At 42.9% G+C, this 72,089-nt stretch overlaps 1 protein-coding gene across 1 annotated transcript; it reads right to left on the bottom strand.

The window, feature by feature from the left end:
- Window positions 1-33,336: 33,336 nt before the first annotated feature.
- Window positions 33,337-59,307, bottom strand: MALL (mal, T cell differentiation protein like). The gene is made up of 4 exons (XM_077282890.1): window positions 59,128-59,307; window positions 35,683-35,853; window positions 35,250-35,405; window positions 33,337-33,901 (listed from the first exon to the last, which is right to left on the bottom strand). Exons 1-4 carry the CDS (start codon window positions 59,233-59,235, stop codon window positions 33,839-33,841), a joined length of 498 nt encoding a protein of 165 aa, XP_077139005.1. The 5' UTR covers window positions 59,236-59,307; the 3' UTR covers window positions 33,337-33,838.
- Window positions 59,308-72,089: the final 12,782 nt, after the last annotated feature.

Raw genomic sequence — 72,089 nt, 5'->3', positions numbered from 1 at the left:
ACAATCTCCGTGATGAATTTTTACCCCTCCCTACCACAGAAATATGGGAGGCCAACGCAAAGAAATTTGAACAACAGTGTTCTTTCCCTAACTGTATTGGAGCGGTGGATGGGAAGCACATTAGGATTACAAAGCCTGCAAAAAGTGGATCTCTGTTTTTCAATTATAAAAAATATTTTTCCACCGTGCTCATGGCAATTGCAGGTGCGGACTGCAGGTTTCTGGCCGTGGACATTGGAGTGTTTGGCCGTGCAAATGACTCACGGACATTTAAGGAGTCTGATATGGGCCAAAGGTTATATGGGAACCATTTTAATTTCCCCCAGCCACGACCTCTTCCCAACACCGAAGGCCCGGCCCTGCCATTTGTTGTGGTTGGGGATGAGGCTTTTCAAATGTGTGCCAACCTACTGAAACCCTACTCCAGTCGGGGTTTGGACCACACAAAAAGTATTTTTAATTACAGACTGTCCAGGGCCAGAAGAACTGTGGAGTGCGCCTTTGGCATCCTGGTCTCAAAATGGCGTATTTTAGGATCCGCCATTAATCTGAAAATTGAGACAGTGGATGAGGTGGTGAAGGCTTGTGTGGTTCTCCACAATTTTATTATGGCCAAAGAGAGACTGAACATGGAACTTGATGAACCCATACCAAACCCATTGCCCGATTACCAAGATCATCCTCTGAGGACAACTGTTGAAATTGCGCAGATGAGGGATCGATTTGCTTCCTATTTTGTATCTGATGTTGGACGTGTGTCATGGCAAGATACAATGGTGTAGTGCTTATGTTTTGTACTGTCATACTTTATTTTATTCAGCTTTCAAATTAAAAATAATACCTTTAGTGCTAAGCAAAAAACGTGTATAATGACAAGACAAGAATTCTACACTATTATGTCCAATAAAGTTCAACAGTAGGTGCCTAATGTTATGTTATTTTAAATTGGCCATCTACCTATATTTTCTAAATGTTTGTGTTTTGACTAAACTTACTTTAATGTGCCCTACAACTTTTATCCCTTTTTTTCAAATGTTGTGTTTTAATAAAAAAAATTTTTTACACTTCTCCAAACTCCATTTGCCTACCAACTCCTGTCAAACTTGGTAAAAAAAAGCCGAAAATGTTCGGAAGTGATCACCAGCTCCCATATTTACTCAGCAAAAACAACACACTGTTGTTGACATGGCTGTGTGTTCGATAGTTGGGCGAACTTCATCGGCTCCCTCCTTGGCAAACTGTTAAGCTTCCAGACTAGTTGCATAGGGAACACGGCTTCATTGAGCGCGCTGGCTGATCAACTTTATTCACCCACCGCAGGAGCATGTGTCGCGGCAGTGTGACAGGCAGTACACATGCATGGCAAGCCCAACAAATAGGCTTTGGTTGTTCATGTGTTGTGCCACTCACACAGCCTTGGAACATGCGGCAGCGTTGCCGGAAAAAAGCAGATCAACCGCACACACGGAGCCGGGTCCATATGCAAGTAGTTGGAAAGTGTTTAGCCTGGCAAGGAGAGAGGCGATCTTGTTCGCTCCACTCTTGTGAGTCAAAACTATTGAATTCAGGATGCACAAATACATCCTGATTCAAATAGTGTTGTCACTTGGCCACGTGAACATTGCAACCACCTCACCAGAGCCAAGACCTTAAGGTACCGTCACACATAACGATTTTTTTAACGATATCATTGCAACGTCACATTTTTGGGTGACGTAGCAACGATACCGCTAACGATCTTGTTATGTGTGACAGCGACCAACGATCAGGACCCTGATGGTAGATCATTGGTGAAGGATCAGGACCATTTTTGGGTCGGTGACCACCTGCTGTCATCGCTGGATCGGCGTGTGTGACGCCGATCCAGCGATGTGTTCACTTGTAACCAGGGTAAATATCGGGTTACTAAACTTAGGAGTCGGAGTCATGCTAGCCAGCGATGGTACTACAGGCATTGTAGTTGTTGACTGCATGACCCGAGCCTGCTGCAGAGCCCTCACGTAGGCAGTGTTGCAGGCCTGCATCACCGAAATCTGGAGTTCCGGAGTAAGGTGTTCCACCATGCCCTTCGCAATGGCACTAAAAAAATGTTTTGCCGGCCTCGAGAGCTCGGATTCCATAGTTTCAAGGCGCCAGTCGATATTAGGCAGAGCAGTGTCCATTCTATCGCCCAGCGCCTTGAAACAATTCTGGAAGACCGTGCCCAGATGCAAAAATTCGGGCATTAGCGGCCTGTCCGAGGCCCACTGACGCGGGAATAGCCAAACGAAGGAGCGGCAGAGGCCTCGGCCAGGGGAACACCTGATGGACCGGCTGCCGGTTCACCAGAAAGTGGTACAAGCCTGCTCTCGCTGTGGGATGGCTGTGATGGGTCAGATGGCGATTCATGAACGACCGCTCCAGATGGGCAAACAGGCTCGAGGGTGCTGCTGTGTGTTCTGTGAAAAGATAAGGGAAACATTAGTCTTCAAGAAATAATCACATACGCCAACTCCTGTAATAATAAAGTTAACATTACATGACACAACAATAGATTATTTACAATCCTCTGTGTCTCAGTCTGTCTGTCCGTTAATCAATCGCTGATTGTTATCGGCAGCTGCCTGTTATGGCTGACGAGACCAATCATCGACGGGCCTACTGCAGAAGAAAATGAGCGCTCCTTCCCACTGCCAAAGCCTTTTGCCCGCATAATCAACACTGTCATCGGCAAACACATGGCTGGCGTTAATTTTAAAAACATTGGTGTCATAAACTCTTTGGTATTGACGATGCCTATGCCGCATCAATATTAAACAATTTAAAGTTACAAACTTGATTAGAAATAAATAAAAAACCCAGCTATGCTTCACCTAGAGTGGCTTTTCAGATGACTGCCATTGTTGACGCTGATCGCAGGAACTGCCATGACGTTAGGGTCATGTTTTATCGAGACGTCATCACAATTCCTGTGATCAGACCTACCCTGGCTGTGAACGGAACCTGTCATGGACTTCAAGGACTCACGCGGTTAACCCAAAAAATAACAAAAATGGATGGGCAATATACCATCCCACTAGGGAAAAAGTAACGTGGATGGCCAATATACTACGCTGACTACGTGGATGGCCAATACACTATGTGCCTGGGCAATATACTATGTGGATACGTGGCTAGAACATGTACTATTTGGCTGCGCAATTAGTGGCCTGGCAATATACTATGTGGATGCGCAATGTAATACGTGGCTGGGCAATGTACGATGTGGCTGTGCAATATGCTATGTGGCTGGGCAATATGGTATGTGGACATGCATATTGTGCAGTACCAGATGTTAAATACTTACTGTCGGCGGCCAAGGACCGGTCTCAGGAACTGCAACGCCCTATTGTACCTGTAGGTCGCAGACCTGGCTGCAGCAGCACCACTGCGAGCTTGCTTCTCCTGATTTCGTAGGCCCTTATTGAAACGGTCCTTCATGGATCGCCATCTGGTCCTCAACTTTTTGACTGTGAATGCAAACAACAAAAATGGTTACATATTTTGCATTTCAACATGATAACACAACCGTGTGCGATGCAAAGTTGAAGGCGTTGATCGCATCACACACGGTTGTGTTATCCTGGCCTGATGGGTCATAGCGGCGTATCAGCAATACTCACCAAAGTTGTCTTTGTCCGTGGATGAAGCGCTGTCAAAGCCATCCCACAGCGATTTTGCCACCTCAACCCACATCCGCCTCAACACCACCTGGTCTGCGTGCTGGGGGTCACGGCTGTCCCACAGGGCCACGCTCCTGTATGCTCGATATTAGGAGGTCAACATCAATACTCTCCTCGCGGTCCCATTGTGAAACCTAGAATAGTAGAAAAACATTAAGGTTATGAAGATTTGGAAAAAGTAACAACAACCACCACCCCCCACCACCCCTTCACCTCCCCCCACCCCTATTAAGAAAATAAATAAAAAAAAAAAATGTTAAAAAAATTTGTTTTGAAAAATACTTACTCGCCGGCTTGCCGTCACAGCTTGGCCCCGAGGTCGCTGCTCCTGCTGGGTCCCTTCCTCCTCACTTGAAGAAGCCTGTAAAAATTGTTTAAGAAAATAATTAGTGCCAAGTCTAAAAATGACAGCGAATAGTAAGCAACTGGACATAATTACTCACCGAACTCCCCTGCGCCGATTGGCTCGCTGGTGACTCTGTCGCCATTCTTGCAAGATAATTCTGCAAGGAAAAATTGAAAAAAATATCAAATTAAAAGCAAACACTGCCACATACAAGAAAAGAGCAAAAAAAAAAAAACCTCATACCATTACTACCACAACGGACTGTTCACTCATAGGACAATGCAAACTCAACAAGCGATACCACAACGCCATACATTGCAATAAAATTCAATAGCAGATACGACACAATGCAGAGTATAGCAAAAGGTGTCATCCAGAATAGACAAAAAAACCATTCAGCTACAAGAGACCCCTATGTACAAATACAAAAAAATTGACACATATACCTTTATTGTTTACACCACAAAAAAAAAAAGATATTAACAATGGCCAAAGAAAAAGCAAACTATTGTTAAACGCCATACTTTACAATTACAACAAGACATGATCCAAAACAACACCATCTTGTGACATATAACCACAGAAAAACATCAGAAACAGATAATAAAAACCATTCTATATAAAGCAATAAAAATTATGGTACAGCCGCTGGAAATTATACAGCAACCCAATACAAGATAAACCATAGTCAAATACAAAAAAAACCATGAAAAATAAAAAATAACAGGCCCCCACAAAAAATACCAATATATTATCCATACTCCATACTTTACAATCCAAACAGTCAAGGAAGGAGATATATGCCATACGGTTACAAACGCCGGAAATACATCAGAAACAGATAAAAAAATGTTAATAAAATATATAAAAACATAAAAATACAATGGCAAATAAAATAACATATAGCCGCATGGAACAACCCAATCCAAATTTCCTGAAACATCATAAATGTAGCCCCCCACCACCAAGAAAAGACACTCAGGAAAAAAAAAGAAATACGGTAAAGAAAAGGCAATCCCAACAGCATACTTTACAATAAAACACAGCAAGACATGAGCCAATAAAACGCCATACGGTTACCACAAGAAATAGAAACCAGAATAAAAAGACATACACCTGAAATTAAACAAGAAAAAATCCTTTAAAAAAAGAAATTGAACAACCGCATGACACCAGAACAAGCCAAAATCCATTAAAACCAATCCAAAAACCAGCAAGGCCGGAGACAAGAAATGCCATCATATACGCCAGAAATACATCAGAACCAGATTTAAAAACACAAATTTTCACTAAAAACCCACAGTGGCATAACCGTACAATAGCACAGACCAAACATTGCACAAATTGCATTCATAATAATGAAATAAAACACAGAAGAAAAATGCAATGAGAAATTATATACTTACAGGTTTTGAAAGCAGATTGCTCGTCTCTGTAGCCTTGTGTCTTGATGCCAAGTGAAAGACAATGCCAACGCTATATATATACACTCACCGGCCACTTTATTAGGTACACCATGCTAGTAACGGGTTGGACCCCCTTTTGCCTTCAGAACTGCCTCAATTCTTCGTGGCATAGATTCAACAAGGTGCTGGAAGCATTCCTCAGAGATTTTGGTCCATATTGACATGATGGCATCACACAGTTGCCGCAGATTTGTCGGCTGCACATCCCAAAGATGCTCCATACAAGGCAGGATGGATCCATGCTTTCATGTTGTTTACGCCAAATTCTGACCCTACCATCCGAATGTCGCAGCAGAAATCGAGACTCATCAGACCAAGCAACGTTTTTCCAATCTTCTACTGTCCAATTTCGATGAGCTTGTACAAATTGTAGCCTCAGTTTCCTGTTCTTAGCTGAAAGGAGTGGTACCCGGTGTGGTCTTCTGCTGCTGTAGCCCATCTGCCTCAAAGTTCGACGCACTGTGCGTTCAGAGATGCTCTTAGGCCTACCTTGGTTGTAACGGGTGGCGATTTGAGTCACTGTTGCCTTTCTATCAGCTCGAACCAGTCTGCCCATTCTCCTCTGACCTCTGGCATCAACAAGGCATTTCCGCCCACAGAACTGCCGCTCACTGGATTTTTTTTCTTTTTCGGACCATTCTCTGTAAACCCTAGAGATGGCTGTGCGTGAAAATCCCAGTAGATCAGCAGTTTCTGAAATACTCAGACCAGCCCTTCTGGCACCAACAACCATGCCACGTTCAAAGGCACTCAAATCACCTTTCTTCCCCATACTGATGCTCGGTTTGAACTGCAGGAGATTGTCTTGACCATGTCTACATGCCTAAATGCACTGAGTTGCCGCCATGTGATTGGCTGATTAGAAATTAAGTGTTAACAAGAAGTTGGACAGGTGTACCTAATAAAGTGGCCGGTGAGTGTATATATATATATATATATATATATATATATATATATATAGTGACTTTTGTCAGTGTCTAGACAACGTCTAGACACTTTTCCTATTTTTTAATTAAAGAAACGCATGCGGGGGGGGGCGTGGCCTAGCAGCATGTGAGGAGGACGTGTGCTTGCAGAGCTCCTGCATGTCCTAGTGAATTACTGCTGCTAAATCCCCACAGCACAGCCAGTAATTATCTGTGGAGAGGCCCTGGGGACTGGTGGAGGTCCTCGGGCCATCCAGGGAGCATTCCAGGCGTGCAACATGCCGAAAAAAGGTCAAAGGAGGATTACAGGAGAGATGGCCTCTGGTTCCCAAGATGGCGCTGCTGCTTCAGCACATGCTCTGGCAGATGCAGAGACTGATAGTGCAGCCAGAAACAGAGAAGTAGCGGCTCGTCTGCAGCGATTTGCCCGAGTGGAGGAATTGGAGAAGGAATCTCCCCATGCAGTTGGAAAAGATCCGGACACAGGAGGAGAAGGTACAGAGCGGGGGATGAGTGAAGAGGGGGAGGAGGAGACTGAAAGTGCTGGAGGGCAGAGGAACCAGGAGGCTCTGGCTAGCTGGGGAGAGCTGGTGGAACAAAATAAGAAGCAGCTCACAGCGCTGAAGCTGCAGGTTCCTGCTGAGCCCACTATAAAGGACGTGCTGGTGGCTGTTATGCAGTGTGGATCAGCCATTACTAATGTGCTCACTCAGTTGGGCTTTTTACAGGAATCAATGCAAAATGTAAAACATGATCTCCACACAGTTAAGGACAGAACTGGGCAATTGGAAAAAAGAGTTGGTGTGGTTGAAAATACAGTTTCTGCGTCTGCGCAGCACAATAAGGAGATCACGAAAGATATTGCTGCGATTTGGAACAAAATGGATGATTTGGAGAACAGGTCCAGGCGCAATAATGTTCGCATTGTCGGTGTGCCAGAACGATGCGAGGGCAAAAATCCTACTACTTTTATTGAGACCTGGATAAAGGAGAAAGTTGGACCAGCCACTTTGACTCACTTGTATGCAGTGGAGCGCGCTCATAGAATTCCGGCCCGTCCCCCTCCCCCCGGCCATCCACCAAGACCTATTTTGGCCAAAATACTTCACTACAGAGACAGAGACAACATTCTTCGGTTTTCAAGAGATCACCCTGAACTAACTATTGATGGTTCTAGAGTTTCATTTTATCCGGATTTTTCGCCGACAGTGCAGAAAATGAGAGCAAAATTTGTTGATATTAAAAAACGGCTGAGGGCTCTTGGCCTGAAATACTCAATGATGTTCCCGGCTAAATTGCGGGTCGAGGCTGGGAATAAATCTCATTTTTTTCTGGACGCTATGGAGGCAGCTGAATGGTTGGATCTGAATGAACAACATTTAAGAAGAGAGATGGAAGACCGCAGTGGGGAAAAGTGAACTTTTAGACATTTTAAGTTGTCTCTGTGCTCAGATGGTCACATTGTGCTGTGGGGTGTTATCCTGTAAAATGTGGGGGGCGAGATGGGAACTGAAACGCCTGGTGTTGGGGGTTTTATCTATACCAGAGTGGGATGAATCCAACACAATTTAAAGCTATGTTGGGATGGGTTGTTAGGAGGGTGGGAGGGAATGGGGGGGGTGTTAGGTCCTTTGATATGTGCACATATGTTAAAATAGGTTTGGCTAAGATTAACTGGATATTGTTTTGTATGACTGAAACTACTAGTTATGGGGGAAGTTAGGATTCTTAGTTGGAATGTTAGAGGGATGAAATCCCCAGTAAAAAGACAGGCAATTTTTTCTTTTATTGCGGATCATAAGCCAACGGTAATCTGTCTGCAGGAGACGCATCTTACCCGAGAGACACTCAATATTCTAGATAAGAGATGGATATTGGCGGGATATCACTCCACTTATTCCCAGTATTCCAGAGGGGTTAGTATACTAATTGGACGGGGTGCTCAGTTTTCATGTAATCAGGTGGTGGTGGACGAAGAGGGGCGGTTTGTTATTTTATGTTGTACCTTGTCTGCAGTTACAATGACACTCATATCTTTATATATTCCTCCGCCATATAGTAGTAAGATCATATATCAAATTCTTACTATTTTGAGAGGTTTACCAGGGGTCCCATATTTAGTGGTGGGTGATTTCAATAACATTTTAGATGCCCATTGGGATAGAGGTAATCACGCACCTATAAAACCGGGAGGTAATTGCACACCATTTGGGGCGCTCCTGCGAGAACTAGCTTTAACTGATCTGTGGAGATGCAGGAATCCCGAGGTGTATCAGTATTCATGTTTTTCCCCTACTTTTACTTCTCTATCTCGTATCGATCTGGCCTTGGGGGATGGTCTCATGCTGGGGAAAATTAAAAATGTTGAATATTTGCCAAGGACAGTGTCGGACCATTCACCCCTGTCCATTGTGATCAAGGGGGATGACGTGGTGTCACGGGGTAGGCCTTTGTGGCGCTTAAATCCATTTTGGTTGCAGCTAGTGGATAAGACAGATATGTTCACCTCGGAATTACAGGAATTCCTTCAGTTTAATGAGAACTCAGCCTCTAGTCTGGTGGTGTGGGAGACTCTGAAGGCATACTTGCGTGGTATGTTTATTCGCGAGATTTCAAAGATTAAGTCTAGTTCAAGACAAAAATCTAAACTTGTACTTCAGGAGTTGGAGGCTGCAGAGCGGGCTTTCTCAATGCAGGTCACCCCTAACACACAGAGGAGACTTAGGGATGCTCAGTCACGAGTGACCAAAATGACTCTAGAGGCGGCCGCGCAGAAACGTATGTTCCAATCAACCCAATTCTTTGAAAGTGCAGAGAGTGTGGGGCACCTACTCTCGGTTATAACGTCAGCACAAAAAGGGTCCTCGTTCATACCTGGGCTCAGTGGTGGGGATGGGACACTTATTACGGATTCACTGGGAATTCTAAGGATTTTGAGGGCCTTTTACACTAACTTGTATTCCTCTCATTTTGGGGCTTCCACGGAAGAGCTTGCGGACTTTTTAGAAGCCGCCAGGCTCCCGCAACTTTCTGATGCGGATAGAGCTTTGTTAGATGAACCATTGGGTTTAGATGAGCTTGAAGAGGCTCTGAACACTATTTCTAATAACAAATCACCGGGGGTGGATGGCATACCAGTGGAGGTCTATAAAAAATATAAGTCGGTTCTACTCCCAATATTATTGACTACACTTAATGATAGCCTCGGGCTTGGGGTCCTTCCGCCTTCTATGCGGGAAGCTATTATTACTGTCTTACCAAAAAAAGATAGGGATCCTACCCTCCCGGCCTCGTATAGACCAATTTCCCTTCTGACAGTAGATATTAAGCTATTAGCAAAGGTGTTGGCCATTCGTCTTTCAAAAGTCGTGGAATCTCTAATAAACTCGGATCAGACGGGATTCATGCCTCATAAGTCAACGGCCCTAAATGTTAGAAGACTATATCTCAATATGCAAGTGGGGGCAGACAATGTGGGGAGGAGGGCAGTTCTGTCCCTTGATGCCGCTAAGGCGTTTGACAGCGTGGAATGGAAATACCTGTTTGCTACTCTTCAGTGCATGGGTTTTGGTCCAGGCTTTATTGGTTGGATTAAGCTTTTGTACTCAGAACCGTCAGCAAGAATACGAGCAAATGGACTGCTGTCTGAGTCCTTCAATCTGTATAGGGGTACGAGGCAAGGTTGTCCTCTGTCTCCGCTGCTTTTCGCCCTGGCGGTGGAGCCTTTGGCTTCAAGGATAAGACTTAGCCCAGAAATTGAAGGGTTTAGATACGGGACATTAGAGGAGAAAGTGGCTCTCTACGCCGATGACATTCTCCTGTTTTTGGCTGACTCTGACGAATCACTCAATGGCGTAATGTCACTTTTTGCTGCGTTTGGGGCTATATCGGGTTTGGCCATAAATTGGGAAAAGTCTGCTATTTTACCATTAGACCCAACTGTGGTTAGAGCTCCACAGGTGCCAGTAGTGTCATGTTTTAAATACCTGGGTATTAATGTATCAAACAACATATTAGCTTATGAACGCCTAAATCTTTCCCCACTTGTGGCTAGGATTAAACAGAAGATTAAGGCCTGGGCTAAGTTACATTTGTCAATAGTTGGGAGAGTGAACCTGTTGAAAATGGTGATTATGCCTCAGCTTTTATATGTTCTTCATAACTCCCCAATTTGGCTTCCCCAAAATAGGTTCTTTAAAATTAATGCACTGTTTAGGGAACTTATATGGTTGAAAAAGGGTGCGAGAATTAAGTTAGAGCACTTACAAAGGAGTAAGGAGGAAGGAGGGTTGGCATTGCCTAACCCTTGGCTATATTTTTTATCTTCCCAGTGTCAACATCTGGCAAGTAGAGTGGAGGACACATCTGTGGAAATAGGGGGAGGTCGAGGGATTCTTCAGTTTCTCGGGGGTCGGGGTCCCCTATTGTCTAAGTTAGAGGCGAATAAATTTAAACCGTGGGTGTCTAAATTTCCGACGGTAATGCTTATGGTCAAAGTGTGGGGTAAAATTAAAAGTTTAAGGGGAATTACTGGGTTCACAAGGTATACCCCTATATGGGATAATCCATATCTGCCGCAATTGAGGACACTGAAGGGGTTTGCGCAATGGCGACGAGTGGGTATCTGGTGGCTCTCACAGCTGATAGATGGGGGTGTCTTTAAATCATTTGAGGACTTACAAAGGGAGTTCTCACTTCAGCATTCTATATTTTATCAGTATTTACAAGTAAGACACGCTTATATAATGCAGACTCATATACACCCTATTATTATACATCATGATACTGTTATTAATAGGCTCGGTTTACAGGCATCTACAAGGGGACTAATTTCATTCGTGTACGGGGAGCTCCTCTCGAGGGTGCTATTAGGTCACCCGATGACTGCATTGGCGAAATGGGAACATCAAGTGGGGGGGATTTCGGTAGATCAATGGGAGTCAATAATGCAAATGATCCCTAAGTTGTCCCTCAGTGAGCCTAACCGTCTGTCTCAACTATATATCCTTTATAGGGTTTATAGGACTCCTAAGTGGCTGTTTGATTTAGGTCTAAGGCCAAATTCAAAATGTCCCAAGTGTACGCTTGATAATGCAGATATCCTACATATGTTCTGGACGTGTCCCTGTATACAAATATTCTGGATTATGGTTCTCAACTTAATATATATGGCCACAGAGCAGGATATTCCCAGAGATCCTATTGTCTGTGTGCTTGGATATGTTGAGGAGGCGGGAGGAGATGATCATTCACAAATAGCTGTTGCCAGAATGCTTTTTACTGCTAGAAAATTAATAGCATATCACTGGATCTCAGATAAAGTTCCCACGAGGAAGGAGTATGTAAATAAGCTAAACCTCATACTAGGCAGAGAGAAAGCCATTTATCTTAAACGGGGTAGACCGGCAGTGTTTGAGAAAATTTGGGCAGGATGGTTGAATGTTCCAGGCTTACCGTCTGTAAGTTTATTCTCGTGATACCATGTTTATATCACCCTGAAAGTGATTTAGTTGTACTCCATGATTGGTGCTTTGGGATATGTGCCTTATCTATGTCTGTATTTTTCTTGTGATATATTTTATCATTGGACCAGGGTTGGGTAGGGGGGGGGGAGTTGTTGGGAATGGGAAAAGACTGTGGGGTATTTTGGAAAAAATTCTGTTATGTTCTGAAAACTTTAATAAAAAATATCTGATTTAAAAAAAGAAACGCATGCGTCGTACAACGCACTGCGACGCAAGTACTTGCATCCTATGCATTGTCAATACACTTCAATGGGGATTTAGGCGCATCGACGACGCAAACGCGACGCATACACGACGCATGCGTTTTTAAAAAAGTAGACGCCGCCGAAAAAATGCAACATGTTGCGTTTGCCGCGCCCTGCCAGGTGCGCCCAAACGATGCATACGTTGCAAAACGCAACGCAACGCATGACCATGCAATCTTGCCTTGCGCAGGCGTGTACTATGGAGGACAGAGAATGAACTTCAATCCCATATTGCAGCCAGCATGCAGCCAGCGGGTAAGGAAAGGGTGAATCAAACACCCGAAAACCCCGCCCCTATGGCTAAAGATTGTTCCCTCCAAATTCAGGTGACAGTGTCCCTTTAAAGGGATTGTATCATGAGTAAAGTACATTTTAATCAATAGAACTTGGAATAAAATTAAGTTCCACAATTGATGTGCTAAAAAATGGTCTAAATACCGTACATCAAAACTCCTGAAACAAGAGAGTATACTGACAGGACTGCATGGGATCACAGAGGCTGGTGTCTCTGAGGTACAACATGTTTTTAAAAACAGGGAAATGTGTTACCTCACAGAAAGTAAACTCTACAATCCCATGCTGTATATTCTCTTGCTTCCTCCCCTGCCCAGGAGCTGTGGCATGGGCGGACATAGTGCCGGTTCAACCTGTGCGGCTGCACCGGGGCCCGGAGGCTCTAGGGGGCCCCTGCAGGCAGGGCCCGCGTTAGGGGCAGGCATCTGCCTAGGTCCCCGCTCCTCCAGGGGCCCCCAGCTAGCGGCACATCACGCAGCTGCTATGGAGCCCCTGTGAGGCTGCCGCCAGCGTCGGCTCTCCCGCCACATTGAACTATACCGGCGTCTGCCGGTACAGTTCAAAGCAATGATGGAGGATAGAACGTCACCTGACGCTCCCTCTCCCATCATTCCCCGCTCTGCCTCTGACAGACACTGCTGCGCACTCACTGTCTGCCGACAGGAGCAGGAATTGGAAGCAGCGCGGGCACGAGGAGAGGTGAAAAGTGTGTGGGTTTTTTGGGATTTTTTAAACTATAACAGTGAGTATTGGACTGTGGGTCCATTCTGGGGTGGGAGCTGTGCTGTACAATATGAGGCAGTGCTGTATACCATGAGGCAGCGCTGTATACCATGAGGCAGCGCTGTATACCATGAGGCTGTGTGCTTTATACCATGAGGCTGCACTGTATACCATGAGGCTGTGTGCTGTATACCATGAGGCTGTGTGCTGTATACCATGAGGCTGTGTGCTGTATACCATGAGGCTGTGTGCTGTATACCATGAGGCAGCGCTGTATACCATGAGGCTGTGTGCTGTATACCATGAGGCTGCGCTGTATACCATGAGGCTGTGTGCTGTATATCATGAGGCTGTGTGCTGTATATCATGAGTCTGCGCTGTATACCATGAGGCTGTGTGCTGTATACCATGAGGCTGTGTGCTGTATACCATGAGGCTGTGTGCTGTGTACCATGAGGCTGCGCTGTATACCATGAGGCTGCGCTGTATACCATGAGGCTGTGTGCTGTATATCATGAGGCTATGTGCTGTATACCATGAGTCTGCGCTGTATACCATGAGTCTGCACTGTATACCATGAGTCTGCGCTGTATACCATGAGGCTGTGTGCTGTATACCATGAGGCTGTGTGCTGTATACCATGAGGCTGTGTGCTGTATACCATGAGGCTTTGTGCTGTGTACCATGAGGCTGCGCTGTATACCATGAGGCTGCACTGTATACCATGAGGCTGTGTGCTGTATACCATGAGGCTGTGCTGTATACTATGAGGCTGTGTGCTGTATACTATGAGGCTGCGCTGTATACTATGAGGCTGTGCTGTATACTATGAGGCAGTGCTGTATACTATGAGGCTGCGCTGTATACCATGAGGCTGTGTGCTGTATACCATGAGGCTGTGTGCTGTATACCATGAGGCTGTGTGCTGTATATTATGAGGCTGTGTGCTGTATACTATGAGGCTGTGTGCTGTATACCATGAGGCAGTGCTGTTTACTATGAGGCTGTGCTGTATACTATGCGGGCAGTGCTGTATACTATGAGGCTGCGCTGTATACTATGAGGCAGTGCTGTTTAAAATGAGGCTGTGCTGTATATTACGCAGGCAGTGCTGTCTACTATGAGGCTGCGCTGTATACTATGAGGCTGCACTGTATACTATGCGGGCAGTGCTGTATACTATGCGGGCTGTGCTGTATACTATGTGGGCTGTGTTGTATACTATGGGGGGTACATTATACGTTATATTCTATGGGGCAGGCTGTGTTATATACTATGGGGGGTGCATTATATTCTATGGGTAAGGCTGTGTTATATACTATGGGGGCTGCATTATATTCTATGGGGAGGTTGTATTAACTGTATTAGGTTTTTTGAGGGAGGACTGCATCATACTCTTTGATGGGGCTACATTATATTCTATGGGGAGGTGGGCTGTATTATATTCTATGGGGGCTGTATTACATTTATATTCTATGAGGGGTGATTGCATCATACTCTATGAGGGGGCTACATTATACTATATGAGGGGGGCTGCATTATATTCTATGGGGGTTACATCATACTCTGTGGGGTGGCTACATTATGCTCTATGGGGTGGCTGCATTATACTATATGTGGGCTGCATTATACTGTATCGAGGACTATGGGGAATACATTATACTATATGAAGAACTATGGGGTGCATTATATTATTGGAAGTGAATTGTACTACATGGATGACTATGGCAGTGCATTATACTATATGGAGCACTATGAGTGTATTATATTATGTGGAGGACTGAGCAGTGTATTTTAATATATGGAGGACTATGAGGAGTGTATTATACTATATGGAGGACTTTGGGGAGTGTATTATACTATATGGAGGACTGTAGGCCACATTATATTATATGGAGGACTATGCGGTGTGCATTTTACAATATGGAGGACTGTGGTGCACATTATAATATATTGAGGACTATGAGGTGTATTATACTAAACAAGTAAAATGCTGCCTATTCATTGAGTGATTGGATTGGTTATGCCGGAACAGAAATCATTGTTCTCAGAAGAACATCGCCGATGTAAACTGTAGGTGTGCTGCTGGTAACATGATACTGTATGGTGATGTGTTAGTGATCTATTAGTGATCATTCTGTTCCCATCATTCGTTTTCAATATTGTCGATCACACTCCTTTAGTGGCCTGAACTCAGGGAATGTAAATACACCTGAAATGCTTCTGTGTGATGTGCAATATGTTAGCATTTGAGGCCCCATTTTAAACTTTGCCTAGGGCCCCACTTTGCCTAAAAACGGCCCTGCCTGCAGGGTGGCTAATAATAGGGGCAAACTGGCCAGTTTATCCCTGGCCAGATTGCCATCATGGGATTGCAGCTCCGCTGCCTGCAAGAGAAAAAGGCAGCGGAGTGGAGCTGCAGGGAATGAATCCATCCTGCTTCCTGCCCGCACTTCCTGTCACACAGCAGCGGCTGAATGACATCATCATTCAATGCCGTGACTGTGCGAGACAGGAAGCTGCCGGAGATGGTGCGGCTTCAGGATACCGTGCGAACAGAGGTGAGGTGTGTGTGTGTGTGCAGAGAGGTGAATGGTGCTGTGTGTGTGTGTAGGTGGAGGAGAGGGCAATGATGGGGGTGATGGGGCCGAAGGCAATGATTGGGTTGATGGAGAAGACAATGATAGGGGTGGTGGGGCAGGAGGAAATGATGGTGGCAGTGGAAAGGACAATGATGGGGTGGTGGGGAGGATGCAATGATGGACGTGGTGGAATGGGCAATGATATGGGGTAGTGGGGGAGAAAGCAATAATGGAGGTGGTGAAGAGGGCAATCATGGGGGTGGGGGAGAGGGCAATAATGGGATGCGGGGGATTTATAATGGGTTTAAGAACAGGGGGAGGTGGAAGAAGACATTATTATCGATTATTATGTCTAACACAGTTCTTTAGTGTAAAGTGTACTCACTTATGTATAGCACAGTCCTTTAGCTTTGTCGCCTTAAAAGGAGAGGGGCCCAGACACATTTCCTGCACAGGGGCCCCAAGCAGTCTGTGTCCGCCCCTGAGCTGTGGTATAATCAGACCATGTTCCTGTACGGTCAGACACAACTATTACACAGTACACAGCAGGGGCACATTTATAAGATTAATTGTCCATAGAAAAAAAGTAGAACGGCACTAGATGTGGCGATACCTGATGGACCGTGAACACAATATCATGCAGGCAGAAGATATTTCATGTGACCATATAGCGGTGGTGGTTTCATCTCAAAATGTGGTGCTCAACAAAAAAGTAATCCATGTGAGCATAGAAGCTATTCAAAAAAATTTGGTAAATGGTAATGTTTATCAGGACCTTATTTCCTTTGTTGTAGAGGGTTTAAAATGTGTCTTATCTCATAATACCTTAAAATTTCTTGATAAGTGGTACTTGCAAAAGATCGGTACCGCTATGCGTACAGCGGCCGCATGCATTTTTGCAAACCTGTTCCTAGCGGTATTTGAAGAGAAGTACATTTATACTGACCACAATCCATATCTTAAACACATCCGTTGTCTTTTGAGATTCGTTGATGATGATGTATTCATCATATGGGATGGGACAAAAGAGGATTTCGAGGGGTTTGTAGAATACTTAAACCTGGAAAATGATGATAATATGTGTTTTACATCATGTTTTGGGGGCAGTAGTTTAGAGTTTCTAGATGTTAAGATTGACATTGTAGATGGACAAATAAACACTCGGGTCCATAAAAAATCTACGGCTACTAATAGCATGTTGCAATATGACAGCGCGCATCCTTTTCATACTAAGCGAGGATTGCCCTATAGTCAAATGCTAAGATATCCGAAGATTATTAACAATGAAGAGACATATAGGGAACAACTAAAGGATTTAAAATCATGCTTCTCAAAAAGAGGTTACCCAAAATCGTTGCTGGATGAAGCAGAACATTGGGCTGAGAATGTTACACAGCTGGATCATCTTAGAAAACAAAGGCATAAAAATAATAAAAAACATACTCATAAAGTGTTATGACCCCAATGGCGAGGGTCTCAGAGGAATAAGCAAGTCTGCGAAGTACAAAAATCCAGCTCATAGGGTAGTGGTAACTGGGTTGACCATATATCTACTCCTAACGCCAACACTAGAAGTAGCCGGGGAACATGCCTACGTTGGTCGCTAGATGTCTCGCGCCAGCCGGAGAACTAACTACCCCTAGAAGAGGAAAACAAAGACCTCTCTTGCCTCCAGAGAAAAGACCCCAAAAGTAGGATACAAGCCCCCCACAAATAATAACGGTGAGGTAAGAGGAAATGACAAACACAGAGATGAACTAGGATTAGCAAAGAGAGGCCCACTTACTAATAGCAGAATGTAGTAAGATAACTTATATGGTCAACAAAAACCCTATCAAAAATCCACGCTGGAAATTCAAGAACCCCCGAACCGTCTAACGGCCCGGGGGGAGAACACCAGCCCCCCTAGAGCTTCCAGCTAGGTTAGGATACAGATTATGTACAAGCTGGACAAAAATGCAAACAAAAACAAATAGCAAAAAGCAAGAAAGCAGACTTAGCTTAATCTAGCAGGAACCAGGATCAGTAGACAAGAGCACTACAGATTAGCTCTGATTACAACGTTGCCAGGCATGGAACTGAAGGTCCAGGGAGCTTATATAGCAACACCCCTGACCTAACGACCCAGGTGAGCATACAAGGGATGGCAGACATACCCAGAGTCAAATCACTAGTAGCCACTAGAGGGAGCCAAAAGGTAAATTCACAACAGTACCCCCCCCTTAGTGAGGGGTCACCGAACCCTCACCAAGACCACCAGGGTGATCAGGATGAGCGGCGTGAAAGGCACGAACTAAATCGGCCGCATGCACATCAGAGGCGACCACCCAGGAATTATCCTCCTGACCATAGCCCTTCCACTTGACCAGGTACTGAAGCCTCCGCCTGGAGAGACGAGAATCTAAGATCTTCTCCACCACATACTCCAACTCGCCCTCAACCAACACCGGAGCAGGAGGCTCAGCAGAAGGAACCATAGGCACAACGTACCGCCGCAACAAGGACCTATGAAATACGTTGTGAATGGCAAACGACACCGGAAGATCCAGGCGAAAGGATACAGGATTAAGGATTTCCAATATCTTGTAAGGACCAATGAATCGAGGCTTAAATTTGGGAGAGGAGACCTTCATAGGAACAAATCGAGAAGACAGCCATACCAAATCCCCAACGCGAAGTCGGGGACCCACACCGCGACGGCGGTTGGCAAAACGCTGAGCTTTCTCCTGTGACAACTTCAAGTTGTCCACCACATGATTCCAGATCTGCTGCAACCTATCCACCACAGAATCCACCCCAGGACAGTCAGAAGGCTCCACATGTCCCGAGGAAAAACGAGGATGGAAACCAGAGTTGCAGAAAAATGGCGAAACCAAGGTGGCGGAACTAGCCCGATTATTAAGGGCAAATTCAGCCAACGGCAAGAAGGTCACCCAATCATCCTGATCAGAAGAGACAAAACACCTCAAATAAGCCTCCAGAGTCTGATTAGTTCGCTCCGTTTGTCCGTTAGTCTGTGGATGAAAAGCGGACGAAAACGACAAATCAATGCCCATCCTACCACAAAAGGATCGCCAGAACCTGGAAACAAACTGGGATCCTCTGTCCGACACAATATTCTCAGGAATGCCGTGCAAACGAACCACGTTCTGGAAGAACACAGGAACCAGATCAGAAGAGGAAGGCAGCTTAGGCAAAGGAACCAGATGGACCATCTTGGAGAAACGATCACATATCACCCAGATGACAGACATGCCCTGAGACACCGGAAGATCAGAAATGAAATCCATAGAGATGTGTGTCCAAGGTCTCTTCGGGACAGGCAAGGGCAAGAGCAACCCGCTGGCACGAGAACAGCAAGGCTTAGCTCGAGCACAAGTTCCACAGGACTGCACAAATGACCGCACATCCCTTGACAAGGAAGGCCACCAAAAGGACCTGGCCACCAGATCTCTGGTGCCAAAAATTCCCGGGTGCCCTGCCAACACTGAGGAATGAACCTCGGAAATGACTCTGCTGGTCCATTTAGCAGGCACAAACAATCTGTCAGGTGGACAAGAGTCAGGCCTACCAGCCTGAAATCTCTGCAACACACGTCGCAGATCTGGAGAAATAGCTGACAAGATAACTCCTTCCTTAAGAATACCCACAGGTTCAGCGACTCCAGGAGCATCAGGCACAAAGCTCCTAGACAGAGCATCGGCCTTCACATTCTTAGAACCTGGTAAATACGAAACCACAAAGTCAAAACGGGAGAAAAACAATGACCAGCGGGCCTGTCTAGGATTCAGGCGTTTAGCAGACTCGAGATACATCAGATTTTTGTGATCAGTCAAGACCACCACACGATGCTTAGCACCCTCGAGCCAATGACGCCACTCCTCAAATGCCCACTTCATGGCCAACAACTCCCGATTGCCCACATCATAATTTCGCTCTGCCGGCGAAAACTTCCTAGAGAAAAAGGCACAAGGTCTCATAGTAGAGCAACCAGGGCCTCTCTGCGACAAAACGGCCCCTGCCCCAATCTCCGAAGCATCCACCTCAACCTGAAAGGGAAGTGAGATGTCAGGCTGGCACAAAACAGGCGCCGAAGTAAACCGGCGTTTCAACTCCTGGAAAGCCTCCACGGCAGCAGGAGCCCAGTTAGCCACATCAGAGCCTTTCTTGGTCATATCCGTCAACGGTTTAACAACGCTAGAAAAATTTGCGATAAAACGACGGTAGAAGTTAGCAAAACCCAAGAACTTCTGAAGACTCTTAACTGACGAGGGTTGAGTCCAATCATGAATAGCTCGGACCTTGACTGGGTCCATCTCCACAGCAGAAGGGGAAAAAATGAACCCTAAAAAGGGAACCTTCTGTACACCAAAGATACACTTTGAGCCTTTAACAAACAAAGAATTTTCACGCAAAATCTTAAAAACCAGCCTGACCTGCTCCACATGCGAGTCCCAATCATCAGAAAAAAACAGAATATCATCCAGATAAACGATCAAAAATTTATCCAGATACTTCCGGAAAATATCATGCATAAAGGACTGAAAAACTGAAGGTGCATTAGAGAGCCCAAATGGCATCACCAAGTACTCAAAATGACCTTCGGGCGTATTGAATGCGGTTTTCCATTCATCTCCTTGCTTAATGCGCACAAGGTTGTACGCACCACGAAGGTCTATCTTGGTGAACCACTTGGCACCTTTAATCCGGGCAAACAAGTCCGACAACAGAGGCAAAGGATACTGAAATTTGACAGTGATCTTATTTAAAAGCCGATAGTCAATACAAGGCCTCAAAGATCCGTCCTTTTTGGCCACAAAAAAGAATCCCGCACCAAGAGGGGAAGAAGAAGGACGGATATGCCCCTTCTCCAGAGACTCCTTGATATATGAACGCATCGCGGTATGTTCAGGTAACGACAGATTAAACAGTCTTCCCTTAGGAAACTTACTGCCTGGAATCAAATCTATTGCACAGTCACAGTCCCTATGAGGAGGCAATGCACTTGACCTAGACTCGCTGAAGACATCCTGATAATCAGACAAATACGCCGGAACTTCCGAAGGCGTAGAAGAAGCAATAGACACGGGCAGGGAATCTCCATGAATTCCATGGCAGCCCCAACTTGACACTGACATTGCCTTCCAGTCCAAGACTGGATTATGGGTCTGTAACCATGGCAAACCCAAAACAACCAAATCATGCATTTTATGCAGAACAAGAAAACGTATCACCTCCCGATGTTCAGGAGTCATGCACATGGTAACCTGTGTCCAAAACTGCGGTTTATTTTCTGCCAATGGCGTAGCATCAATACCCCTAAGAGGGATAGGATTTTCTAATGGCTCAAGAACAAAACCGCAGCGCTTGGCAAATGACAGATCCATAAGACTCAGGGCAGCACCTGAATCTACAAACGCCATGACAGGATACGATGACAGTGAGCAAATCAAAGTTACAGATAGAATAAATTTAGGTTGCAAATTACCAATGGCGACAGGACTAACAACCTTAGTAAGACGTTTAGAGCATGCTGAGATAACATGTGTAGAATCACCACAGTAGTAACACAAGCCATTCTGGCGTCTATGAATTTTCCGCTCATTTCTAGTCAGGATTCTATCACATTGCATTAAATCAGGCGCCTGCTCAGATAACATCATGAGGGAATTTGCGGTTTTGCGCTCCCGCAACCGCCGGTCAATTTGAATTGCCAGGGCCATGGCATCATTCAGACCTGTGGGAATGGGAAAACCCACCATCACATTCTTAATGGCTTCAGAAAGGCCATTTCTAAAATTTGCAGCCAATGCACACTCGTTCCACTGGGTCAGCACGGACCATTTCCGAAATTTTTGGCAATACACTTCAGCCTCGTCCTGGCCCTGAGACATAGCCAGCAAGGCTTTTTCTGCCTGAATCTCAAGATTGGGTTCCTCATAAAGCAAACCGAGCGCCAGAAAAAACGCATCAATATCAGCCAATGCCGGATCTCCTGGCGCCAGCGAGAAGGCCCAATCCTGAGGGTCGCCCCGTAAAAAAGAAATAACAATTTTCACTTGCTGAGCGGAGTCTCCAGATGAACAGGGTCTCAGGGACAAAAACAATTTACAATTATTCCTGAAATTTCTAAACTTAAATCGGTCTCCGGAAAACAGTTCAGGAATCGGTATCTTAGGTTCTGACATAGGATTTCTGGTAACATAATCTTGTATGCCCTGCACACGAGCAGCAAGCTGGTCCACACTTGTAATCAAGGTCTGGACATTCATGTCTGCAGCAAACACAAGCCACTCAGAGGTAAAGGGGAAAAGAAAAAAAAAAATGAGAGAGAGAAAAAAAACCTCAGAATTTTCTTTCTTATAATCCCGCTTCTGCAATGCATTTAACATTTAATACTGGCCTGGCAAACTGTTATGACCCCAATGGCGAGGGTCTCAGAGGAATAAGCAAGTCTGCGAAGTACAAAAATCCAGCTCATAGGGTAGTGGTAACTGGGTTGACCATATATCTACTCCTAACGCCAACACTAGAAGTAGCCGGGGAACATGCCTACGTTGGTCGCTAGATGTCTCGCGCCAGCCGGAGAACTAACTACCCCTAGAAGAGGAAAACAAAGACCTCTCTTGCCTCCAGAGAAAAGACCCCAAAAGTAGGATACAAGCCCCCCACAAATAATAACGGTGAGGTAAGAGGAAATGACAAACACAGAGATGAACTAGGATTAGCAAAGAGAGGCCCACTTACTAATAGCAGAATGTAGTAAGATAACTTATATGGTCAACAAAAACCCTATCAAAAATCCACGCTGGAAATTCAAGAACCCCCGAACCGTCTAACGGCCCGGGGGGAGAACACCAGCCCCCCTAGAGCTTCCAGCTAGGTTAGGATACAGATTATGTACAAGCTGGACAAAAATGCAAACAAAAACAAATAGCAAAAAGCAAGAAAGCAGACTTAGCTTAATCTAGCAGGAACCAGGATCAGTAGACAAGAGCACTACAGATTAGCTCTGATTACAACGTTGCCAGGCATTGAACTGAAGGTCCAGGGAGCTTATATAGCAACACCCCTGACCTAACGACCCAGGTGAGCATACAAGGGATGGCAGACATACCCAGAGTCAAATCACTAGTAGCCACTAGAGGGAGCCAAAAGGTAAATTCACAACATAAAGAGAGAGTTGAGCAGAAGGTTATTTTTAACTTTAAACACAGTCCAATGGATAGAGCTGTTTATACAGCCATTAGGAGGAACTGGCTTATTCTGCAATCGGACCGAGATTTAGCTAAAATAAATATCTGTAATCCACAATTTGCTTATAGACGCATACAAAATTTAGGGGATTTATTGGTGCATAATCGCATCATACCGGAGGAAAAAAATTGGTTAAAAACCACCTCCAGCCCAGGAAATTATAAGTGCGGTAGTTGTAATTATTGCCGGTTTCATTTAACTCCTCTCAAAATAGGTCCCCTGGAACAGAGTAAGAGACTTCATTTAATGTAAAAGTAAAAATGTGGTTTACATCCTCTATTGTCCCTGTTTTTTTTATTATATTGAGAAGACTATTTGTCCTATGTCCACTAGGTTTAGAGAACACTTTAGTTCAATAAACTCAGGAAAAGGCTCCTTGTGTCTTATTAGTCATATGCAGGAAAAGCATGATGCTAAACCCAGGCTTTTGAGCTTTGCAGGCTTGGAAATAGTTAAGTACCCTTCGAGGGGTGGTAACCACAATAAGATTCTCTTGCAACATGAGGCTAAATGGATCATGAGAACAAACGCTCAGGGTCCAATGGGTCTGAAAGATAAATTGGACATGTCTGTCTTTTTATAATTATTGCCTTTGGGTAGATCTGTATTTATATGTGATTATTACTTGTTTTTATATTGTATGTTTTTATGCATATTATCTTATGTAAAGATTTGTGCTATGCAGATGGTTTAGGGTTTCCTATAAAGGAACTGACATGAGTCTTAATCACATACCTGGACCCGTTGAAGCGCTGTCGGCGCGAAACGGCCGTCCTGTTTTTTCCCTGCACCCTTTTGTATACCAGCCGCCCTTGAGGCATGTACTCACCTCACTAAGTGTGAGAATAAAAGGACTTTTAACACATCATTTGCTGAGTGCCACATTTTCTTTTCTTTTACAATTTTTAACATTTATAACATTATCTCTGCACATGAATATTTTTTTACCACGTCCAATTGTGGAACTTATTTTTATTCCAAGATCTATTAATTAAGATATACTTTCTTTGCAGGACAACCCCTTTAATAAGAGGTGAATCATAAGGGCATTTATCACTTTGTGGCTTAGGTTTCTGTTTTTAATTTAGGAAGTGTTAATGAAATTATGAGTCATGATGCTTTAATATTGTAAGTAATACAGTGCACTTGTTTTACTTGCTGGAATTAGTCAACATTACTGGGATGGTCGGTTTGCACTCACTTTCATGTTACGTTTGTTGGTCGGCAGCCAGTTCTGGAGTTACAGTGAAAGCCAAGGTTTCATCAATCTCCTTGGCATTTAGAAAAACCACGTACTTATGCCCAGGCCACATATCCTGCACCACACTATTCTCAATGTATGAGTTTCATTGTGGCCCTTGAAGCAAATTAATTTGTAGCATATCAGTCAACTTGCATAAAATGCATAATTGTTACCTTTACTGTCCACTGTAGACCAGAACCAACACACTACTTAAAAGGTGCCTAATTTGCAACATGCCTTTATTGCAAGGGAAGTAAGCCTAGGCAATAGAGGATTGAGTTGCTAAAATAACTTACAGAAACTATAAACCTAGAAATTGATAAGAGTCCTACCTCTTAGTAGGTGACCTTTTTCAAAGCTACAGTTTTAACTTTTGGCTAAACTGAGGAGTGAAGGCTAAAAGACCTACGCTGCTATTCACCCCTTAAAAAGGCTTGTCCAACCATTGACTACAAGTCTCCAGTCACTATGTGAATCCTCCCAGCATGCGCACTGAGGTGCTGATATCAGGAGTGGTGGGCACGGGATTCGTGACTGCAACTATGCGATTTGCATACATGCAGCCACGTGCCGACAAGGCATCCGCGACCTCGATCAATGCAAGTGTATTAGGTGAGGCCAGACATGTCTAGTGGCAAATCGCATACTTCCTGTCACATGATCGCACTGTGAGGATTCACAAGTCTGCAGTCACACAGAGTAACGACAGACTTGTTAACTATAGAATGAAAAATCCCTCTGTTCCTGAAAACTGAACAAGTAAAGTTTGCATTTTGCAATTTTAATGATTTATAATGGGGCGACTAACCCTATAGGTATCCCAAATCACTTAGCAGGGGAAGCTGTGCCAGCACCATATGTCCCAAGGTGTAGAGTGTTGGAAAAAAGGTCAAACACTAGGGGAATATACTGAGTTCAGAAGTGGAGCTTGCCAATGGGCAGGGAACACAACCCTACCCATGGTTTATGTTCTGCCAAAGTACAAAAGCTAACTTCTGTCATGATCTAACATCAACAAGAGAAAAGCAGGAGTTTAACTTGAAGCTAGTGAGTTTCAATGCAAAATCTCCAACAGGGACCCCAATTGCTATGGACCCTTAATAATATTGGCACTCACATGAGCAAAAGAAACCTTTTGTACCCAATAATTTCCAGGGCCCAGTTGTGTGTGCAACCCCCGCACCCATTATAGTTATGCTCCTAGGGGGTGGGACTATTATTGTCTCATATGTTACAGAAAAGTAGTTGAGGAGACTACTGTTGCCACCAATTGTCTTACAGCCAGACAAGGACATGGTTGATCCTCTGAGACACATGAAGAGTGTCTGTTTATATTTCTCTGCTTGAATGGCTGTATAAGACAACAAAGTATTAAGGAAAACAAGAAATAAAAGAGGATTTGGTGAGTTTTTTAAGTATCACTTTTGTTACCAAGTCAGATTTCACAACACAAACTGCACACATTATTAGATGGATCTCTTAGACTGATAAGGCTGGTGTATTTACTTTGAAAATCTATGTCACATTTTTAAATGTACCGTAAAAAAAAACTGGTCAATAATTAAAATTTCAACTGTTATCATTGTGCATTTGCCACTGTGATAACAAATCATTTAATTGCAATGAGATGATCGATCTACCTGGGAGCCTGCATGAGTTAATCATTCTTTTCTTGTATAGCTGTTGATATGCAAAGTGTGAATAGGTCATAATAGGGAATGAAATAGTGGATGGTTCCAAGAAATATTACTTAATTATTTTCCCCACTATATATATTAATATATATTTGATACACTGCCGATTTTGCAAGTCTTCCCACCTACAAGGAATGGAGAAGTCTGTAATTTTTGCGGTAGGTACACTTCAACTATGAGAGCAAGAATCTTAAAGAATTAAGAAAGATATTCACATTCTATGATTTTTACATAATTAGTTTGCATTTTATTGCATGAAATAAGTATTTGATACAATAGAAAAACAACTTACTGTATATACTCGTGAATAAGCGGAGATTTTCAGCACTTTTTTTGTGCTGAAAATGCCCCCCTCGGCTTATACACGAGTCATTGTCCAGAAATCCAGTGGGGGAGGAGGAGCAGGGAGCCAGTGGCTGTAGCACAGTGACAGGTGCAGCCGCCGGCTTCCACAAGACAAATACTTACCCTCCGTCGCTGCATCTCCGTCCCTGCATCTCTGTCCCGGTGCCGGTAGCTCTTACTGTTCCTGTGCTCAGCAGTCAGGTGTTACCGCTCATTAATGTAATGAATATGCAAGTGTTTCCACTCCCATAGGCATGGAGCGCATATTCATTACCTTAATGAGCGGTACCACGTGACCGCTCAGCACAGGAATAGCTGCTGCGCTGGGTTAACGGAGATGCAGGGACGTGCAGCAACCATGCCAGGAGGGTGAGTGTGATGGGGGAGGACAGGGGAGGATGCAGAGCCATGCATACAAGGGGGAGAACGCCGAGCCATGCATTCAAGGGGAGGACAGGAGAGGATGCTGAGCCATGCATACAAGTGGGAGGATGGGGTAGGACGCTGAGCCATGCATTCAAGGACCAAGTTTGCACACACTGCAGCATGAATTTTGGCCCACTGCTTCATACAGATTTTCTCCAAATCTTTCAAGTTTCAGGGCTGTCGCTGGGCAACATTGAGTTTCAGCTCCCTCCAAAGATTTCTATTGGCCACATCTAGGCCATTCCAGGACCTTGAAATGCTTCTTACAGAGCCATTCTTTAGTTGCCCTGGCTGTGTGTTTCGAGTCATTGTCATGCTGGAAGACCCAATCACGACCCATCTTCAATGCTCTTACTGAGGGAAGGAGGTTTTGGATCATCCAGATGTTCATTGGCTAACTTCAAACGGGCCTGGACATGTGTTGGTGTGAGTAGGGGGGGACCTTGCGTGCCATTCCAGATTTTAATCCATGATTTCGTAGTGCGTTACTAACGGTAATATTTAAGACTGTGGTCCCAGCTATCTTCAGAACATTGACCAAGTCTTCATGTGTAGTTCTGAGCTGAGTCTCGACCTTTTTCAGAATCATTCTTACCCCACGAGGTGCAACATTTCACAGATCCCCAGATCGAGGAAGATTGACAGTCATCTTGAGTTTCTTCCATTTTCCAATAATTAAATCTACAGTTGTTGCCTTCTCACCAAGCTGCTTGCCTATTGTCCTGTAGCCCATCCCAGCCTTGTGCAGGTCCACAAATTTGTCCCAGGTGTCCTTAGACAGCTCTTTGGTCTTGGCCATGATGGAGAGGTTGGAGTGTGGTTGAGTGTGTGGACAGGTGTCTTTTATACAGGTAACTAGTTCAAACAGGTGTAATTAATACAGGAAATGAATGCAGAGTAGTAGTAGGGTATGTGTCCACGTTCAGGATTGCATCAGGATTTGGTCAGGATTTTTCATCAGTATTTGTAAGCCAAAACCAGGAGTGGGTGATAAATGCAAAAGTGGTGCATATGTTTCTATTATACTTTTCCTCTAACTGTTCCACTCCTGGTTTTGGCTTACAAATACTGATGTAAAATCCTGACCAAATCCTGATGCAATCCTGAACGTGGACACATACCCGTAGAGGTCAGTGAGAGACAGAATTCTTGCTGGTTGGGAGTGGATCAAATACTTATTTCATGCAATAAAATGCAATTTCATTATTTAAAAATCATACAATGTGATTTTCTGGTTTTTAGTTTTAGATTCTGTCTCTCACAGACATTACAGACCTCTCAATTCTTTGTAGTTGGGAAAACGTTGAAAGTCGGCAGTGTATCAAATACTTATTTTCCCCACTGTATATATTGTAAAATGTTGACATATGTACTTTTCAATCAAGTAAATCTTAGTATGGGAAACCTATTTTTATCGTAGAGGTTGCCCTACCTTAAATTTATTGTAGGAGGTCCTTCAGTTAGGTCTCTGTGATGTGCAGGTTTCTTAAAGGGCTTTTTGGGTATCGGAAAACACATCTCTTGTGGCTGCAGTTGTGGAAAACCCTTTAATGTGGGCTTATTACAAAACGCAACCTCTTTCACAGTATAACACTCTAAGAATGTATAATTTCAAAATGGCACAAGACTTTTACATCATTTTCTGACAGTTTTAAATTGTAAAAGCATCTGATTCAGTCACACAAACAGATTTGCTGGCAACAGTCAGGCAATTCGTGTTTTACGTACATTGTTAATAATTTGGAGATGATGAATTTAAAAAACAGTCATGATGGCTTTTCTTTAAGCTATGTTCACACATTGTGTTTTTTCTGCATTTTTTTGCTGCGTTTTTTATTCAAATTAAAAGCTGCTTTTTACAGTACCAGTAAAAGCTATGAGATTTCAGTAATCTCATGTATACAAATTGTTTGGTTTTTTTCCTGACTTATTGGAAAACTGCGGATTTTTTTTTTTTAAACTGCAGCATGTTACTCCTTTCAGCATTTTTTCACCTATAGAAAGCAATGAGTAAGTGCAAAAATGCAGCAAAAATGTTGCCATCAGTTTTTGCTGCATTTTTAGTGGAAGAAAGCAGATACAGTAGCATCTGAAACACATTTATTTTGGGGATTTTCTCGAGTATAAACCAAAATGTCTTGGTGTACTCACCTGAGAATGGAAGTTAGGATTAGTGCAATTTAAATAAATTAGTGATGTGTTAGTAAACAAAGTAAACAATTGTCTCAGCAACTCAATAGCCAACCAATGTGTAATCTAAACATTGCCTGACCAGTGTGTGAACTTGAACAATATGGTGAAATTGAACAATACCTGACCAACTCAAGGGCCCTGACCAATGTGTGAAAGCAAGCAGTGTCCGCCCTTACAAAATGCACTGTCCAATAACTTGGGCAAACTATTCCAGACCAATTCAACTGCCCCCACTTTTGTTACATTTGTAATTATGTATTTTTTCATGAACTTTTTACCCAGAATAGTCACTATTTTTTCAGACATAAAAATCTTTTATAAAAACTTGTTTCAGGTCACCTAGTAGTTCTATGCTCATCCACCTGGGGCTCAGACACCGGCCTCGCCCTGACCTCACATCAAGGAAAATAAAAAAAAATTGAAGTCTGGCTCAACAGGACTGGATTTTCCTTTTCTTTTTATTTTTCAAAATAAAATATAGTGCATACAAAAGAAAAATGTACATAGACGACATGACCCAGTCAACGCGTTTCGACTGCACTAAGTCTTTTTCCAATAAATAATCTGATTAATTTGACCTTTTTAAAAAAAAAAATGTTTTATGGTTTCACATATGTCTGGCATTGGTGCCCTAATGCCTTGCATTGTTCATGCTTGTATGGTGGAAGCAAAGCTAAACTTTGGGATCCTGAAAAATGCTGCAAAAAGCAGCAAAAATGCCAGCAAAACCTGTTTTTGTCTGCAGCTTTTTCTTTGCCAAGAAATCAGGTTTTAGCTTCTGAAAAAGCAGCAAAAAATCAATGTGTGAACATAGCTTAGTTACCTGCTGATAATTAAGTCTGGATAAGTCCATCCTAAATGCCAATATGGCACTATAGTAAAATGAATCTCCAACTTTCAAACCTTTATTGTGTAATTAGATAAATATAAATGTAAATTACTACTGTTAATGGCAAAGTAACATATGAAAAGCCGTATTTGCTCCACTGAAGCTTCTGTTTGCCTCTGGGTGCACTTTAGATACACGGCCATGTCCAAAGGCTGTAAAAAGAAATGCACCCAGATTATGTCACTATTTTCATTTTAGGTTACTACACCTTTTTGGAGAACCTGGTTGAACATACGGTAACTGAATGTATAAATCTCTCAGGCACTAAGCATGCCCTAAAGGAATTAAACTGAGAGTTTACAAAAAAATTAGGAAATTACTCAAACTCCAACTCCATTATATAATCATGTTCACAAGATAATTTACTGCTAGAAAATCTAGTGCAGGGCACTTACATAAAAGAATTCTGTGACTTAAAAATTAAAAAGATGGTTACTCTTTATTTCATAAATCAATAGCACATGTTAAAATAAGAAATTTTTTAATATATTTTTCAGGGAAAATTCAAATTTTTTTTCTCCTTCTGGACTGATCATTCGTTCTCAAAATTTTCAATCAACGTGTAAAATCTGTCTTTGGTGAAGACAGATTTTCCCAAGACTAAGGCCAGTCTCACACGTCCAGATAATTCCGGTACCGGAAAAAATCGGTACCAGAGTTATCCGTGTCCGTGTGTCCGTGAGCTCACGTAGGCCATCCGTGTGGCACACGTGCGGCAGCCGTGTGCCGCCTGGGTACCACACGGACCGTGCAGGAGAGACAGCGCTAAAGTTTAGCGCTGTCCCCTGCATCGTGCTGAAGCCGCGATTCATATCTTCTGTGCAGCAGCGTTTGCTGTAAAGAAGATATGAATAATCCATTTTTTTAGTGGTATTTCGTGTTTAAAATAAAGCTCCATGTCCCCACCCCCTGTGCGCCCCCCCGCTGTTCTGAAAATACTCACCCGCCTCCCTCGCAGTGTCCTGTCCTGGCCGCAGCTTCTCCTGTATGCGGTCACGTGGGGCCGCTCATTTACAGTAATGAATATGCGGCTCCACCCCTATGGGAGGTGGAGCCGCATATTCATGACTGTAATCGGCGGCCCCACGTGACCGCATACAGTAGAAGGTGCGGCCAGGACAGGAAGCAGCGACAGCCAACGAGGGAGCCGGGTGAGTATTTTCAGAACAGCGGGGGGGGCGCACAGGGGGTGGGGACATGGAGCTTTAGTTTAAACACGAAATACCTCTAAAAAAATGGATTATTCATATCTTCTTTACAGCAAACGCTGCTGCACAGAAGATAAGAATCGCGGCTTCAGCACCATGTGGGGGGGACAGCGCTTACTGGAGCGCTGTCTCCTGCACGGCACACGGAGAACGTCCGTGTGCGGTACGTGTTTTACACGAACTTATTGACTTTAATGGGTCCGTGTAATACGTGCGCTCCCACGAACACTGACATGTCTCCGTGTTTGGCACACGGAGACACGGTCCGCAAAAAATCAATGACATCTGCACAGATGCATTGATTTTAATGTGTCTACGTGTGTCAGTGGCTCCGGTACGTGAGGAAACTGTCACCTCACGTACCGGAGCCACTGAAGTGTGAAACCGGCCTAACACAGTATTGTGCTCACAAAGTTCTATGGAGAAAAGTAAATGTCATATAAGGAAAACTTGCAGCAGAATGTCTGTGTGTGTGCAGCACCCCAGAGTCCTGGTCGTTGCAGTACTGACGCTCCGCCACTAAGGGGAGTGATGGTACGTCTGATGGCACTTAAGGAGTTCACCTGACCAGGTATCACAGACACCAATACATTTCACACTCTGGCCACCAGGGGGAGCAAAGGGTTCTATGTATTAGGCCACTCCTCACAATCTGGTAAAACTGGGGGCTCGATAGGAAGTTAGTGAGAAACTGACTGGGTTGGATCCAGGCAACATCCTGTGGCAGGGGGTGTTGCAGGGGAAGATTCAGGGGGGTCTCTGTCAGGGGTGGGATCCTGACAGTGGCCTAGCGAACAGAACAGAACGTTACGGAGCTGCGCCTGCACCCGTTGTGGCGGCATCCTAAGAAAGGAAAGGAAGAGAAGTTTATTGTGGAGAAGTGAGAAATGAGATCGCAGCAAAAAGGAGATAAAGCCAGTAGGAGTCGTGCCGTAAGACCGAGGCAACATCCTACTGAGGTGCGTAGCCGGTGGCCGGAACACCGAGGAAGTATTTGGCTCCAAGCAATACTTTAGACAGCGGCAGGACAGTTAATTTTAGGTTGGCTCTCTCACCTAAATCACCTAAGCAGACATAGGGGGCAATTGTGGGAGAGGGGCGACACTATGGTCCCGGAAGAACTCCAGGCCTACCCATCATACGGGTGCATCCTATCCATATCATCTGGGGGGACGGAGAAAGAACATCAGAATAGATAAGAGTTGTGAGAGAGAACATCAGAAACAGATACGACAGTTGTGAGGACTATCCCGTGGTGCTCAGCAGGGAGGTACTACAACACACAGGCGCTAGAAGGTAGGCACAGATTTCCACCTGCAAAGGAAACTCTGGATGTGCCTTCGGACCGGCCGGTCTCTTGCAGCCCTGTTAGCAGTACTCTGGATTGAGGATCCTGAAGCCTTCAGTAAAGAGGTAAAGAGACTGCAACCCTGTGTCCTCGTTATTCACCGCGACTTGCACCACGCACCACCATCACATCTTTCATTGGAAGCCCCTTAGCAGGGTCACGGACCGGGTCTAGCCACCGTGACAACCCCAGAACTGAGACAGAGAGGCCCGGTATCGAGTACCCCGTGGCCCTGCGCCTGGGGGTGCTCCATGTGCCTCTAGCTCCTCCTGTCTCGTTCACCTTCCCCCCTCCATAAAGTCTTTTGCGCACCAACTGTCATCTCCTATCTCAGTAATAGGAAAATCTTTATTCGCTGAACACTGATTTTACAGATTTCTGAAATAAAAATAAAAATGACGGTTACTCTATAACTCACAGTCAGTGGGCACCATGAAGTCATTAGTCTATAAATGGGACTCTGAAGTATCCTAATGGATACTCAAGGAAGTGTTGGGGTTAAGAAATTACCTTTGTTTGTAGTCTTCTATTAGATATAGACAATCATGCAGCTAATATAGAATTTCCCATAAATAAACTACTAGGAATTCACAAATGAATATAATGGTATAATATCCATACTGAATTGTTAGCTGTTCTATTATCATAGTAGTCATTGGCATCATAGTAGTTTTCAGAAGTCCTATCCCAAGAATTTCTCAAATCTTCTAATATTCACATTACACGGAAACAAAAGAAAAGTGCAGGCTGAAAATCCCTTTATTGTGTGCATACCCCATCAACAATATCACCCGATCCAATATACCCGCATGTTGCCATGCTCTAACCTGTCACAATGCCATTGTAAGTCATTATTTCTCTACAGCCTGCATCTTGGACATCTTCAATGAGTGGAAACAGGGTAAAAAACACAATAATTTGGAAGTATTGAAAAGACATTTCTGCTTTTATTACATAAGCTGAAGAGAGAATAGTAAGAGCAATAAGTATGAAAAAAAATAAATATAATGATGTCAAAGAGCATAATACAGCGAACAGCGCTCCAACAGAATCATGTCATAGTAATACTTTTCATGTAATATTCTGCAGAATGGCATTCTAGTCGATCTATCATAGCCTGGTTCATCATATGCATCAACCAAGCTCCGGGATTAGGAGGTATATAATTTGGCCTGCATGCCTTATAAAACAAAGGATACACCCCAGGTCTGTTAATACCAAAGAGAACATACTCGTTCTGCTGTAATATTAACAGAGATCTAATATAAAAAATACATTTTGAATTCTAGACATTTACACGGTCATGCCAATGTTCAGAATTATTATATATACTCTAGGGTTGATGGGGACATTTCAAGTTGTCACATTGAGGAACCCCGTCTAATCTGTACATTCACAAAATAATCTAGGAGTCTTCTTGTAGCCGTTTAGTGAACGTAGGACTGGAAGCTGTGTAGAACATACATCAGTGTTGTCAGGAAAGCAAAGATCTGGAACAAAACATATTGTGAAATTAGTTTATTTCTGTGAAATGTCTGAACAAAGTATTTAGTTAAAAGGGTTGTCCAGTCTTGGGGTACAAGTCTGCCATCATTCTATGTGACTGCAGACTTGTGAATCCTCAGTGTGCACATTGTGCGCTGTCAGGATTCTCTGGTACCGGCACTGGACCAGCCGGTCATGTAACCGCAAGTTTGTGATTTACATATTTCCGGCCACATTAAGATTAGACGTGTCTGGTTAGGCTCAGTTCACTTGCACGCGCACCACTCCTGGTGTCCAGACCAGAGAATCCTGACAGTTTGCACTGTATACACTGTGAGGATTCAATAGTCTGCAGCCACCTACAATGACTGCAGACTTGTACCAGAAGCCCAGACAACACCTTTAAATATCACTCTAAAAAGAATGCAGTTTAAGAAAGGCATTGCAGAGTATAGAGTATTTAATACTTAAGTTTTATTAGACTATCCAAGCCAAAAGTGAATATATGTAGTACACCAAACAATATAAAGATTACACCTTAAGTTTACAATGTGATGTTTATACCAGCATTTTTTGGCAAAATTAGCAGTGTGTTAATTTTAGTAGAACAAATAAGGACACCACTAATGTTATTGCCCTAACAATCCTAGAGCCTTGTATCTAGGGGACCATATATCAGTTTCTATACCCAAGTTTACTATAATAGATAAAAATGTCCTAAATAGAACAGATGGCAATGGAGGCTATAATTGTACAATATTTATTGTTTCCCATTAATTGAAGACTTAATGACCGTGCTGACACAGTACAATGCTGCACTATTAAGACACTATGTCATAAAAAGGACAATTCATACTAACATCCCCACAGCAGCATATAGGTGGTGGAAAACATTCTAGGGTACATAACAGCATCAGAGGATAACCCTATCCCTTATAAATTAGCTTCAGTCAACACAATGCACAATTTTATTCTATATTTACTGTAAATCGACCCCAATTGGTGAACTACATGAATATACATAATTCTGCCCCATTTCGTGGGATACATAGAACACACTGGCAACACACTGATAATATATATATATATATATATATATATATATATATATATATATATAATTAATACCAACTGCATAAATTATCTAATTTTTAATTATTATTATTTAAACTGTATGCATATCATTCAAGAAAAATTGTTGGAATTTGATATATTTTCTAAGTATCATTGTCTGTTGTCGTACAGGTGTCATAAGAAACAAAAGGTGGATTAAAAATTGCGGTTGAGACATAGCACCCTGAAATATCTGTCTACAAATAAGATATAGCTAACATCATCTTAAGGCATACTTACCGTAGCTGCAGCATTCAAGTGATAATATACGATAGTGCACTGTCTGAACGGGGCTAAGGCACCTGGTATTAATGTATCGCAATATATTGTTGCATTAGCTTGCAGGACAGCAGCACTGAGATAGAAAATTGCAGCAATTCCATGATAGATAACGTCCTAAGAAGCAAACAACAACTATATTATTACATGTATATACTATAGGAGCATTAGTAGTCATTTAGGTACTTGGCTAAGTCATAGAAGCAAAATAATATTTTGCGTGGTAGGCTATACATTTAATCTCTATGTTGAACTAATATTGTCCAATATATGGCATCAGTGCAGTCCAAACTAGGCAGAGCTTACACAATATATATGTACTATCAATAGTGATGGGAAAACATCTGACTTTGCGGCATTTTGCGGTACTACAAAAAGGCGAAGACTTTCTTACCACTAATCTCCATGTACCACAGTTGTTTCTGTGAAAACCAAAGACGTAGACCATCAGGAGCAGCAAAGAGAAGAAGAAGGAAGATACAGCGACGTACATGACCCATCCCTGGCTTGTGAAATACCACACTCTAGTAGCAGCAACCAGGATCCAGACCCATGCTCCAAATATCTGCAAAATAGAATTGTACCAGTAAGAACCTTAGATAGTGGATGGTTTATGGTTCTTAGGATGGGAACCAACAAAAGACCATAGTACTTTTTATGTTACCGCAGTTGTTATTTAGAAATGTTGTGAATGAAATCCATTTATGGTTGTATTTTAGGCGATAAAATCCTAAAAAAAGACAGTTTATGTTTTTTTGTAGACTGACAAGTACCGTTCGTTGTTCATATCATGATCAACGTAGTAAAACAGATGACGCAAGCATGAAACTTTATCACCATACAAGAATTCTCTTTTGGGTGTGAGAACTTGGTAAGGTGTGACTATAAATATTTCATTTAGGGTGTGCACCCACTGACTTATCGGCCAGGGAGGAGCAGCCAATGCTAAATAGGGATTATAGCAGAATATTCACCTTGACTGTGCTGCTCTACTCAAGGCCAGGAAAAAATAGTCCTGACAACTCAGCTTTCTCATAGTATATTACCATACATACAAATCTAGATGAATATACTGTATGTTGCTTCAGGATCCTGAAACTATATCTAAGACCCGGGCTTTACTGTCACTTTTTATTGATTTTAACAATTAGGTAATGGATGCATAATTTCATGCAACTGGAAAGAAGCAAAGAAGCTGTAGCACGTTAAATAATATCAATAGACAGTGCAACAATAAAGTTGACATCTAGCCATCGCCTAAGCTAAGAAAAAAATGGCTATAGTTTAAGGGATCTTCCCTTATAGTGAATCTGTCAGCAGGTTTTTGCTTTGTAATAGGAGGATAGCATGGGGTAGGGGTTAAAACACTGAATTCAGTAGTGCACCACTTCTCAGGCTGTGTGCTGTTGTTTACTTATTATTAGAGTTGAGCAAATTTTTCAAAATTCAATTCAGATTAAGATCGGTGGCAAATATTGAATTTGCAATATTTGCTGAACTCAGCTGAACGTCGTTGGAGTCAATGGGAGTAGAAATTACTGAATGTGCTTGGGACTGATCATCAAACATAAATTCGGCACGAATAGGGTACCAATATGGCACTAATATGGCAAATTCAGATTTGGTGACCGATTCCACACATATTCGCTCAACTCTACTTATAATGTGAGGGTTTTATCACTAGGATATTATCATTGCTGTGAGCAGTCATCTGACCACACCTCATCCTGTGATAAGCAGATCACTGTCTATAGACTATGTACACAAAGACACTGGTGTGGGTGGGGCTAGCTTTCTCAGATCTGCTTCATGTTACATCTAAGAATTCTGATTGTGTCAAAACTGCTGCACCCAGTAAACTAAATGATACATCGTTGGATTCAGGGTATCTTTTCCTACATGATGCTGCTCTCAGATGAGGTAGTAAAAACCTGATAACAGATTCCCTTTCAAAAAGTTGTGGCAGCATATCCAAAATCTGACATTGGCACTGAGACAAAACTGCAGAAACAACAGCCTAATGGCCAGAAAGTATCATGTCCGGGTCCTGTTATAATTGATAGCTCATCCTACTGAATGTTGTTTCATGGCAGCATTGATTCTACTAAGCAATAGCCCATAATATAGACCAGAGAGAGGAACCGTGTAATGGCTCATGGAGTATCTATGTAGTGTGGAGCCAAAGCAATGCTATGTGCTGGCGGGCGAGTCCCTTAAATGCAATGTTGGGCATGAGCCCAGATATAGTTCATAGATAATAAAGGACACAAGGTTATTTGGCTGACCTATTAACTCTTGTGAATACCCTTAAACCTACTTGTCATTTAACGAAAAACTAGGGCAAAAGCATACAGGTGCATCTCACAAAATTAGAATATCATCAAAAAGTAAATTTATTTCAGTTCTTCAATACAAAAAGTGAAACTCATATATTATATAGAGTCATTACAAACAGAGTGATGCATTTCAAGTGTTTATTACTGTTAATGTTGATGATTATGGCTTACAGCCAATGAAAACCCAAAAGTCATCCGCATTCAGCAGTCTGCATTGTTGGGTCTGGTGTCTCTCATTTTCCTCTTGACAATACCCCATAGACTCTCTGTGGGGTTAAGGTCAGGTGAGTTTGCTGGCCTATCAAGCACAGTGATACTGTTATTTTTAAACCAGTAATTGGTACTTTGGCAGTGTGGACAGGTGACAAGTCCTGTTGGAGAATGACATTTCCATCTCCATAAACCTTGTGGATACTTCACACTAGACCTTGGAAATCAAGGTCCCAGAGTCTGGAGGAAGAGTGGAGAGGCCACAATCCAAGCTGTTTGACGTCTAGTGTGAAGTTTCCACAATCAGTGATGGATTCGGGAGCCATGTCATCTGCTGGTGTAGGTCCACTGTGTTTTATCAAGACCAAAATCAGCACAGCCGTCTACCAGGAAGTTTTAGAGCCCTTCATGCTTCCTCTGTCGACAAGCTTTTTGGAGATGGAAATTTAATTCTCCAGCAGGACTTGGCACCTGTTCACACTGCCAAAAGTACTAATACCTGGTTGAAAAACAACAGTATCACTGTGCTTGATTGGCCAGCAAACTCGCCTGACCTTAACCTCTTATTGTCAAGAGGAGGATGAGAGATACCATACCCAACAATGCAGACGAGTTGAAGGCTGCGATCAAAGCAACCTGGGCCTCCATAACACCTCAGCAGTGCCACAGGCTGATTGCCTCCATGCCACGCCGCATTGATGCAGTAAGGATAAGTGCACACTTGCGTTTCTGCATATGGCTGCATAGTTCCTTCCTTAAGCTCCTCCTACACTTCCGCATGCGTCCTGCGTCGTCCTGCGTACCTATCTTTAACATTGGGTATGCAGGCACATGCGTTGTACCCAATATTAAAGATAGGTACACAGGACGACGCAGGACGCAGCCATATGCAGACGAGCTGCACGCGAATGTGAAACCGGCCTAAATGATGCCAAAGGAGCCCTAACCGAGTATTGAGTGGATTTACTGAATATACATTTCAGTAGGCCAACATTTCGGATTTGAAAATAATTTTTTCAAGCTGGTGTTATAAAGTATTCTAATTTACTGAGATAATGGCTTTTGGGTTTTCATTGGCTGTAAGCCATAATCATCAACATTAACATTAATAAACACTTGAAATACATCATTCAGAGGCACCTGTAGTTCCCTCATTACCCACAAAAGGTAAAACTGCTTTATGAGCACATTCTAGTCTCCTACAGCTCTGGCAAAAATTAAGAGCCACTGCAAAATGTTCAGTTTGTCTGATTTTTATCTTCATAGGTATATTTTTGAGTAAAAGTTAAACTGTTCATTTATCCTACAGGGTGGGCCATTTATATGGATATAATAGAAATTTGGCACTCAACTTGTAAGGGTTATCTCCCAAATTAAACTACGGGTGTAGAGAGACTGGTAGAGTGAATAAGGTCTAACCAGCAGCGGACACCGCGTTAGATACGCCACCGCACCCCCGTATATCGTGGGAATACCCCTTATACCTTACTGGGACGCTTATGCAAAGTGATTCACACTAGACGTAGAACTACGCTTGATACTGAAATTCTCTCTACCAGTCTCTCTGAAGCAGTCGGTTTACTGAGGAAGGTCTTGTGTAGACAGAAACATTTATATTACTGTACTGCAATAAAAAAATTTCTTTTTGCAACGGATCCTTACGTTGAGTTGCCAAATTTATACTATATACATTCACTGGTTTGGGGAACCTATTTGTGTACCAACACAGTTGTGCCACGATATACTTTGCTATTTATATGGATGCACCTGAGTGGGCCATTTATAAAGTTGGATCGAAAATGGCCAACTTCAAAACCAACCATTACCATTTTATTTAGGTATACCCTTATACATGGCCCACCCTGTATAAACTTCTGACACCATGTCTCTGAATCTCCAAGCAATAAATTTAGTATTTTTTTTTCTGAAAAGGAGAAATGGTTAAAATTAAAAAAAACAGTGCTTTCCGACTTCAAATAATGCAAAGAAAACAAGTTCATAATAATTTAGAAACAACAATACTAATGTTTAGAGTTCAGAAATCAATATTTGGTGGAATAACCATGATTTTTAATCACAGGTTTCATGCGTCTTGGCATGTTTTCCATCAGTATTTCACACTGCTTCTGGCGCAAAAATGTAAGCAGTTCTTCTTTGTTTGATGGCTTGTGACTATACATCATCCTCTTGATTACATTCCAGAGGTTTTCAATGGGGTCCAGGTCTGGAGATTGGGCTGCCCATGACAGGGATTTGATGGGGTGGTCTCTTAATTTAATATATAAAGTACTTTGCAATTCTGTCAATCATTTAATTGGTATCAGATGACAAAAAAAGTAAAGATTTGCGTTATTGACAGTCAAATATAACGGCATCAACTTGGCTATTCTTTTACTCGCTGGTATGCAGCAATGCCCTTTTTAAATGGCAGTTTCATGTGTACTGTAGATATGTCCGGTATTTCCTACCTAGTAAATCATATGTACTACAGCAGAAAAATGATCGGCTGAACCATAAAAGTGAAATGAGAGCCGTCTGCTTATCTTTATACAGTATGAGCCCCTTGTCACAGTGACATTGCTACTGAGTTTATGGGGTTGGTAGCAGCACGAGGTGAAGCAGCTGAGAGTCCGCAGCATTCCTGGACTGTTTAAACATGATCAGATTTTTCTGAATGTTTCTTCTCATCAAACAAACATTTATTATAACATAAAGGCCTGGGGTAACACTAAATGCTATAGTTATAAGTTATGTCATAAAAATCCAAACGTTGTGCCCCAAAGACCCCTGTAGATCAGGACAATGAAAATAAAAGGTCCAAAATCACCAACATTAGGCACGTTCGCTTGTATATGGATATATCCACCGGGTCTTACAGAAAGACTATCATAAAAATGGATCTTTAATATTATATTCCGTAACTAGAGGAGAGAATCACTTTTTATAAATGTCTTGGATCTACAAAAATTCAAATAAGGCCTCATGCACACAGACCAGCTCTAGTTTTTCTGTGCACCGCTACTAATGCTTCCTTTGTCACGCTGTTTTACCAAAACTTGCCATGGTTTTGCAGTTTTAATTCCAAAATTTTGCATAAGTCTTTTGCACTGTCGTAATTGCTTTGATGAATCAAGACCTTTGACTCTGGATTAAGCACTGGATTAATTTGCTTAAATGTGTGAAATGTCCTCAAATACCCTGTTAAGCATGCAGAGATGAGGAGACTTAAAGCCGCAATGCTCCTCTGGGAAAGGAGAGGAAGAGGACTAGATCTCTAATGCCACCTATAGGAAGTAGCAATCTTAAATGTCAATGTCGACCCTTTAACGAGCCTTGTCACATGACTTAGGATAAAAGCCAAATCCAGAATCTCAGTTTGCAGACACTGTTTCAGGGTACTGCCCCTCGTCAGTGCAAATATGAGATCTGGTTTGGCTGTGTGAGAGGCGTCTGGCAGTTACCCCTTGGATACCAGTCAGACGGCTCTCACACAGCCAAACCAGATCTCACACCAGACATATAGGTGGCACTAAAGTTCTACTTGTCTTCCTCTCTGAAGAGACAATTTGCTCAAATACCCTAAAATGTTCCCTATCCCATCCCCTCTGTTCTAAGTCTCCAACCAGGAGACACATACTTCTGTCACTCAGGGCAAGCGGAAGGCATTAGAGAGCGCTCAATGCAGAGAGGCTGGAACACTTCACGTGCAGAAAGCGCCCAAAGTAACTTGGCCTTATGGTGCTAGAGGGAATAATACTAAGTTTATTTTGTGTCGTGAAAGTAGCTTGACCATGAATTTAGGTATGTTCAAACTGTTTAACCCTTCACTGATCTAGCGCTTGGGGGGAAAATGCTGCCAGTTTTTAAATAAATAACCCTGGACATAAAGTAGCTATACAGGGTGTCTCTGTTTGAAGGATCCAGCACATTTACGTTTTACATGGAAAATACATTGTTTCTAAGGACAATATGTAATGCCAGCAGGATGACATGTATATAGTCAGTGGACTTATTCTGGAAAGTGGACAATCCTATTAAAGGGGTATCTAGTAGGCTTGAGCGAAACGGATCGGTCAATTTCATAAGTAGCCGACTTTCGGCAAAGTCGGGTTTCGTGAAACCCGAGCCGATCCCAGTGTGGGTTCTGCCATGCGGTCGGCGATCTTCGCGCCAAAGTCGCGTTTCGTATGACACTTTAACCGCCATTTTTTCAGCCAATGAAGGAGTGTGGGCAGCGTGATGACATAGGTCTCGTCTTGCTTTCTGCGGCGTCACAGGGGGTGGGGGTATAAACGCCATCTTACCGTTTTGGATGTAGCAATTTACACAGTCCGAGGAGAGAGAGAGAGAGAGAGAGAGAGAGAGAGAGAGAAAAAATCCCCATTGACTTGCATTGGGTTTTGTGTTTCGGTCGGCCCCCCCGACTTTTCACAATAATCGGCCGATTTCACACGATCCGACTTTTGAGAAAGTCGGGTTTCACGAAACCCGACTCGATCCTAAAAAGTAAAAGTCGCTCAACCCTAGTATCTAGTATTAATAGTCCCAGGGTGCTTCAAAAATTTAAAAAAATATATACTTACTTCCCAGATGGGCTCAGTTCCTCCACTCTAAGCCAATATTTCATGTTGGAGAAGAACAGTGTTTCTTCCACTCAAACAGAAATATGAAGGCTGCAGCCAATTAGTGACTACTGATTAGCTGCAGCGGTCATGTGACAATGTTTATGAGGGGACTAGCAGGAGACAGAACAGAGAGCAGAGGAGCATCGCTGGTCTGGGAGGTAAGTATAATTACTTTTTTTATTTATGCAGCATCCTTGGGCAATTAATAAGAGGGTGTCGAGAAGAGACAACACCTTCAATCTTTATTCTACCTTTATTTGACATAAATGCATTTACAACAAATACGTTGGCATTTTTGCATAAGTCAATAACTGTAATAAATCCACTGGAACTGCAAATATGTGACGTGAGGAGGACAGAATTAACTAATCAGATCAGTGCATTCCAGAAAAGAGGGGGTTACACCCAAAACACGACAGATCCGCGCTGGACACATTCCTTTAAATCAATTCATTTTTGCATTAACACTTGACCAAAAACAAAGTATGTAGCAGATGGGATGACACGAAGGTGTGCAAAAGGGTGGAAAGATACTCATAGTACAAACACGAAATAAGAAGTGAGTCATTCCTAGCACCACGATGGAAGCAGGCTTGTAACAACAGGTGCAACATTACTTTAGCATTTTACTCATTAGCATGTAATTAATCAGTTAAGGCGGAAAAGTACATAGTAAAGTTTGCTGACTGCTTCAATGTATTGTATTTGTGTGTTTATCAGCTATGACTTTACATTACATCAGTAGAGACTTTATAACAAAGCAAAAATTGTCTGAATATAATAATTTACAGTATATTTCTGATCACGAGCCTGTAGCGACAGGAAAACTATGTAGGTGGAAGAGGCTAAAATCTAGCCTAGGGAGAGAAAACTGTGCCTGCAATATTGTAGACGGTTGAAGGATAAGCTATCCACATACAGAGCAATGTACAGAAATGATGAGACGTAAGTATACAGATATCACCAGCTTATGTTGGTTTCTTCCTGTCTGTGATCCATCTCCACCTGCCTCCGGTTTATAAATGACCGTCCTCCTCTGTTTAAAATCTCAGCAGTGACCTGTCAATCAATGACCAGAGGCAGGTGAGGAGCCGGGGAATCACAGACAGGGAGGAGATGACCCGGAGCACAGTCCGGCCCCTGTGCACCAAAATCAAATCAGCTTTAAATGGTGATTAAAGAAGAACAGCAGAGCGGATTTCTCCACCAAAGGTATCAATATGATTAGTATTACAGTTATGTCTTCATTTTACATTACAAAATGATGCTGACAGGTTCTCTTTAAATGTTCAGAAAATCATAGTCATGGTCAATCATGGGATATACAAAGTGGCAGCACAGAGCAAGTCTAAACATAAAAAATAATCTGCAGTTAAAGAAGCGTTTACTGACCATAAAGCAGATGAGGCCTCAGATTTAACAATACAAACTGCAAGCATTACTAAATAGATCTCTTAGACCTAATGAGAATGGTGTGTATACTTTGAACATCCAAGTCAGAATGGTTGTATAATCCTGATATTAAGATTAATCCAGATATGGAATGAAAATGTTCATCTGACCATGTGCATTCAGTCTCCACCACCCAGCCTGACGGACAGCTGAAGCTTGTACTGAGCAGTGTGAGATCTCAGCAGCAAGAAGGAAGAACACTGAGGATTTGATAATTAAACTAGGGGGATGTAGAACGAGTTAAAGCTTTGTAAAGTGTTATGCTCTGTTCACAAATTCAGATTTCTTCTGTTTCTAGTGGATGCCATAGTAAATAAAAACTGGATGACATAATTGACCATCCATTATGATCCGTTACACATAGACTTTAATGTAAGAAAAAAAACAAAGCGGTTGCTATCTGTTTTATTGGCAGAACAAAAACGTTGTGCAGACAATATTTGATTCAGCTAAAAAAAGTGATTACATAGCAACTGGATAGCAATCAAACTGAAGACATCTTAGGACATTTCTGTTATCTTTTCAATGAATGAGTTCTGTACTAGATACTTTTATTTCTTGTTACGTCATCCCAAAAGAGATCCAAAAGCTATATACTGGCATTATGGCATGAATTTTCAAAGTATACATACAACAGATTAATCAGGCCTAAAAGATCTACTTATTAATGTATGTTGTATACGTTGTGAAATGTGATATGAATTACAATTTAAAAAGCTGATGGACTTGTCTAAGTGAAGTAAAACATGGTCCCAACAAGAGAGTTGTTCATTGACTCAATGGAAAGGATTGTCAAACTCAAGAAATAAGTGCAACAAATAATGTGGCAACAAACAAGATGTTGGTTGCTTGAAGTCAGGAGCGAGTAAAATTTGGTGCAAGTATAAAAAAATTTGGTGCAAGTATAAACAATGTAAATGTTATGATAGAAGAACTCTCCATGAGACCAAGGAAGATGTCAGAGTGTCAGAATAGAAAACTCAAACTCACTGAATGAAATAGAATTCACATATAGAAAAGCCCAATGAAAACCATGACTTAGTTTGACTTTACACCACCTGATTATGTGTCATTAAATGACAGCGAACAATAAATATTTACCAATTTGTGGTTATCTTATAGTCTTTTTACACAGGCAGACCCCTCTTCAGATGCACACTGAATGATCTGTAATAGATCGATCAGTGCCCATAGGTTGCCATTGTTCTCGGCAGCACAAGTCCTGTATACACTATGCAGCACAAAATACAGGGTGGGACATTTATATGGATACACCTGGATGGGCCATTTATAAAGTTGGATCCAAAATGGCCGACTTCAAAATGGCTGCCATTGTCACTACCCATCTTGAAAAGTTTTCCCCCTCCCATATACTAATGTGCCACAAACAGGAAGTTGATATCACCAACCATTCCCATTTTATTTAGGTGTATCCATATAAATGGCCCACTCTGTATAATTTCACCTAACAAATATCAAGTGATGGGCAACCTGCTTACAATGCACAATTATTATGAAAAGAGTATTCTTAGGGGGCCAGCGTAAGAAATAGGTGGGACACTGGGCAATTGCCCAGGACTCTCATCCCCATAAGGGCCCTTTGTGATTACAAGCAGTAACTTTCAGTGTGATGATTCCAAAATGTTGTATTATTATTGTAGTCTCTTCGTGCCCCAGCTGAACAACACTTTTGCGCTCACTTGCGCTCACATCACATGCTATTGTTCAACAGACTCTATCATTTCCTAGGAAACATCATGCGATAAAGAGAAACCAAAATATTACCCCTCCTCAAATATATATATAATTAGGAAAGTTAAATAAATACTGCACTAATTCAGTAATAAAAGCCATGTCCCGTAAAGATTAATAGACTGAAGATATTTTCTCTATTATCTCACTATATTGACAGCTGTGTGCGACTTCCTGCCTCTGAACTGGGAGATACCACCATGTGGGAGGACTATGTAACAACACATGGGAGATCTGTGTGTCCTTCCTAATTGAAGTGACAATACAAGAAGCAATGTAAGATGGATTCCTGTGTATTATGAAGCATCAGGAGATGTAGGAAGCTAGAATAAAAAGTTACAAATGTAAAACCTGCCACAGCTCCACAGTGTGTCTGTTGTAGGCTCGGTGTGTATTGAGAGACTTAGATAAACCCTTTAGAAGGAGAGATTCCCTTCTCTAGTAAATTAACCCTTTAAAATAGCTATTTTCTCTTCAAGTAGATTAAGCCTTCAAAATCAACCCTGTTCTCCTTTTGCAGATGAATCCATAAAAAGTAACTGTTTTCTTCCTTCATTTAGGCTACATAATACCCAGGAAAATCCTACTACATGGCAGCTACATAGCAATATTCTGTACGAACTAAAGTTCAGACTCCTTGTGGGAGGTAAATGCTAATAACATTTGTGTTTTAGGCTTCTTTCACACTTCAGTTGTTTGGCGTCAGTCTGCTCCGACATAGTGACGGATCGACGGATCCGTCACAATTGTTGAGAAAACGGTTCTAACGGATCCGTTTTTTTGACAGATCAGTTACTTGGGGGTTGTCTGGGAAAAGTATCTACTTTTTGGAGCATGCGCAATTGAAAAAGCGGATTGGGGCGACGCATCCGCCGAAATGACGGTCGCGACGGATCCGTCGCCCATAGGCGGCCATTCTATGGAATGGCGGATGCGACGGATCCGTCGCGAACCGCCATTTCCGCGCAGACAAAAAACGTTATAATGTCCGTTAATGTCTAGACAACGTCCGCCAAAATTTCGACGGATCCGTCGCATGGCGGATGGAACGGATGACCATCCACCACAATCTGTCGCTAATGCATGTCCATGGGAAAATAGCGGACCCGACAAAAAAAATGGCGGATCCGCTATTTGAGGAAAATGGCGGTTTGAGACTGACGCCAAAAGACTGAAGTGTGAAAGAGGCCTTACTGATTTGCAGCACATTGGGATGCAATAATTTACCACATTTTTACCTCCCTTTTAGCAAAAAACAAACAAACAGTTGAATCAATTCTTTTGTTTCATTCTATATTTAACTGCGCATGCGCTGGCACACGTCTCTCCGGCTTCTGCATACCAGAACCATTTTGCCCATATTGCTTTGTTCACTGCCGCCGGAATCAAGTTTAATTCCATCAGCAGGGAACAAAACAATATGGTCAAAATGGTTCCGGTAAGCAGGAGCCGGAGAGACGTGTGCCAGCGCATGAGCAGTCAGGTTTTAGGCTCTGCCCACAGTAGATCAGCGCAAAATGCACCTGCAAGAGACGGTGATGTCCCTGCAGCCTTGTGAATGATGCAGGACACATCATCCACATCAATCACAGCGGGAGTACCGTATTTAGCAGGGGAGAGGAGGGACAGACGCTGATGCAATGACGCCAATCGGAATGGAACGTCTGAATTTCCATACCTCACTGGAGCAATTCACAAGGGTTTTTTGAGAGATATACATGGGAGTCTGGACATAATATACAACTTTCTGGAATGCAGCACGGGCACTAAGGAAGGTGGTGGTATTGGTCCACACATGAAAAAATTTATGACAGGTTTCCTTTAATGGTCACATACAGCTAAACATGAGCAGTTAAGTGTATTAGGCAAAACTTTCTTGTACCCCAAATCACTCTCATACGGGCCCAGTGATGATGACGATTGTGCCTATTTCCAGATAAGTCTTCTACAACCATTTATGGCATCAAACTGTGAAGGAGAAAATGTCTAATGAAATCAATTATTAAACCTTATATAAGTCAGTTCAGATATTGTGTAGCAAGATGGAGTCTATTTCCTGATCAGCAGCACACTGGAAGGAACTTCTGGAATGTGAAGAAGTTGATGGGTATTGGACAATCAACTGAATACCATATATGGAAGTGAAGTTGAAAATGAAGCTTGGAATGAACCAATCAGAGTGACACTAACTATTCTGAAGTTGTTCGACCTCCCCCATTTCCTGTTCTTTTAGTATGTTCCTTTGTTAAGAATAAACCAGTTGTTGTGAGCCATCACTGAGAGAGGAGTGTGTGTATCGTCTCTGTGAATTTGATACATTCTGGGCCTCTAAGCTAGCACTCAGCTTATATTTGGTCAGGTACAAGCAATCATATAGATCTCACTTTAAGAGATCACCCTCACAAAACATCTATTCCTAATAAGAATCAAACAAAAATAATACTAGATTTATCCAAATACATGAACTACAATGAAAAATCATCTTCAATGCAAATATTGTTCTTAAAGGTACATATCATTAAAGGTAGGCTACAATCTGCTGTATCATTTTATGAAGATATACTATAAGAATCCTATATCAACGCCTTGTATAAGTTTATAAGCCAAGCATTGTACCATACAAAATTACTCATTGAAATGCAATAATCCAGTAGATGAAAATCTGCCTTCTATTTGTTTAGAAATAAAGGTTTATCTAGTATTAGATTAATGTTCAACTGCTAACCAGGCGATTAAACAAGGTACACTAAGGCTATGTGCAAACAATGTCTTTTTCAGGAAGATTCCATGTAGAATTCCCCTTAAAAAGTGCTCGATAAAATGAACATAATGCTCAGCAATGTCAAAATGATATTGGTGTGTACATGGTCAGTGTTATGTCGCTTCTTTTAACCACTACTGGAAGTTGTCTATCAGCCCCAAAACTCAAATTGAACAATTTATCTGTTAATATAGGGGACTTAGCCCCAATAAAAATCATACTTTTAGCATAGATTATACTTATTTTTTTTCTACATAAAATACTGTTTTATTGGATACGTAAAGGAGCAGTCAGTGCATGTTGTACCTCTCAATTACAATCCTCCACACCTTCCCTTATGTTGCTTGAGAGCACTCGCTTTGGAGTGCTGCCTGAATTGAATGCTCAGCCCTGCGCACACTGACACTGCAATATACCTTGTTTAATGCGTTACTGTCATTCTAGATAAACCATTTTTTCTAAACTATTTGAAGGCAAATTAGCGTTATCAATCAAGAAAAAGGGGAGGTGCGGAGAACTGTAATTGAGGAGGTGGGACAGTGCAAACAGGCCTCGGCCATGCTCAGGGTGCACTGACAACCCCTCATGTATGTATCCAATAAAACGTTCGTCATTTTAATGAAATAAGTATAATCTATATTATAGGTATGATTTTTCTAGGGGATAAGCCTCTATATGAATGTCCACTATAAATGGTATAATTTAAATATTGAAGGTGAAAGAAACCTTTTAAGAAGTAACAAAAAAAATCATAAATGTTATCAATGTCGGGCAATAGAGGAAATATTCATTTTTATTAGTTTATTCTTCAAGTTTTACAGAATTTTCTTTCCTAAAGCCATTGAACTTGCAAATATGAAGCCGATCACTCACATTGAGTGGCCCACCAGAACCAAGAGTTGGAAATATCTGTCTTACAGTGAAACATCTGCCAGTGACGTTGGCATTATCACCCGGCAGGAATCTGTCATTTTCCTTTTTACATTATTGCATTATTCCAACAGTATGTTGGAACAGTTCTCTGAACTGAAATATCCTGCATGTCTAGTGCTCCATTCCCTGACAGCAAGCAGCCTGAATGGTATCTGAGTCATTCTATCTTTGGCATTGAATCCTGCATATATCTATATATGCTAGCCATCTTATTATGCAATTGTTTTTGTTTATAGATATTTAACTCACTTCTGCTTGTCCTTATGCAGAGAGATCACATAACTGTTTCAAAGCGGTTTATGATCCATGTAGACCTGGACATTTGTTTATCTGATCACTACATTTATTGTGTCCTGCTGTCTCAACTGAGTTAGATTGATTGGTAACGAGAGGGGAAAAAAAAGTGAGATCTAAGAGCTAGCCTTCTATAAATGTAGACATACTTTGGGGATGCATTCGTGCAGGGGTGCATTCGTGCACTATTATTCCTGTACATTTATTCAAAGTACTTTTTTCTAAGTACTCGGCAGTTATAACATGGCAGTTAGACAGGGCAGGAGACAAGTAAGACAAACTAAATCTATTCACTATTCATTTGAAACAGAACAAATACTCACCATATGTATTTGTATAATCTATATCCTGGCTGCTGCATTCACTCACATTCACCACCCTTGCATAAACTCTTTACACTCCATCCATATCGGCCCCTCTGTCCTCTGCTCTCCTATGTATAGCACTCACACTCTGTTCACATTGCTTAACAGCGCAGATCCATTCAGTCCCACCATCCAACACAAGAGACGCTCTCACAAATCACTTAAGCATCTGCTCACTTTTTCTATCCTCCTTCTCCTAGTTGCTGGAGATATCTCTCCAAACCCCGGCCCCCCATGTTATAGCCAGTCAAACCTCCCAACTGCTACACTCAGAAACCCCTCTAACCTTATTAATATTCCATGCATGCCTTCGGTCTCTTTCAATTGTGCCCTTTGGAATTCTCGCTCTGTGTATAATAAACTCTCCTTCATCCATGACTTCTTCGTTTCTAACTCTCTTAATTTCCTGGCTCTTACTGAAACCTGGATCCAGCAGTCAGACACCACCACTGCTGCTGCTCTTTCATATGGTGGACTACACTTTTCTCATACCCCAAATCAGACAACAGAGCAGGTGGAGGGGTTGGTCTGCTCCTTTCACCAAAATGTACCATCCAAATTATCCCCCAAGTACCCTCACTTGTATTCCCTTCCTTTGAGGTCCATGCTGTCAGACTCTACGTCCCCTTCTCCATGCGAGTGGCAGTGGTGTATCGTAACCCCCGGCCCCTCTCATCAGTTCCTGGATCACTTTGCCACCTGGCTTCCACACTTTCTCTCCTGTGACACCCCGACCCTTATCAGGGGTGATTTCAACATCCCCATTGCTTCTGCCCTCTCCCCATCTGCTTCTCACCTTTTATCTCTAACCTCCTCTTTCGGCCTCTCGCAGCATACTAACTCTCCAACGCATAAAGATGGAAACTCCCTTGACTTTGTCTTCTCCCGGCTTTGCTCAGTGGACGAGTTCACAAACTCCCCTCTCCCGCTCTCTGACCACAACCTTCTTTCATTCTCTATCAAGAACTGCCATCCCGCTCAGGTCACCCCCACTTTCCACACTTATAGAAACATACAGGCCATTAACACCCAGAAACTTATGAAGAACTTGCAGTCCTCATTGGCCCCAATCTCCTCCATCTCATGTCCTGATTCTGCTCTGAAGCATTACAATGAAACCCTGCAAAGTGCCCTGGATGAAGCTGCACCTCCTATACATAGAACAACTCAGCACAGATGGCGACAACCGTGGCACATGCTGCGAACACGTTTCCTGCAGCGGTGCTCCAGGTGCGCCGAACATCTGTGGAGAAAATCTAATCTACCCGAAGATTTCATCCATTATAAGTTCATGCTAAAAACATACAACTCTGCCCTTCACCTCTCCAAACAAACCTATTTCAATACCCTGATCACCTCACTGTCAAATAACCCTAAACGTCTCTTTGACACTTTCCGGTCCCTACTCAACCCAAGAGAGCAAGCCGCAACCACGGATCTCCGCGCTGATGATCTGGCCAATTACTTCAAAGAAAAAATTGACCACATTCAACAGGAAATCATCTCCCAATCTCTGCATACCATGCACTGTCCTCCCTCCCCCACTGCATCTAGTTCACTCTCTGACTTTGAGCCAGTTACAGAAGAAGTAGTCGGGCTCCTTGCATCTTCTCACCCAACCACTTGCACCAGTGACCCCATTCCGTCACATCTCCTCCAGTCCCTTTCTCCGGCTGTCACCTCTTATCTAACAAAAATATTCAACCTTTCTCTCACTTCCGGTATTTTTCCCTCCTCATTTAAGCATGCCATCATACATCCATTACTTAAAAAACTATCCCTCGACCAAAACTGTGCTGCTAATTAAAGACCTGTCTCTAATCTTCCCTTCATCTCTAAACTCCTCGAACGCCTGGTCCACTCCCGTCTTACCCGCTATCTCTCAGATAACTCTTCTCGACCCTCTTCAATCTGGCTTCCGCTCTTTACACTCTACTGAAACTGCTCTCACTAAAGTCTCTAATGACCTACTAACAGCTAAATCTAATGGTCACTACTCCATGCTAATTCTCTTGGATCTCTCCGCAGCATTCGATACTGTGGATCATCAGCTCCTCCTCAATATGCTTCCCTCCATCGGCCTCAAGGACACTGTTCTCTCCTGGTTCTCCTCCTATCTGTCTGACCGATCCTTCACTGTATGTTTTGCTGGTTCCTCTGCCTCTCACCTTCCCCTTACTGTTGGGGTTCAAGGATCAGTCCTAGGCCCCCTCCTCTTCTCTTTGTATACTGCCCCTATTGAACAAACAATCAGTAGATTTGGTTTCCAGTACCATCTCTATGCTGACGACACCCAATTATACACTTCTTCTCCTGTTATCACACCGACCTTTTTAGAAAACACCAGTGATTGTCTTACCGCTGTCTCTAACATCATGTCCTCCCTCTATCTGAAACTGAACCTGTCAAAAACAGAACTCCTCGTGTTCTCTCCCTCTACTATCCTACCTTTGCCTGACATTGCCATCTCAGTGTGCGGTTCCACCATTACTCCAAAGCAACATGCCCGCTGCCTTGGCATCATACTTGATTCGAAGCTTTCATTCACCCCCCACATCCGATCACTGGCTCGCTCTTCCTATCTGCTTCTCAAAAACATTTCTAGAATTCGCCCTTTTCTTACTTTCGACTCTGCAAAAACTCTTACTGTTTCACTTATTCATTCCCGTCTGGACTATTGTAACTCTCTACTAATCGGCCTCCCTCTTACCAAACTCTCCCCGCTCCAATCTGTCCTGAATGCTGCAGCCAGGATCATATTCCTCACCAACCGTTACACCGATGCCTCTACCCTGTGCTAGTCATTACATTGGCTACCCATTCACTCCAGAATCCAGTACAAAACTACTACCCTCATCCACAAAGCACTCCATGGCTCAGCACCACCCTACATCTCCTCTCTGGTCTCAGTCTACCACCCTACCCATGCCCTCCGCTCCGCTAATGACCTCAGGTTAGCATCCTCAATAATCAGAACCTCCCACTCCCGTCTCCAAGACTTTACACATGCTGCGCCGATTCTTTGGAATGCACTACCTAGGTTAATATGATTAATCCTTAATCTCCACAGTTTTAAGCGCGCCCTAAAAACTCATCTGTTCAGATTGGCCTACCACCTCAATGAATTAACCTAACGATCCCTGTGTGGCCTATCATATAAATAAAAACATAATCAGGTTCCTCGTATCATGTTCTCATACACTTTATGCAGTTAATAGCCTCTGTGTCTGTACTGTTACATATTTAGGCAGTTAACTGGTTCATGCAGCTTTACATGAACACTCGAGCCTGACGCTATGGCTGGTCCAAATAACTAAAGCAATTGTTACCATCCACCTCTCGTGTCTCCCCTTTTCCTCATAGTTTGTAAGCTTGCGAGCAGGGCCCTCACTCCTCTTGGTATCTATTTTGAACTGTGATTTCTGTTATGCTGTAATGTCTATTGTCTGTACAAGTCCCCTCTATAATTTGTAAAGCGCTGCGGAATATGTTGACGCTATATAAATAAAAATTATTATTATTATTATTATTATGTGTTTCTGATCATCTAAATCAGTCTATAACTCATCCAGCAGTTTATTCCCCAGAGCTGAAATATTGCACATTGAACTGTTTTATGTAGTGAGTGGTGGCCAACCAGTTGCTGTGTAACGTAGCAATATTGGAATAATGAATGCAGCTATTCAGATTTGCTGATTGTACAGTTATGTACTGGTAAAAATTGGTAAGTTTTCCTGAAAACCCCAGAAATATATTGGGGATCAAATCAGACAAAGCTAAGAAATGGCTGAATACAATTGTAACACCCTAAAAGAATAGCAAAATTGAACTTAAAATATTTCCAGATATCATTTTGTCATTTTTGATTTTAGAGGATATTCTTTAAAAAAAATGTTAACATTAGTTCAAATATTTCTTTTCTCGCTGATATATTATGCATTGTTCATAAAAGCCTGCCAAAAAGTACACCCAAAATTCCAGTAACACACCCATTATTGTCATTTGTCTTGTTCATTCTCCTGTTCTTGAAAAACTGGCTGAGAATATATGAAAATAATTATAGGGCAAGAAATAAAAATTACAGGAAACAAGAACAATTTATCACAATGGGAAAGTTAACTACAATGTCTAGTTAATGAGGATTTTTCACTCTAAGATCGACGAGTATCTACACTAGTGGATTGTACCACAGGACCAATTTCTTCGGTTCAATGTTATTTACATAACTTCTATCCACCTAATGTTTAAAAGGTAAAAAATGTGAATGGGTGGAGATGATGTATACAAAGCCCAACAAAAGCTGAAGGGTTCCCAAAGTAAGAGGACCACATACTTGGCCATCACAGGAGCCTTCTGCTGCCAAGACCCAACATTAGAGCTAAAAAAGCATTCATTGATGGCCATTGGAAATATTTGGCTCTAGGCAGACTTTTTTTTTAGTTTTTGTTTTTTTAGGGGGATGTATGCTCTAGCATAGCTACCAAACATATCCATATGGCTCCAAGAATGTGGGATATGCCAAAAAGACTTTTGACATTCAGATTAGCCTTGTGTGCATCAAAGACTTTTTTTATTTTATAGGAAAGTCTAGTATAGCGTGCTTCTCTATATTAAGGAATATGGTTAAAAAAATAGATACCCAGTACATACATATTTTACAATTCATTACATTAATTCTATCAGAGGTACATTCCGGGGGGAACAGAGCATGGTCTGAACAGAGCCCCATCATCAACAATATCAGATACATATTTGACTTCCTGCCCAATTCAGGCAAGTTCAAAGACATTTAGCATCAATCTAATATATATAAGATCTGCTGGGGCTTCCGTTTTTGGCAAATATGCAAAGTTTTAAATACTCTCAATGTAAAAAAACAGAAGTTACAAAATTCTCTTGCTGATGCCACTATGTCTACCATTAAAAGAGCAAGGCAGATCAGCAATAAAAGCAGTTCATAACTAAAACTATTTCTGGACCTGTGTCCTTTCCCTAGGGTGTGAGACACAAGGTGTGCCACCAAATGTTTCAGCTAAGGTGTGCTCATCTCAGTAGGGAGCGCAAAGTGCGGGCCAGCCTGAAAACATGACTTCAGCTAAATGTCAGCAGATCAATCATTTATGGGTTTTGCAGCTTATTTTGTGAATTAGTTGATATGTGGGACTGTAATACACCCTTACACTAGCTTATACAAAGGAGCCATAATTTTATGTTGCTACTGCTGTCTATATAGTGATTTCATTAAAACATTTAAGTAACACAAAAAGTGCTGATTATTTGGCAATGTTACAGCCGACTACTGGGTAGATTACGATCCCGCCAATAAAAAGTTCTATTCACTAAACATAAAGTAGTTGTTACTTTGAATTACAGGAAAGTACCAATTACATTTGGAAAAGTTAGTAGCAACATGTATAGAGGATGGTGTCTCCCACTAACCTACTCTGGTCCCTGTGTACCCAGGGGGATCTTAAAGGGAACCTCTCAGACACTTTAATCCCCATCTCGAAATAATTTATGAGACTGTGGGGCACTTTAAAAGATAAGCTAACCGATGCTTTATGACTCCAAAGTGCTACTCTAAAAGCAAGAAAACAAGTTTTGAAATTGTGTCTGTAAGAGCATTGATGCACTTACAGCTCCTTACATGGCAGCACCCTTCACTGGCCGCTTGACAGGTCACTGGCTGGTACCAGAGCAAAGACCTGTCAATCAGCCAGAGAAGGGTGCTGCGTGGTGGGGAAATACAGGGTGAGGCTGAGAAGCTAGAAGTGCATCGTCACACCCTAGTGCACTTTCAGACACAACTTCGAAATGTGATTATTTTGCTGCTGGAGCACTGCTTTGGGGTCATAAAGGGATCTCGTGGATTGTTCTTTAAAGAGCTACACAATAGTATCTGTACTTATATTGTCAATTTTACCAGATAAGCTTTCTAAAAACCTGCAAATTATAGGAAGGGGCATTGACAAACAAAGATGTTTGAAGTATGGAGGTGCGGGGTTGGTAAGGTATGCAGTACCCCAGAAGATCTAGGTGGCCAATGGTTGTTCTCTAGCTCCATTCAAACACATTTCTTTTCTGTTGTCATTATCTTTACATACGTCATCACTTTTGTAGACCAGATCTTGCACCACCTAAACACGCCAACAATTAGTTCAATAGAAAAAGAAAGCATCTCTAAAGCCAAAGATCACATCATTATTCAGTATTTAGCAATCCAGTCTTTCATCGCTGGGGTCATGGCTTCCTGTCTTTGACCAGCCGTATCATAAAGCGCTCATACGGTGCCAAGATAAATACACAATCTGGCTGGCACTACTTATTACATTGACAACACTGAATCACCTGGAGGATCAGAACGATATATTGTCATTGGAAACCAATAATAGTGAAGTTACAAGATGCCTAAGATTTATGGAGGTTATTACTTGAAGAAAGAAGAGCAGAATTTATTTCGCAATGTGATGTCTTAGTATTTTTTGTTCTCTTTTATCACGTGGGAGGCATTTATTTATCATTATCATTAGTGAGTGACATAAGTGTACCCTTGAATAAATGTGCATGCAGAGAAAATTGTCAATCAGTAACTAGGACCCGCCCGCTGGACTCCTAAGCTTGAAATGAGCAGGAAATAAAATGAAAAAAATCTAAATAATAATTGTACACAATCTTTTACCATAAAGCTACATATTTATCTGCTCATCATATCCTGCTTTATAAGATGCTCTCTACAGACTGGATATCTTCCTCTAGGCTCCCTTTAAAGAGTATTGGCATACATTTACTAATTTTATGTGGATGCTACCACCATCGACGTGTAACATACAGCACAAGATGTGACATTCCAATTTCTCCAACCCAAAATTTCTCAGATCCAATTCCTTTTTTTACGAGGCAATGAAAAAAGTGAAATCAGCCGATGATGACAAATATGAATGTGTTGATGTCACAATAGAGGACATGACTTAGCACGGTATAAGAACTTCAGCATCTTAATCACATCGCCTAACAATCCACTCCGGATAACAACTTATCCTAAATGAAGTCTTAATATGCTCAATTAATATGCAATTTTCTATAATTATATACCAACTATTTGAAATTGTAACTACAGAACGTATGCAGATATTTTTTTGTCTCACCAATAGATGGTAATTAAAAAAACAAACATAAAAGATAAACAATATTGAATAAGAAAAAATAAAAATTAAAAGACTTCCGATTTTGATACGTGGTCCCTTCCTTTACAATATTCACATAATAGTCACTACGAGCAATCTTTTGTAAATAACTTTTTGAGGACGATTGTTCATTCAGATTGCATAACTCTAATGGCCAATATGGAGTGAAATGTTTATGGCCACATTGCCAGATCGACCTGAAGATTGTTCGTCCAATGGTTATTCGACCATCAACCTATGTCTTTCTAATGTGTATGGCGACCTTAACCTAAGAAGCTCTTGAAAATCATGAAGTCCTAAACTATTAAGAACTTTTTACAACCACACATTTTTAAGATTGACTATATTTAAGTAGAAAAAAAACATAATTGTGTGCTACAATTTATCCCATACTGGGTCACTACACGTTACTGTATTCATCAGATGCTAAGATCAAGTTCTTATGTGTCAGCTGGGATAGATGTTTTGGTCTCTTTTGATCCAATGGCTGATTCTTACTCCTCTATACATGCTATAAGACTTCCTAAATAAAAGAGCCTTTATTAATACATCCTTAGATTCATAGAAACTATTTTTAGAAGAAATGGACAGTGCCACACAAGGTGATGGCGTGACATCCGATAGTGTGGTCAACATACTGCTGGCCAAAGCACAGTCAATAATTCAAGGATATTTTAACTATTGACAATATATTGTCCCAACCCTAAATTACAGTTTTCCAAAAGAATCTCCACCTGAGCTTTTTTTCTTCTGGGTTGACAGATGCTGATGGCAAAGTCAACTTAATACTATTCTGACTGAAGATGGAAAACCGGCTCATATGAGACGACAAGGACAGGGCAGGGAGTTTCCAGAGGAAAATTGGTGACTGTACAGAACCAGTAGTCTTTAGCTTATGAAGCTACTACAGAAAAGAGGGTCAGTGAAAGAATGAATGTGTGTTTAATTACTTTGTGTTCTTGTGATCAATGCAAAAAAACCATGTAAAAATCAAGAACGCTAAATATATGGTATGCAGATACCAACTATTTGATTGATGCCTGAAATAACAGGGGAGTCATTTCTGCTTAATGAGTGGCATCCATGTGGCACACTCTGAATCAGGAACCACCCAGGTCAGATAAGAAAAATTGACCTATTCAACACACAACGCGTTTCAGGCACAATCCGTCCCCTTCATCGGGAAAAGTCGGTCTTCAAAACTGGTGTCTTTTATTAGACATACCGATTCCATTTTGGATCAATAGATGTGTCTTGATCACCATGAAATCATCCCACCCTGCCTCCAATAATCAAGAACACATTGGTAATCCAACCAGATTGTCATGATCACTGGTTGGATCTTTGCCCTTTCTAGTCCTCCATTCACATCCTTGCCCATATGTCTTCTGCATATACTTTGTCAATTACTCTACACCACAAATATAAGGCAGGCAAAATGTTCAATCAACATACTTTGATACAGTAGCTTTAACAGCTGTGCGTGCTATTTTATTAATCTAATCCTATTTGAATGGTTTCTTTACTTTTATTATTCTACTGCCAGTACTGGATAGTGTTCTGTATGGACATTTGACCTCTACATTTAAGATAGAAATCCTTAAGTGAACCTCTTACTATATTTTGTACGAATTTCTTCAGTTTCTTAAAATCCACCACTGAAGAGAATACAAATGATATTTAAATGCTAAAGTTTCCAATTCCATTTCTGATCCAGTAAGTGTAGTTGATATACCGTATATAGACAGGTGACAGACAGGCACATCAGCACCTGTAAAGTATCACTGTAAAACTTCTTCACTGTGGGATAGTAAGGTATAAAAGGAAACTTTGAGCGTAGACTTGTTTAGGCTTGCTAAATATTTAGTTCTTCCTTAGAATTTAGAAGAAAATTCAAGACACGGTAAAACTAGAATATGTAACTTACCAGCTCAGGAATAATAAATGCATAGGGAAGTGTTCTGAAAACCCCAAGTCCGTAGGGAATATCTGGTACTTCCATGCTGGATGGCATTTGAATTCCTTGAGATGCCATTTTACCCCTAAGTTCACTCTTCTATGTACGGAGGTGTCTGCCGTGTCTCTCACCTGGCTATGTGTGCACCTAACATATCAATCACTTAGGTTTAAGATGTTATACTGCGGAGGGACACACCTACACCGACGTACTAGATGGAAAAACCAGTTTTGTACCTCTCAGGCCCATCGAGATAACAAGGGCATGGTGATCTGTGGTTAATCTGTCAGGCAAGGAATGATTATGAAATATGCTATTAAATTATGACTTAAACAAGTGGCATTTCTATAGTGCAAATATTTAAGGAATTATTCAGAGGATGTAGTAATAGAATAGTAGAAAACAAATTCTTGTTAATTTGACATTACAGTATAATGATAAATTTATATATAATAATATCTGTAGTGTCATAGCCTAATATGTACGGAATTGCAAAAATGGAAATCATCGTTTTGAATATAAAAGGGAAATTCTCATAATTTCCTGTATAGGTTGTGCCATGACATTAAGGTTTCTATCTCTGCTAGTCCAGAGAATGACGGGGCAGAGATCCTTTGAACATTTCTCCTGCACATCAAAGCTCCCAGTCATTCTCTGTGCAGAGAAACTGCAATACAGCTCGGTTCATGTAAATAAAGCTATGTTCAGGGTTGTCAACAATATTTTATGACATTCTTTTATTTATGGCCTTTCCAAGAATTTGCAGTCAGTTGGCATCCCTGGCTGTGATATATTTCCCAGCATTGCAATCCTTTAAGACAGAAGTGGAAAATAATGCTGCAAATAATGTTTTACAAAATAGAAGTGTTAATCTATCTTTTATTTTTATCAATTAAGAAAGCACTAAGTGAATGAACAAAATAGAAATCAATGTTTGGTGTGACCACCCTTTTTCTTAACCCCTTCATGACCCAGCCTATTTTGGCCTTAAAGGGAACCTGTCACCCCGTTTTTTCGGTATGAGATAAAAATACTGTTAAATAGGGCCTGAGCTGTGCATTACAATAGTGTAGTTTGTGGACCCCGATTCCCCACCTATGCTGCCGAAATACGTTACCAAAGTAGTCATTTTCGCCTGTCAATCAGGCAGGTCTGGTCAAAAGGGCGTGGTGTCTTCCCCCAGATTTTGCTTAGTTTTCCGTTGGTGGCGTAGTGGTGTGCGCATGCCCAAGGTCCCGAATCCTCTACCAGGAAATTGAAAAGAGCGCGATGTTCGTTATTTCATTGGTGATCGGTGGGCGCGGCCATCTTCCTTTGGCCGCGCGTGCGCAGAAGCGGCGCTCTGCTGGCCGCGGCTTCAGGAAAATGGCCGCGGGATGCCGCGCGTGCGCAGATGGATATCGCGGCGGCCATTTTCCTGAAGCAGAGTTCGCATCTCGGCTTCAGGAAAATGGCCGCCGCGATATCCATCTGCGCACGCGCGGATGCCCGCTGCCATTTTCCTGAAGCCGCGGCCAGCAGAGCGCCGAAGGAAGATGGCCGCGCCCACCGATCACCAATGAAATAGCGAACATCGTGCTCTTTTCAATCCCCTGGCAGAGGATTCGGGACCTTGGGCATGCGCACACCACTACGCCACCAACGGAAAACTAAGCAAAATCTGGGGGAAGACACCACGCCCTTTTGACCAGACCTGCCTGATTGACAGGCGAAAACGACTACTTTGGTAACGTATTTCGGCAGCATAGGTGGGGAATCGGGGTCCACAAACTACACTATTGTAATGTACAGCTCAGGCCCTATTTAACAGTATTTTTACCTCATACCGAAAAAACGGGGTGACAGGTGCCCTTTAATGACCTTGCCGTTTTTTGCAATTCTGACCAGTGTCCCTTTATGAGGTAATAACTCAGGAACGCTTCAACGGATCCTAGCGATTCTGAGATTGTTTTTTCGTGACATATTGGGCTTCATGATAGTGGTAAATATAGGTCGATAATTTCTGAGTTTATTTGTGAAAAAAGCGGAAATTTGGCAAAAATTTTGAAAATTTCGCAATTTTCACATTTTGAATTTTTATTCTGTTAAACCAGAGAGTTATGTGACACAAAATAGTTAATAAATAACATTTCCCACATGTCTACTTTACATCAGCACAATTTTGGAAACAAATTTTTTTTTGCTAGGAAGTTATAAGGGTTAAAATTTGACAAGTGATTTCTCATTTTTACAACAAAATTTACAAAACCATTTTTTTTAGGGACCACCTCACATTTAAAGTCAGTTTGAGGGTTCTATATGGCTGAAAATACCCAAAAGTGACACCATTCTAAAAACTGCACCCCTCAAGGTGCTCAAAACCACATTCAAGAAGTTTATTAACCCTTCAGGTGTTTCACAGCAGCAGAAGCAACATGGAAGTAAAAAATGAACATTTAACTTTTTAGTCACAAAAATGATCATTCAGCAAATTTTTTTTTATTTTCCCAAGGGTAAAAGGAGAAACTGGACCACGAACGTTGTTGTCCAATTTGTCCTGAGTACGCTGATACCTCTTATGTGGGGGTAAACCACTGTTTGGGCGCAGGGCTCGGAAGGGAAGGAGCGCCATTTGACTTTTTCAATGAAAAATTGGCTCCAATCTTTAGCGGACACCATGTCGCGTTTGGAGAGCCCCCGTGTGCCTAAACATTGGAGCTCCCCCACAAGTGACCCCATTTTGGAAACTAGACCCCCCAAGGAACTTATCTAGAAGCATAGTGAGCACTTTAAACCCCCAGGTGCTTCACAAATTGATCCATAAAAATGAAACAGTACTTTTTTTTCACAAAAAAATTATTTTAGCCTCAATTTTTTCATTTTCACATGGGCAACAGGACAAAATGGATCCTAAAATATGTTGGACAATTTCTCCTGAGTACACCGATACCTCACATGTGGGGGTAAACCACTGTTTGGGCACATGGTAAGGCTCGGAAGGGAAGGAGAGCCATTTAACTTTTTGAATGAAAAATTATCTCCATCGCTAGCAGACACCATGTCGCGTTTGGAGAGCCCCTGTGTGCCTAAACATTGGAGCTCCCCTACAAGTGACCCCATTTTGGAAACTAGACCCCCCAAGGAACTTATCTAGATGCATAGTGAGCACTTATAACCCCAAGGTGCTTCACAGAAGTTTATAACGCAGAGCCGTGAAAATAAAAAATAATTTTTCTTTCCTCAAAAATGAATTTTAGCCCAGAATTTTTTATTTTCCCAAGGGTAATAGGAGAAATTGGACCACAAATGTTGTTGTCCAGTTTGTCTTGAGTACGATGATACCCCATATGTGGGGGTAAACCACTGTTTGGGCGCACCGCAGGGCTCGGAAGGGAAGGCACGCCATTTGGCTTTTTGAATGGAAAATTAGCTCCAATCATTAGCGGACACCATGTCGCGTTTGGAGAGCCCCTGTGTGCCTAAACATTGGAGCTCCCACACAAGTGACCCCATTTTGGAAACTAGACCTCCCAAGGAACTAATCTAGATGTGTGGTGAGCAGTTTGAACCCCCAAGTGCTTCACAGAAGTTTATAACGCAGAGCCATGAAAATAAAAAAATAATTTTTCTTTTCTCAAAAATGATTTTTTAGCCCACAATTTTTTATTTTCCCAAGGGTAACAGGAGAAATTGGACCCCAAAAGTTGTTGTCCAGTTTCTCCTGAGTACGCTGATACCCCATATGTGGGGGTAAACCACTGTTTTGGCACACGTCGGGGTTTGGAAGGGAAGTAGTGATGTTTTGAAATGCAGACTTTGATGGAATGCTCTGCGGGCGTCAGGTTGCGTTTGCAGAGCCCCTGATGTGCCTAAACAGTAGGAACTCCCCACAAGTGACTCCATTTTGGAAACTAGACCCCCAAGGGAACTTATCTAGATGTGTGGTGAGCACTTTGAACCCCCAAGTGCTTCACAGAAGTTTACAACACAGAGCCGTGAAAATAAAAAATCATTTTTCTTTCCTCAGAAAAGATGTTTTAGCAAGCAATTTTTTATTTTCACAAGGGTAACAGGAGAAATTGGACCCCAATATTTGTTGCCCAGTTTGTTGTGACTACGCTGATACCCCATATGTGGGGGTAAACCACTGTTTGGGCACACGTCAGGGCTCGGAAGGGAAGTAGTGACATTTGAAATGCAGACTTTGATGGAATGGTCTGCAGGCGTCACATTGCATTTGCAGAGCCCCTGATGTGCCTAAACAGTAGAAACACCCCACAAGTGACCCCATTTTGGAAACTAGACCCCCCAAGGAACTTATCTAGATGTGTGATGAGCACGTTCAACCCCCAAGTGCTTCACAGAAGTTTACAACGCAGAGCTGTGAAAATAAAAAATCATTTTTCTTTCCTCAAAAAAGATGTTTTAGCAAGCAATTTTTTATTTTCACAAGGATAACAGGAGAAATTGGGCCCCAATATTTGTTGCCCAGTTTGTTGTGAGTGTGCTGGTACCCCATATGTGGGGGTAAACCACTGTTTGGGCGCATGTCAGGGCTCGGAAGGGAAGTAGTGACATTTGAAATGCAGACTTTGATGGAATGGTCTGCGGGCATCATTTTGCATTTGCAGAGCCCCTGATGTGCCTAAACAGTAGAAACACCCAAGTGACCGCATTTTGGAAACTAGACCCCCGAAGGAACTTATCTAGATGTGTGGTGAGCACTTTCAACCCCCAAGTGCTTCATATAAGTTTATAACGCAGAGCCGTGAAAATAAAAAATAATTGTTCTTTCCTCAAAAATTATGTTTTAGCAAGTAATTTTTTATTTTTGCAAGGGTAACAGGAGAAATTGGACCCCAACAGTTGTTGCCCAGTTTGTCCTGAGTACGCTGGTACTCTAAATGTGGGGGTAAACCACTGTTTGGGCGCACGTCGGGGCTTGGAAGGGAGGGAGCACCATTTGACTTTTTGAACGCAAGATTGGCTGGAATCAATGGTGGCGCCATGTTGCGTTTGGAGACCCCTGATGTGCCTAAACAGTGGAAACCCCTCAATTCTAACTTCAACACTAACCCCAACACACCCCTAATCCTAATCCCAACTGTAGCCATAACCCTAATCACAACCCTAACCCCAACACACCCCTAACCACAACCCTAACCCCAACACACCCGTAACCCTAATTCCAAGCCTAACCCTAATCCTAACCCTAATCCCAACCCTAACCCTAATCCCAACCCTAACCACAACTGTAACCCCAACACACCCCTAACCCTATCCGTAACCCTAACCACAAGCCTAATCTTAACCCTATTTCCAACCCTAGCCCTAATTCCAACCCTAACTCTAATTCCAACCCTAACCCTAAGGCTATGTGCCCACGTTGCGGATTCGTGTGAGATTTTTCTGCACGATTTTTGAAAAATCTGCAGGTAAAAGGCACTGCGTTTTACCTGCAGATTTACAGCAGACTTCCAGTGTTTTTTTTGTGCGGATTTCACCTGCGGATTCCTATTGAGGAACAGGTGTAAAACGCTGCGGAATCCGCACAAAGAATTGACATGCTGCGGATAATACAACGCAGCGTTTCTGCACGGAATTTTCCGCACCATGAGCACAGCGGATTTGGTTTTCCATAGGTGTACATGGTACTGTAAACCTGATGGAAAACTGCTACGAATTCGCAGCGGCCAATCCGCTGCGGATCCGCGGCCAATCCGCTGCGGATCCGTGGCCAATCCGCTGCGGATCCTCAGCCAATCCGCTGCGGATCCGCAGCCAAATCCGCACTGTGTGCACATGCCATAACCCTAACCCTACCCCTAACCCTACCCCTACCCCTAACCCTACCCCTAGTTCTAACCCTAGTTCTAACCCTAGTTCTAACCCTAACCCTAGTGGAAAAAAAAATAAAAATTCTTTTTTTTATTATTGTCCCTACCTATGGGGGTGATAAAGGGGGGGTTTATTTATTTATTTTTTTTATTTTGATCGCTGTGATAGAACCTACCACAGCGATCAAAATGTACTCGTAACGAGTCTGCCGGCCGGCAGATTCGGCGGGCGCACTGAGCATGCGACCGCCATTTTGGAAGATGGCGGCGCCCATGGAGAAGACGGTCCGACACCGGGAGCCTCGGTAAGTATAAGGGGGGAGATCGGGGCACGGGGGGGCGTCGGAGCATGGAGGGGTGGCATAGGAGCAGGGGGGGAGCGGACAGGAGGACGGGGGAGCGGAGCACAAGACGGAGGGGAGCGGAGCACAGATCGGTGGCTTGGCGGGGCGATCGGTGGGGTGGGGGGTCACATAAGTGTTTCCAGCTATGGCCGATGATATTGCAGCATCGGCCATGGCTGGATTGTAATATTTCACCAGTTTTTTAGGTGAAATATTACAAATCGCTCTGATTGGCAGTTTCACTTTCAACAGCCAATCAGAGCGATCGTAGCCACGAGGGGGTGAAGCCACCCCCCCTGGGCTGAAGTACCACTCCCCCTGTCCCTGCAGATCGGGTGAAATTGGAGTTAACCCTTTCACCCGATCTGCAGGGACGCGATCATTCCATGACGCCACATAGGCGTCATGGGTCGGATTGGCACGGGTTTTCATGACGCCTACGTGGCGTCAAAGGTCGGGAAGGGGTTAAAAGCAGCATCAACTCTAGGCATATTTGTACACAGATTTAGAAGGAATTCAGCAGGGAGGTTGTTCCAAACATCTCGGAGAACTAACCACCCATCTCCTGTGGATGTCCCTTGCACAAGTTATTCAGTCTCTCCTTGCAGTCTCAGACAGACTTGATGATTTGACATCAAAGCTCTGTGGGGAACATATCATCACTTCCAAGATTCCTTGTTCTTTTTTACACTGAAGATATGATCTTATCTAAATGTTTGGGGTCCATGTGCTGCTGTAGAATAAACACAACCTACCAAGTATTTTTACTCATCACCTTGGTGCCTAAGTTGTGAGTCAGCTGAAAGCTACATTTGTGTCACATCAAACAGTCTTTTAGCCTTGGTGAATACATGATTCACAGTTCTCAGAATGTTCTTGAAATATGGACTCTTGAACATACCTTTAATTCTTTCCTACTGAATAATATAGTCCTCTAACTTGACTGTTGCAATCAAAAGTTGCCAAAACGATAGTACACAAATATCAACCATCTATATATATAATTGTCTAAGGTCCACTTCCGTCTGTCTGTTTGTCTGTCATGGAAATCCCGCGTCGCTGATTGGTCGAGGCCGGCTGGGCGCGACCAATCAACGACAGGCACAGTCCGGCCGCGAATTGGCCCCTCCCTACTCCCCTCCAGTCAGTGCCCCCTCCATACTCCCCTCCAGTCAGCACCCACATAATGTTTTAGCAGTCCGTTAAACGGACTGCATTACACCGCGGCATAAGACGGTGTAACGCAGTCCATTAACGCTGCCATTAACCCTGTAAGTGTGACCAACTTTTTACTATTGATGCTGCCAATGCAGCATCAATAGTAAAAACATATAATGTTAAAAATAATAATAAAAAAAATCATTACATTCTCATCTTCTGGCATCCGTGGCAGCCTTTCCCGCTCCTTGCGACGCTCCGGTCCCAAGAATGCATTGCTGCAATGACCCCAGATGAAGTAGCGGTCTCGCGAGGCCGCTACATCATCACGGGTTATTGCCGCAAGGCATTACTGGGAACGGAGCGTAGCGAGGAGCATCGCTAAAGGCCTGGGCTGGATCCGGGGGCCGCCGGAAGGTGAGTATATAACTATTTTTTATTTTAATTCTTTTTTTAACAGGGATATGGTGCCCACATTGCTATATACTATATAGCTGTGCTATATACTACATGGCTGTGCTATATACTACGTCGCTGTGTTATATACTACGCAGCTGTGCTATATACTATGTGGCTGTGCTATATACTATGTGGGCTGTGCTATATACTGCATGGGCTGTGTTATATGCTGCATGGGCTGTGAGACTCTTTCGCCCGGGGCCCTCAAAAACCTGGAGCTGGCCCTGGTTTCACTGATTGGTCGCGTCCAGCTGGCCATGAACAATCAGCGACAGATGCAGTCCGGACGTGAATTGGGGCGGGATTTGAACCACGCTACGCTAATTGGTCGCGCCCGGCCAGCCGAATCCTGTGTATTCATTGCATTATTCTGAAATCTTCATAAATAAACTACATACATATACATTCTATAATTTCCATAAAATTATTACATTGTACTGAATACTACAACCTACCATCACTACCATCCAAAATTGAGACAAAATTGCTACTACTGTAAAATATGCAAGTAAGGCTGATTATTATCTGTTTTCTTATGAAAAAGAACCACAAGTGTCTCATGTCTATTTACACCATATTTTTGTTGTTTAATGTACATTATGTAGATGTAATATTTGTATGTTATGTTGTTGTTTCAAGTCATTTTCCCTGTAGAACATGAGTAAAAGTTCCATGGCTGTGAGCTAACAGGAGTAGGTGCCATCATCAGCAAAGACTCTGGAAGATCTTGATACTAACTAAAATGCTACAGTGGGGAACAAAAAGTATTTAGTCAGCCACCAATTGTGCAAGTTCTCCGACTTTAAAAAATGAGAGAGGCCTGTAATTAACATCATAGGTAGACCACAACTATGAGAGTCAAAATGAGAAAATAAAACTAGAAAATCACCTTGTCTGATTTGTCAAGATTTATTTTATTATTATTATTTATTGTTATAGCGCCATTTATTCCATGGCGCTTTACATGTGAGGAGGGGTATGCATAATAAAAACAAGTACAATATTCTTAAACAATACAAGTCATAACTGGTACAGGAGGAGAGAGGACCCTGCCCGCGAAGGCTCACAATCTACAAGGGATGGGTGAGAATACAGTGGGTCATGCAGCGGTTTTGTTGATCGGTGGTTACTGCAAGCTGTAGGCTTGTCGGAAGAGGTGGGTCTTCAGGCTCTTTTTGAAGGTTTCGATGGTAGGCGAGAGTCTGATGTGTTGTGGTAGAGGGTTCCAGAGTAGGGGTGATATGCGACAGAAATCTTGTATACGATTGTGGGAAGAGGAGATAAGAGGGGAGTAGAGAAGGAGATGTTGTGAGGATCGGAGGTTGCGTGTAGGTAAGTACCGGGAGACGAGGTCACAGATGTATGGTGCAGACAGGTTGTGGAAGGCTTTGTATGTCATGGTTAGGGTTTTGTACTGGAGTCTCTAGGCAATGGGGAGCCAGTGAAGGGATTGACAGAGGGGAGAGGCCGGGGAATAGCGGGGAGACAGGTAGATTAGTCGGGCAGCAGAGTTTAGAATAGATTGGAGGGGTGCGAGAGTGTTAGAGGGGAGGCCACAGAGCAGGAGGTTGCAATAGTCAAGGCGAGAGATGATGAGGGCATGGACTAGGGTTTTTGCACATTCTTGGTTGAGGAATGTACGGATTCGTGAAATATTTTTGAGTAGTGTTGAGCGATACCTTCCGATATCGGAAAGTATCGGTATCGGAAAGTATCAGCCGATACCGTCAAAATATCGGATCTAATCCGATACCGATACCCGAACCCAATGCAAGTCAATGGGACGAAAATATCGGAATTAAAATAAACCCTTCTTTCCTTGTAGGTTAATTCTACATGAAGGAAAACAACTAAGAATAATGTAGGCTGTATTGGGGGACTTGGCGGAGACATTAAAGGCACAGAGGTTTAGCCCAATCTAATAGAATAGCAGGATTTTTTTTTTTTTTTATGACGTTCGGCGTTAGAAAGATTTTGACTATGTTAATTTTTTTTTTATTTTGTCAGATATTGATGTTTCACTACTTCCACGCCCTTCACCTTCTTTTTTACTTCTCCCACACTTTCTTCTTCATTATCCTCATCATCAGCTTCTTTGACATCAACTTCTTCACCTTATTCATCTTCTTCTTCATCTTCTACCTATTATTTTTTGGGTTACATTGTTCATATTCTTTTTATTTTACTATTATCTTCATCATATTCTACTTCTTCATCATATTCTTATTTGTGTCAGGCATTCCCGTAGTTGTTATCTATAAAAGTTTGAAGATTACACCTTCCGTTCTGCCTGTCACAAAACAGTTACATTTGTCCGCGTTCAATTTGGCCTGCAGCATCAGGCTTTATCCAGGGGCACCACGAGGAGGAACGGACTCACCCCCATACACTGATTAGTCTTCTTCTGCTTATAATTTAGATAATATTTTTTGCTCTGATATTTAGTGTTATGCTTAATGTTCTTCTGCTCTTTGTTCTGCAGCCTCTTGTTCTTCTGCTTCTCGGTCTTCCAGGTCGTCGTCGTCTCCAGGGTCGTCGTCTCCGGGGTCGTCGTCATCGGGGTGGTCTTCAGGGTCGTCGTCTCCGGGGTCGTCGTCATCGGGGTGGTCTTCAGGGTCATCGTCTCCAGGGTCGTCGTCATCACGGTGGTTGTCGTCTCTGGTGTCGTCGTCATCTTAGGGGTGGTCTTCCGGGTCATCGTGTTTAGTCTCTTGAACTTGGAAATGTAGCAGAAGGTACAAGAAGGCTGAGAAAATGCCGAGAACCAGCTGATGGAACTGGAACTCGGATGGCTACCCGAAGGTCCAAGAGCCAATGGAACTACCGAGGACCAGCTGACGTTACTGGAACCTGGTTACTAAGCAGGAGGTACCCGTGCCTGAAAGCACTACCAAGGACCACCTGACGTTGGTGGAACTCGGATACCCAGAGGGAGGCACCTAAGCCAAAGGCTCTGCCCGGAACCAGCTGACGGTACTGGAACCAGGATGGGGAGCAGAAGGTACAAGAGCAAAAGACACTGCCGAGAACCAGCTGACGGTGCTGGAACCCGGATGGGTAGCCGAAGGTCCAAGAGCCAATGGAACTACCGAGGACCAGCTGACGTTACTGGAACCCGGTTACTAAGCAGGAGGTACCCGTGCCTGAAAGCACTACCAAGGACCACCTGACGTTGGTGGAACTCGGATACCCAGAGGGAGGCACCTAAGCCAAAGTCTCTGCCCGGAACCAGCTGACGGTACTGGAACCAGGATGGGGAGCAGAAGGTACAAGAGCAAGTGTCTGCGTGGCTTTTGCAGGACACGATGCCGGCTGCACAGCAGGGGAACAGCTGGTGGTGCTGAACCCCACTGACACATTGGCTGGTGTTTTTCTCTGTGCAGCTAGCAGTACCGGGCCCCAACTGGCGGTGTTAGAGCCCGGGGTCAGCAGGAGGAGGAGATGGAGCAGAGTGTAGGCCGAAGCCTGCACTGGCGGCAGCTTTGGGTCTGTTGTGCCTGCGTGGCAGTTGCAGGACACGTTGCCGGCTGCACAGCAGGGGAACAGCTGGCGGTGCTGAACCCCACTGACACATTGGCTGGTGTTTGGCTCTGTGCAGCTAGCAGTACCGGGCCCCAACTGGCGGTGTTGGAGCCCGGGCTCTGCAGGGGGAGCAGAGTGTAGGCCGAAGCCTACTTGAACCAATTTCAAAGGTAACCTTTAACCCCCCCTCAGGGGTTACAAAGTAGAAGAGCCACAGCTTATGCAGCAGTAGTGCTGCACAAGTCAAAGGTTGCTCTTTTAATTTTGCTCCTTGCACACGCTGAATGAAACACGTATAACATTTAGCCCTTTATACAGTCAAACTGTGTTGGAGGCGCGAGTTCCCTTTGTAATGAGACGCAGCACAGATATCAAGAATCCCACCTTGGTGCTGGGTGCAGCCTCCTGAGCGTTGGTATTTGCTGTACAGGAGTCTGCGCTGTCGTGTTATCCCCTGGCCTAGCGCTGTTAGCGCTGCCCATCTTCTGACATCATTTAATGTCGGCCGGTGCGGTTCGCGATGACCATGAATCCCAGCCCCGCAGTGTCTTAACATTGTTAAAACACTGCGGGGCTGGGATTCATGGCCTGGCGCAGCACATATGTTCGCCTCTCACACTCGGGTCCTTACACCCGCTTCAGACTGTGCGGCGTCAGCTGATCCCTTATCGCATGCCACGGCCATGAAGCCGCACAGTCTGAAGAAGGCGGAAGGAGATGAGGGACAGGCGAAGTGATGCACTGCTCATGCCCATCAATCACACCCTCGCAGTCCCAAGAAATAAGACACCGAGGGGCGTTGTGTGGGTCAGGGCGGCCGCAGAGGCGCAGGCAGCCAAACAATGATGCCAGAAGACGGGCAGCGCTACCAAGGGGGTTGCAGCGTGTCATTACAAAGGAAAGTCACACCACCGGGACGGTTAAATGGTCACACAGAGGACACATTTTAGACGTGTTTTCAGTTCCACATGTGCGAGGAGAATACGTTTATGAGCCACCTTGCACACATGCAGCATTACCGCTGTACAAGGTGGCCTTAAAAACGTACAAACGCCTGGGGGAGGGGGGACAGGTTCCCTTCAATTTCAGTTCTTGTGTCTGCGTGGCTTTTGCAGGACACAATGCCGGCTGCACAGCAGGGGAACAGCTGACGGTGCTGAACCCCACTGACACATTGGCTGGTGTTTTTCTCTGTGCAGCTAGCAGTACCGGGCCCCAACTGGCGGTGTTAGAGCCCGGGGTCAGCAGGAGGAGGAGATGGAGCAGAGTGTAGGCCGAAGCCTGCACTGGCGGCAGCTTTGGGTCTGTTGTGCCTGCGTGGCAGTTGCAGGACACGTTGCCGGCTGCACAGCAGGGGAACAGCTGGCGGTGCTGAACCCCACTGACACATTGGCTGGTGTTTGACTCTGTGCAGCTAGCAGTACCGGGCCCCAACTGGCGGTGTTGGAGCCCGGGCTCTGCAGGGGGAGCAGAGTGTAGGCCGAAGCCTACTTGAACCAATTTCAAAGGTAACCTTTAACCCCCCCTCAGGGGTTACAAAGTAGAAGAGCCACAGCTTATGCATCAGTAGTGCTGCACAAGTCAAAGGTTGCTCTTTTAATTTTGCTCCTTGCACACGCTGAAAGGAACACGT

Source organism: Ranitomeya variabilis, chromosome 2, assembly GCF_051348905.1.
Source record: "Ranitomeya variabilis isolate aRanVar5 chromosome 2, aRanVar5.hap1, whole genome shotgun sequence".
NCBI classification, from domain to species: Eukaryota; Metazoa; Chordata; class Amphibia; order Anura; family Dendrobatidae; genus Ranitomeya; species Ranitomeya variabilis.
Note: the sequence above shows the minus strand (reverse complement) of the source record. Positions and strands in the feature narration are given on the sequence as shown.

Bases quoted from the DNA above. Each gene is read 5' to 3' on its own strand.
- MALL (XM_077282890.1), bottom strand. From the start codon at position 59,235: ATGGCATCTCAAGGAATTCAAATGCCATCCAGCATGGAAGTACCAGAT. The intron at 35,406-35,682 runs GTAAGAAAGTCT...TTTGCTTCTTAG, and splicing joins GTGGTACATGGAGATTAGTG to GACGTTATCTATCATGGAAT. The intron at 33,902-35,249 runs GTAAGTATGCCT...GTTTTGTTCCAG, and splicing joins ACTTGAATGCTGCAGCTACG to ATCTTTGCTTTCCTGACAAC.